The sequence below is a fragment of the Ctenopharyngodon idella genome, chromosome 7 (assembly GCF_019924925.1).
Source record: "Ctenopharyngodon idella isolate HZGC_01 chromosome 7, HZGC01, whole genome shotgun sequence".
In the NCBI taxonomy this organism is placed as follows: domain Eukaryota; kingdom Metazoa; phylum Chordata; class Actinopteri; order Cypriniformes; family Xenocyprididae; genus Ctenopharyngodon; species Ctenopharyngodon idella.
In genome coordinates, this window is record NC_067226.1 from 7,464,894 (window position 1) to 7,519,943 (window position 55,050).

General features: G+C 37.7%; 2 protein-coding genes across 8 annotated transcripts; both read right to left on the reverse strand.

Moving 5' to 3' along the window:
• Window positions 1-1,117: 1,117 nt before the first annotated feature.
• On the reverse strand, window positions 1,118-15,640 carry lin7c (lin-7 homolog C (C. elegans)). Its single transcript, XM_051900960.1, has 5 exons — window positions 15,477-15,640; window positions 14,351-14,469; window positions 7,150-7,221; window positions 5,853-6,062; window positions 1,118-4,828 (listed from the first exon to the last, which is right to left on the reverse strand). Exons 1-5 carry the CDS (start codon window positions 15,511-15,513, stop codon window positions 4,661-4,663), a joined length of 606 nt encoding a protein of 201 aa, XP_051756920.1. The 5' UTR covers window positions 15,514-15,640; the 3' UTR covers window positions 1,118-4,660.
• Window positions 15,641-19,679: 4,039 nt separating this feature from the next.
• Window positions 19,680-37,435, reverse strand: bdnf (brain-derived neurotrophic factor). Of its 7 annotated transcripts, none has more exons than XM_051900955.1 (2): window positions 37,191-37,435; window positions 19,680-21,145 (listed from the first exon to the last, which is right to left on the reverse strand). In XM_051900955.1, exon 2 carries the CDS (start codon window positions 21,122-21,124, stop codon window positions 20,309-20,311), a length of 816 nt encoding a protein of 271 aa, XP_051756915.1. In that variant the 5' UTR covers window positions 21,125-21,145; window positions 37,191-37,435; the 3' UTR covers window positions 19,680-20,308. The 7 variants fall into 7 exon arrangements, with proteins under 7 accessions (XP_051756915.1, XP_051756912.1, XP_051756914.1 ...); XM_051900952.1 differs by lacking the exon at window positions 37,191-37,435 and adding an exon at window positions 36,507-36,671; XM_051900954.1 differs by lacking the exon at window positions 37,191-37,435 and adding an exon at window positions 35,397-36,018.
• Window positions 37,436-55,050: the final 17,615 nt, after the last annotated feature.

Below are 55,050 nucleotides of genomic sequence, written 5' to 3' on the forward strand. Positions count from 1 at the left end.
CCTCACTGAGCCATCGGATTTGATCAAAAATATCTTAATTTGTGTTCCGAAGATGAACCAAGGTCTTATGGGTGTAGAACGACATGAGGGTGGTAATTTCATTTTTGGGTGAACTAACCCTTTAAGTTATGAAAACGTAGTTTTTTTAATAGATTAAACACTTTTTTCATTAGTTATGCAAACATTAATTAAACATTCCATTTTATAATTCTTCAAACATTATGGTAATGTTATATTTGAATGTGCTATGAACATTCTGAAACGAGTAGTAGGCTAACATTTAAAGAATGTTAGACGCACGTCCAACTAAAACATTAGAAAAAAGAAAAAAAACGCTCCATGCAATAGGTTTTTGCACTAACGTTTTGAGAACATTATTAAAGATCATATAAACTCTAGGATTTAACTTTTTTTTTTTTTTACTTTAAATGGAGCCACTGACTTTAACACCGGATGTAGTTCTACGCGAATGAAAAACAGTCGGAGGAAATGCTTGAATGACAGATCCATTCATTAATAAAGTCAGCAGGCCTATTTTTTCTTCATTAACACAGTTCACACTCTCTACACCTTGTCAGAAGAGGGATTGTTTTTATATTAAGTGTTATTAATCAGTGAGGCTTTCAGTGTTAGTGACGTGCAGGCCCCGTCTTAACGATGCAACCCGAGACAGACGGAACACGGTCTTTAACAATGTTGATAAGAAACTGAATTGGGCTGACAAATCCCTCGAGTGTGTTTATTGGTCTGTGACTGTGGGACATCACTTTACGGCACAAGACTCGTGTATATGGATGTTGTGATTCCATGTTATTTGCTGTTTTTAACCTTTGTTTTCAGTTTATATAACATTACAATCAATGATCAATGTTTTGAAACAATTAAAATGCAATTATTTATCGTTCTGATCAAGATTTTCAGTGCAAAAAGAGCCTGAGATCAGCAACCAATAATAACTGTGCTGTCCTGCAGCGCCCTCTAGCGTTTAGGTAAATGCGTGCTAGTCTGGCTAAACTATGTACAGTTGCCTGTAAATGAAATTACAAACACCATATTTTCTCTTTCACACATGCAAAGAAGTAAAAAAAAAAAAAGAAGCAAACATATACACAAAAGATTTAAACCCACAGTATATTTAAACTCTGTATCCTCAAAACAAACCACTTTGATCAGTCTTTATACATCCACATTAATGTAACACAATACAGCAGGACAGAAATGTCAAAAAAATACAATAAAACAACAGGTACTCAAAAACAGTCAAAAAACTAGCTGACCAGACACTGAAAGAGCTCCCGGAAAGGATGCAAGTTTGGTCTTGTTACTTGAATCACTGGGAGAATGTGGCCAAGATAAATCATTACAAAACATTCCTGGAAAAAAATCTTGAGAGAAAAATCAGTTTATCAAAAATGGCTAAAATATCAAAAGAAAATGGTTATAAAAAATAGTCAGCCCCTCCCCTGTGGACAAACCCAAATATTAATGGGGAGTGAGTAACCTGTTTGAGATGATGACAGGAATTGGATCATGTCTTATTATTGCTCTTGTGATACATGACGCTTTAAAATTCATGATATTGTAGAAAGAACCAACCTGAGCACATAATGCACCACAGAAAGAAAGGGATCGCTTGATTCTTGATGCTTCTTTTTTTTGTTAATAACACAAATGATTCTTTCATGCAAGACATCAGACCTCCCTTTTATCTCTCACCCCCAAAACACCTACGTATCTCACAGCTCGGGGTGAGTCATGGGCCTCTATAATTAGACACGTTAAATATTTTATGAGAGACTGAGAAGAATAGACTGTTTTTTTCCAAGCTTGTCAGACGCTGAAAATACCTGCATTTGAGGTTAAAAATACATCAAGTGTGTTGCACATGTGAAAATGAGTACAAAGAGAAAGTGCAGTGTGAAGCTACTTTTAAGACATGAATCTTGACAAATCAAGATTTAACAAAAACATGAACATGTAGTCAATTAAATCCTTAAAATTTGGCTATAACAAACAAATGGAGCTGAAGCTTAAAGGGTTACTTCACCCAAAAATGACATTTCTGTGATTAATTACTCATCCTCATGTCGTTCCAAACCCGTAAGACCTTCGTTCATCTTCAGAACACAAATTAAGATATTTCTGATGAAATCTGAGGTTTATCATCTCCCATAGAATGCAAAATTACCACATTCATGGTCCAGAGTAGTAGTAAAGACATCGTTAAAATAGTCAACGTCACTACAGTGGTTCAACCTTACTGTTAAAGTGATGAGAATATTTTTGTGTGCAAAAACGAAACAAAAATAATGACTTTATTTAACAATTTCGTCTCTACCCTGTCAGTCTCCTACGCAGTTGACGCAGTGCAGCACTTCCGTGTTTACGTCCGAACACCGGCTCAGTATTGGCCGACGCCATTCACATGAGCAGCACAATGCATGCGTGTGATGTTGACGCAGGAGCCGGCCAATACTGAGTTGGCGTTCTGACGTAAAACATGGAAGCTCTGCAACGTGTGTCTCCAATGTAAACTGCATATGAGAATGATGGTAGAGAGGAAATAGTTGAATAAAGTCATTATTTTTGTTTTGTTTTTGCACACATTAAGTATTCTCATCACTTCGTAACATTAAGGTTGAACCACTGTAGTCACGTTGACTATTTTAACAGTGTTTTTACTACTTTTCTGGACCTTGAATGTGGTAATTTCGTTGCTTTGGGAGATTAAAAAAACCTCGGATTTCATCAGAAATATCTTAATTTGTGTTCTGAAGATGAACGAAGGTCTTACGGGTTTGGAACGACGTGAGTGTGAGTACTTAATGACAGAAATTTCATTTTTGGGTGAACTAACCCTTTAAGTAGTGAATGTAATGGGACAGCTTATTTAGCCACTGAGGTATCTGGAGAAGACTTAATAAAACCCAAACTTTTCATCTCCAGATCTGCATCTCTTTCCCCATAAAGTCTGAAATTAATATGGGTGAATGAATAAATTATTGACTTTTCAGAAAAACGACTGATCAGGTTTAAAAAAAAAAAAAAAATAGGACAAGCACAAATGACAGCACCAATTGACTGACTCAATTTCACTTGAGCTTCATTTAGACATGTCTCTCATATAATGAATGGTGAATAAGCTTGACATTCTTTAATATTCATTTATGCATTCATTGCTGTTTTGCTACCTCATGATATGCTAATATAACCATTTAAGTGAATTGATTCTAAAACATGATGCAGGTCTTTGTAATAATCAGCATGTACTGGGTGTAACATATGGACCCACAGCTGACTGAAAGGCAAGTGCCACATTAACATTCAGAAAGCGTTATGAAACAACTGGCGATACAACAAAGCCATAAAAAAAAAAAAAACTCCCACTACGGTTTTAAACTTAGTGTTTCTGCTGTAAGGTTTTAAATTAAAATCTTACAAATAAAAACTGGAATGTGAGCTGGAATAAGAGCTAGTGACTGCTTCACTGCATTTCTGTGTGCTTTAAGGGGCATATGCTACAAAAATGTTTTATTTTCAATTAATTTTCTATTTGTCGAACACCCAAACAGTGCCACAAACATCCCTTCTGAACGGTTGTTTGCTTGAATCATTTGTAAACACTCCATTCACATATTTTCAATCAAAACTGTTTAAATGGCATAATCATTACCATATGTAACATAATTTGTCACGAAATGAGCCTAAACAAACCCAAATGGTTAATTTTCTCTATTTTTGTTCATAAAAATGGATTTGTTTACTCAATAGAGCTGATATATCAATTTTCTGAATTTTCACAGCATTTTTCCATTCATAAAAGAAAAAAAAAAGCTCAGCTCGACATGTACTGTAAACATGATGTGAGAGTCAATCAGTTTGGGTCAGTAAGTAGGATCAGCCTGGCATTTTTCGTACTGGAGTATATTTACAGCTGACATTTTGTGTTTGAAGCAAACAGCAATTCTGATGGGATGCTCATGGCACCACTCTGCCATTTAAACACTCCGGAGATTCAAAGAGATTTTAACATTTCTGGTGAACTTTTCCTTTTTTTTCTGTGGCAAACGGTAAGAAAAGCAAATAGGAAAATAATACACCATAAACCCTTTACTCAATGATACACTGTTCTTTTCGAAACGTTTACACTCATTTAGCATTTTAACAAGGTGGTAGTGTTCACTCATTTTGAGCTTGGACCATAAAACAGCCTGTGATGGGACATACTGAGGGCTGCAGACATTTTTTTTTTTTTTTAAATCTCTTGAGGCACTTTTTGAAATTCCATTCAATCACCTCAGGATTTGAACATTGCAATGGTCCCCTTGCATATCTGACTAAACAACATCCCAAATGACAGTACATTCTTAGTAATGCACCAATAGTGCATGTATGTGATGTCTACGTGACAACATCCAGAGCCCATGTGGTAGTGTTCATGCTATGAGAAAGAAGTATGTGAAAAGACTGTTAAAAAACTGTTCAGGAGGTGAGGATTTAGAAAATTTCACAAAAAGGAGTGCCAAACATGTGGCTAATCCCTGGCTGGAGAAAGGGGGTGAGTGAGCGTGAACGAAGAAGACAGATGGCAGAAGAATTAAAGACAATGACAGAGAGAGAAAGATGGGAGGGGTGGGTTGGGGGGCACAGGCGAGACGCCCTACTGGGGGAAATTGTTCTGTTGCCGGCGTTTGGCAGACCTCAGCTTCTCAAAGCGCGACTCCATCTCTTCCAGGACCTTAGGGGTGTACCGTACCACCAGCTTCACTGTACCCTGAGCAGCCTTCAACAGCTCCACAGCTTTCTCATGGTGCTCTCCTTCTACACTCTGAAAGACATGCACTTTAAAAGGTCAATTTCAATAAGACAAAAGAAATAACTCATCTTTTTAAAATGTCACGTAAGTGCCTAAAATAGCACCGGCCTTTTTTTTTTTCTAAGATAATGCGATTATAGCTCGACTTCATCCAGGAAAGTATATGGATTAATCACACTTTGGTGAAGTTCGATCATTCCCATACATGTAAACATATTTTGAGGCTTTTCACATAATATAGGCTATCAAAAACTATTTAAAGGTTTAGTTCACCCAAAAATGAAATTTCTGTCATTAATTATTCACCTTCATGTCGTTCCACACCCGTAAGACGTTCATTCAAATTAAGATATTTTTTATGAAATCCGAGAGCTGTCTGACATCCGATAGACTGCAACGTTATAACCACATTCAATGTCCAGAAAAGTAGTAAAAACGTAGTAGTCAGTGTGACTACAGTGGTTCAACCTCAATGTTATGAAGTGAAGAGAATAGTTTTTGTGCGCAAAAACAACAAAAATTACGACTTTATTCAACAATTTTTCCTCTTCCCTGTCAAGCTGTTATGCAGTTGGCGCAGTGCTGCATTTGCGTTTACACGTCCGAACACCGGCTCATTATTGGCCAGCTCCTGCATCAGCATCACACGCATGCCTCGTGCTGCTCACGTGTACAGATTCAGCCAATACTGAGCCGCCGTTCGGTCTTAGAACCTGGAAGCTGCAATGAAAATAGAACTGAATGTGGTAATTTCATTGCTTTCAATGGAGGATAAAAAAAAACCTCTCGTATTTCATCAAAAATATCTTAATTTGTATTCCGAAGATGAACGAAGGTCTTACGGGTGTAGAACGACATGAGGGTAATTAAAGAACTGAAATTTCATTTTTTGGTGATCTGACCCTTTAATGAATCTATTATTAAACAGACTTTAAAATTACCAAAAATATATATTTAAAAAAAAAAAAAAAAAAAAAAAAAAATTATTTGTTAAGCTAAAGTACATGGGTCTGCAAGGCATTAGCTATGTACATACCACTCCATTAACGGAAAGCAGCTGGTCTCCTCTCTTCAGGCCGCCGTGCCGATCAGCGATGCCTCCAGGAATGATACGGGAGATGTAGATGGGCGAGTTTTGTTCCTTCCCACCCATGATGTTAAACCCCAGTCCCTCCTCGGTTTTTGGGAGCTCCACCACACGGGGGTGAGAATGACCCTCACTGGCTGCAAATGCAGCCACTGTAGCCTGGGAACGAAGTGAAGATGGCAGTAAATCAACCACTTATGGGTGCCATTAACAGAATTTGTCTTATGCAAAGGAAACAAGTGTACATTACACACATACACAAACGCATTTTTTATATACAAATCATATATGTATATATGTATGTATATATAAAACATAAAATTGTAATAGTTGACAATATTACTGTTTTTTTTCTGCATTTCTGTTCAAAGGCTGACTTGGTGAATATGACAGTTGTTTCAAAAACTTTTAAAAATCTTAACATGGTAGTTAAATTGTAATGTTTACATATTGTATAAAATGACATATACACTATCATTCAATAGAAAGTTCAAAAGAACAGCATTTATTTGAAATAGAATCTTTTGTGATATTATAAATGTCTTTACTGTCACTTTTGATCAATTTAATGCATCCTTGCTGAATAAAAGTATTAATTTCTTCAATTTCTTTTCAAAAATAAAATTCTTACAGACCCCAAACTTTTGAACGGTAGTGTATAATGTTACAAAAGCTTTCTATATTTTAAATAAATGCTGTTCTTTTGAACTTTCTATTCATCAAATAATCCTGAAAAAAAATTGTACACAACTGTTTTCAACATTGATAATAATAATAATAAATTTCTTGAGCAGCAACATATTAGAATGATTTCCGAAGGATCATGTGACACTGAAGACTGGAGTAATGATGCTGAAAATTCAGCTTTGCATCACAGGAATAAATTACATTTTAAAAAATATATAACATAGAAAACAGTTATTTTAATTTTTAATAATATTTCACAATATTACAGTTTGTGTGTGTGTGTGTGTGTGTGTGTGTGTGTGTGTGTGTGTGGGTGTGTGTGTGTGTGTGCATAAGAGACTTCTTTTAAAAACAGTAAAATCTTACTGATATCAAACTTTTGAACGGCAGTATAAACTGCAAATGGTAGTTGTTTATATATTTTTAGGCCATCAGTGTGGTGTTAAAGAATGCATTACAACCAAGCCAATCAGATAATGAGATTGACTGTCTGTCAATGTTCATGCTAAAAATAGTTACGAGTGGATTTAATGTTCGATTAGGAGGTACAGCATCTTACCTTTGCTGTTGCATTCGCCCTCACCTCTGGGCTGCTATTTATGTCCACTGTCTCATACACATGCTCATATACCTGAAATGACAGAAAAATGCTGGAATTTCACAAATACAGTATTAAGTACAACCTCTATGGTCTCCCTCTGATAAACTACCAGGTAAACGATCATAGACGTACAATTTGAGCCAGATTTTCAGAACCTGAAGCAGTTTCCCAGATCCTTCTCAGTTTAGTTACAAACTAAATTACTTGTGAATTGTAATTCACCCTTAAAAAGCAGTTTAAATTCATCATATTAGTCTGTATCAGATCTTCAGTGGACAGCCACCATTAACAGAGCAACTGTGTATGAGACCAGCTGTAATCGGCGACTGGAAAGCCACACCATTAAGAGGATACAGTATCAAATCAATCTCTTTACATGGCTTGCTCTTGATGCTTTAACACATGTTAAACCTCTATTCCATCTTCAATCCAGGCCCGTTATTCCACCCACATGCCTCAGCATTCAACTGCGAGTCATGCGTGTTTATCTGAGAATCAAGCAAGCATTCAGAGGTTCAGTGCAAAGTGTAAATGTTTAAGAGATGAAGCTAAGTCACTAATCAGCCAATCTACGCATGCATTACAAAGTGTACAGCACATAACTCAAGCACCATCACATGTAACAACCTAAATAAGCATTTCTGGAGAAAGCCTGTGGCCTTGGAGTCACAAAACATGTCCATCCAGAAACTGGGTTTATTAAACCTGCGTAGGAACAGATATAAGTGACGGCCCGGAAGCAAGTTAAACTTTCCTTCAGTTTCAGTGAACTAATGATGTATTTTTTACACACACTCAACAGTAAGGAGGAAAAAAAACTGTTGAGACTATAAAAAGAGCTAGAACCCATTTTATAAAACTATAATATGACTATAAAAATTTACAATGGTTTTTACTAATAATAAATAATTAGTCATCCACATTACATCATTAATTGGCTGATATTAGAGTTTTTTTTTTTTTGCATTAAATTGATCAAACCGAAATTGAATAAAGTAATCAAATGTAAAATAACACTGCTGTATACATTAAATATAGACTAATCCTTATTAAAACTACAAAAATTATTCATTCAAGAGCAGTGAGTGATTTTATCTTTGTCTTTTGTTGTTTGATTAACATTAATGACTGCAGCAAAGTTATTAGGCTGCCGTCACTTTAAGAACTGTACAGATCCAATATACTGTTACACATGTGTGTTCTTTCTCAACTGTTTACATTCACTTAAGACATTACCGTCTGTTTAAGAGGATACTCTCAAAAAACGGCATTTCAGCATTTTTCCATGTAGGCTATTTGACCACATAGTCGTGTATCCAAAGCCCACAGTATAGGCTACTTTGATTATTTGCATTCTGCTCTGTCTCGGAGCATGAAACAGAAAGGGAACAGTATCTCTTTCGTGGTTTAATGAGCTTCTAATAACACTGTTTAATATCAAGCATGTCCCGCAGTTTAGCAACAGTAGACTGCATTTTACTGCATTTTTTTTCTACTGGCCTGGTTAGGCCAGCGGTTCAACTTTTTAGATACCAGTGAAACATTACAATTTTCAGGTACAGAAATTAAATAAAGTAATCAAATGTTAAAACACTGCATCTTCCCTGTATAAAATAGATATAGATTAAAGGGTTAGTTCACCCAAAAATGAAATTTCTGTCACTAGTAAGTACTCACCCTCATGTCTTTCCAAACCTGTAAGACCTTCGTTCATCTTCAGAAGACAAATTAAGATATTTTTGATGAAATCCGAGGTTTTTTTTTTATCCCCCATAGAAAGCAACATAATTATCACATTCAAGGTCCAGAAAAGTAATAAAAACATTGTTAAAATAGTTAATGTGACTACAGTGGTTCAACCTTAAATGTTATGAAGCGACAAGAATACTTTTTGTGCGCAAAAACAAAAAAATAACGACTTTATTCATCTTAAGTTGTGTTCCGAAGATGAACGAAGGTCGTACGGGTGTGGAACGACATGAGGGTGAGTAATTACAGAAATTTAATTTTTGGGTGAACTAACCTTTTAATCATTATTAAAGTTACAAAAAAGTTATTCAGTTAAGAGCAGTGAGTGATCGGTGTTTTTTTTTTTAGATTAACATTGAGGACAAAGACAGCAGTTGGTTTATTAGACTGCTGTCACTTTAAGAGCTGCACGTATCCAACATACTGTTACACACAAGTTCTTTCTCAGCTGTTTACATTCACTTAAGACATAATCGAAAATTATATGTGAATTAGTCCGTTCAAGCGCAAGAAGACATGAAAGAGAAAAGAACTCAATTAAATAGGCTATTCGCGCGTCTAAAAGGCAGCTTTCTGGACGCGTGCTTTGGATGTTTTTGCACAGAAAACTTCTTGGAAATATCATGTGATTATTGTACTGTACTGCCTTCCTGTATTAATGTAGGGAACCACTCGTTATACATAAGTCACATAACAGTTCATGTTTAGGTTAATGTTAGTAATATGCTTCTCGTTTTATGTTCCTCATCAGCTCAAGCACAGCAGCTATAGCGTGAATACTTAATTTGTTTAATATTCTGTTAATTAGATACATTTACTTCATAGACATCTTCCTCTGATATCTCCATTGTGCTCTATGTTTGCTCTGTTGTCAGTGTTTCTTTGTCTGGACACAAACACTACACATGCTGCATGGTATTGGTTTTTGGTATGTGAGCATTTTGATGAGTACGAGTACGAGTTTGAGTACACGAGCACAGTATCAGGTCCGATACAGATATCAGTGCATCACTAATCAAAAGTGATAGTAATGATACAAAAGATTCGCATTTTAAATAAATGCTGTTCTTTCGAATGTTCCATATAACACAAATGATAAGAAATGTTTCTTGAGCAGGAAATCAGCATATTAGAATGATTTCTGAAGGATCATGTGACACTGAAGACTGGAGTAATGATGCTGTAAATTCAGCTTTGCCATCACAGGAAAAAAATACATTTAAATAACATTTATTTTAAATTGTAATATTTCATAACATTACTGTTATCAATGTATTTCTGATCACATAAATGCAGCCTTGGTGAGCATAAGTGACTTCTTTGAAAAACATTAATAAAAAAAAAAAATAAATAAATAATAATAATCTTACTGACCCAAAAGTTTTATACAGTAGTATATAATCTTTGCCATCATCTAACACTTACTTAAAGTTATTCGTTAAAAACGTTAATCGTTTATATTTAACAAATCTTGAGCATCCATTTTTCATACATTATAATTTTATGCCTAAATTCACATATTTAAAACAAATATTTTTACTTGATTTAGACATCATTAGAATATAATTTTATCATTTATCAGTTACCGGGGATAACATGAAAGTAATTGTCTTATCTGTGCATCACTACAAATAAATAAATAGTGACTTCATGACAATGATATTACTTTGTCGGAACTGAACATACCTAACAATACTCATACAAAAATCACTAAAATCACTCTTAGATTGTTGCTGAAAACTGAAAATACAGTTTATAAATGGACAAAATCATTTAAGATGAGTGCCTACACTCGTAGACACTATTAGGAGTATGATTTTCTTTATAAACTGATTTTCACAGAGCCTCTTCAAATCTTTGCTTCAGAACCCCCTGCTTTATTCTAGGCTCTCAGGCAAGGCATAGAACAGCATCTCTGCTGCGAGCATCACTTGTGCTGAGACTTCAGAGTCTTCAGTGAGCACGACAGATGACCAAGCAGCAGGGAGGAGACCAGTGAAGTGCCAACAGTCTTAGATTCACTACATGGGCAACAGAACACTAGTTTTTTGCCCAGTCTGAAACAGACAAATGGATGGATGCTATTTGTGGACATCAGAATCAATATCCAGTATCCAGTCCTTCTGCTCAACAATAACTACCCATGTACTACACCAATCAGCACTTTATCATAAGCATTAGTGATGAGAGCATTTTCAGTCATGACGACTGCTTGAGTAAATAAGCTGAGTACTTAGCCAGGAAAAAGGGGTTGGTGATGAGGATGAAAAAAAAAAAACTTCTGTCTGCTCTCTTTTTTATTTGCTTGTCTATGTCTTTCTTTGGTTCCTGCATCACACCTTGCCGTTTTATTTTTCCAGCATCTGCACCATGTTCATCACATTTTTAAGACAGTGGGTCTCATTCACTAATAATCGTGCGGATCATTTCATATTTGTGCACACAGGATAAGTTATCACAAAAAAAACAAAAAAACAAAATCAGCCTAAGTCACAACACATTCATACTCGCATGAATTCGATCTCAACCTTGTATTCTAAAAAGTGGCCACATACCCAAGGTTAGTCATTTGCACAAAACACGTCCAAACCATCTCCATATACACTGTGTTCCAAATTATTATGCAAATGAAGAATCAATAGGATTTCAGTATAATAAACATTCAGATTTCAATTTTTCAAAGAAAGTGTTTGTTTTATTTCACCACATCTTTATAAGATAGCTGTTATCACTCTGGTTTGTTAAATAGATTGCCAGGTCTTCTTAGGTAAATGGAAAACCTACTTAAAGAGGTTGTTCCACATTATTAAGCAAGTCACAGTTCTGATGCAATATGGGGAGGAAGAAAGATCTGTCTGAAGATGAAAAGCATGAAATGGTGCAATGTCTTGCAAAAGGCATGGAAACTACTTATATTGTGTGAAAACTGAATGGAGATTATCGAATTATCATAAGATTTGTGAGCAATTTACAGCACAATAGAACTCAAGTCAGATAAAGGCTTATTAAGGAAAGTTTCTGTGAAAAAAAATAATTGTATTAAAAGGACAGCTATAAAAAAAAAAAAAAAAAAAAAAAAAAAAAAATCCACTGTTGAGCAGCAAACAGGATTCAAGAACCTCTCAAGAAGGCTGGCATTTGTGGTTAGAGGTGGCTGAAATGCAACTCTACACACAACTTCAGCCTGCATGGAGAGGTTCTTGAGACTCCAGAGACACCAGCAGATTCAAATGCCTGTTTGCTGCTCAACAGTGGCTTTTTTAATAGCTGCCCTTTTAATACAATTAACTTGTTTGACAGAAACTTCCCTTTATAAGCCTTTATCTGACCGAATTCTCGTGCTGTAAATTACTCACAAATGTTACGATAGTGTGAAATCTCCAACAGTGACTTTCTTAATAATGTGGAACAACCTCTTTAAGGTTTTCCATTTACCTAAGTAGACCTGGCAAACCTGTTTGAGATTGATACCAGTTATTTAAAAAAGATATGAGAAATAAAACAAACACTTTGTTTGAAAAACTAACATCTGAATGTTTATTGTAATGAAATCCTACTGATATGTCACTTGCATAATAATTTTGAACACAGTGTAAGGGCTTTGCACACAACCTTTCGCTTTCTAAAGACGCGCTCGCCTCAAAACTATTTAACATAAGGACCCAGATTACAGACCTCTCATTAGCCAGCTGTATACATGCATATCTGAGTTGTTACAGAAAAACCTTATAGCTTGAGCTATATCAGAGCTTCCCTTACTCTTTCAGTGTATGATGAAATCCATAAAATTTCATTTTAACATATAAGGCCACTCAGAGTATGCGATTTTGCACACATGGTTTTTTCATAAACATAAAATAAATTTTAGTACAAAAGGTGAAACTGGATTTGTTCGTGAAAATGTCTGTACGCAGATTTCACAGACAAATTTGTGTGTAGTGTATGCGCACATTCAGTGAATGTCCCCCCCAAAAAAACAAAAATCCATTCTTGCTGTCCCAACTCTAAACAAAGTACTGAGCAAAGTGCCACAATATATCACAATTTTAAAGATTAACTGTTTTAAAGTAAAAAAAAAAAAAAAAAAAATAATAATAATAATAATAAGGACACCATGTTATTGAGTTTTCGTGAGCAATCCCTGCATCACTTCTGAATAGTCAAATCTCTAATAAATCACAAACACAGTGTTAAAAAGGACAACCAAAATCATCAACCAAATGGGCTGGCCTAAAATTTCAATTACAATAACACTTGAATTATATACTTAAAACAAATGTCTGAATTAGGGATGTTAACGATTAACTGACGATATATTAATTGTAGATAATTTAATTTATAAAAATTAAAGCAAGGTCATCATTAGAGTGTGCAGTTTTGAGGTGCGTGCAGCTCATGCACAAAACACATGTAAAAGACACAAATAAAAATGAAGCGAGTGCGCCTAGCTGTTTATTTCTAAACATAACTAACATGTACAAAAGCATTTCAAAAAATAATGAAGTGACCTCAAAAAAGTGATTTTACTGAACATAAGAACTACTTACTTGTGTAAAAGCCTCAATAAAAGTACAAAGAATAAACAATAAGTAATAAGATCCTGATTGATGAGTGATAATATTTCAGTGCTGTTTTAGCCATGTGCTCCTATTCTATGGCGCATAGCCAAGAAGCATGTCGTGTCACTCTGTGATCTACGCAGTGTCTTATGTTGTGTTTGGGCTCATTTGAGATCACCTGCTCTAAATAAAGATACAGTATGTGATCTACTATGGTTTACTAATGTTTTGCGAAGTTACAAACAAAAACATGGCACAAAAGCATCATGTGTATACTGTTTACATGTGTGTCAGCTGTGATTTTTAATAAAAATACTTGGTATAGTTTGGTCTCTAGCTGAAAAAAATATGCTTGTTGTATTCTGCTAGTTGAGGCCTTTTCAACAATATATGACAAGTCTATCTATTATTTACTATGTTTTTACAGATCACATTTTCATGTAAAGCCGTTATTTTTCATGCTATAAAAATAGAGCACTTCTAATATGTCAGCAAATTTAAAAGCACTTGTTTAGTGATGGTCATACTCCCTGTATTCACTGTAAAGCCAAGCTTCTAAGCTTTAAAACGACACTTAAGCCTATATTATGTTGGTCAAAAAAGTGGTTAAGTAACGTGATAACTTAGTAGAGTTAATTGATTGTTAATGTAAACAACGATCAATTTGGGGAATTTATTTAAATTAACATCCCTAGTTTGAATATGAACCAGATTTTTTAGGGTCAGTAACAAAAACTTCTACACAGATGGATGAGGCAAAACAGTCCCCACTTTTTACACTCATGGGCCACAAGATTACATAAGGACTTGCATTTCATTAGAATGCATGAATGTGAGGCTGGCACACTTACCTCCCGTACAGCATTGCAGAATTCACTCTGCAAAACTCTCTGCAGTGCCTGCAGCTTCTGGGGAGGCACTTCCCCTGTTCTCTGGAGCTTGTCCAGCAGCTCAATGGCACGAGATATGTCTGTAGAAGAACATATGCAAAACAGTGAGGGCAAGACCAAGACCATGGATAACCATTTGCATCAAGCCATCTGGAGATGTTGTGTTTGGCTAAACAACTATGCCTAATAAATAACATTAAATGCTCAAGTCAATATTTCAGGACTGGAGTATTTCAAAAGGTTAATTTTCTTTCCATAAAAACAAATACTCGCCCTGATGTATATATTATATATATATATATATATATATATATATATATATATATATATATATATATATATATGCATATGCGTGTTTTGCATGGCATGTACTGCTATCAAACTTCTCTACAGTTAAGAAGGAATATCCATCCATTGTTAATCAATCCGAAAAACATGTAATGAAAGAGATCTTTAAACACACTGCATAGTTCTCAGCTTCAGCCACAGAACTAACTTAAGTCAACTAATGCGCCAACTAACTTTGTGGGGACAGATACAGATAAGAATATCAAAATAACAATAGACCTCTGATTATCATCATAAATCAGCGCTTTTGCTAATAGCCAAGTTGGCTACCAGCCAACATTCACTCTTCACAATTTAAAGCCCCATAAACTGTCAGTTGGACTACAAATAAGATGCTGGCTATAAGGATGTCCCTGAAAGACTGTACTAAATCACCAGAAGCAATTCGAAAACACTGATCTCTAATACTAAACACTGACCTGGAGAGACCATGCTAACAATGCTCACAAAAGATTACTGCCTCTGACAGCAAGCCTCGTGTTTTGCTTTCAATGATCGTAACCACGCACTTTAACGGCAGAAAGAAAATGTTCATACTTCACATTTTATACGTTTACCTTGACGTCGTGGTGTTTATTGAATATTATGAATGATTTGATACAATGAATGGGAGCTAGCGCGCTGTCGTCCACTAATCCATCCTCATGAAGTGACAGCGGGGTGTTAAGAGCAAAAAGCGTGATTTACACAAACTCCTAAGCATTAAATTCAACAGAAAGTGTTTCAGTGAGCTGCTTACCTCTTTCCAGACGCACAGGTTCTCCTAAAGAGGCCATTTTAGCCCTGGTTATTGAGTTTGCGCTTGACGAAAGCTCCAGATTTACGTCTCGGCTGCTGTGTTTGTTGCTGTTAGCTAGTTGCTCAGCTTAAGCGGTGTGGCTAATGCAAAGAGATTAGAGGACGAGTCAAGAGCATCATTCCTGCGCTGCTTCTGTGCAGACTCTTTGCATGCCACAAAAAAATTGATTATGAGCAGCCCAAGGAAATATGCTTATATTAGGAATATATAATATATTTAAGTAATAAAGAATATTATTACAGCTAAATGATACTGTTTGGTACGACCTTCTGTATACAGTGGAGTTGCAGCGATAGTTTTAACAGTGATGGCATATTGGTTTAGTCTATTTAAGTTATTACTGTTACTATATTAACACAAATTTCATTTTATTAAGCAAATTCATTTGGTCGCATCATTTCGGTAGAAGATAGTCTCTGGGGCCTGTTGCATAAACTAGTAAGACTAGTCTTCTTTTTTTTCTTTAAGATTGTTCATAACTTTTTAAAGTCAGTTACATTAAAACGTACATTGGTCTAAATTGATGTCGAAAAGTAAGACTGATTAACCAGTTGCATAAACATAGCCATTATTGTTAAAGGAGACTATTATAACGTTACCCAGCTTTTCACAAGATGTAATATAAGTCTCTGGTGTCCCCAGAATGTGTTTAAGTTTCAGCTCAAAATACCCCTCAGATCATTTATTATAGCTTGTCAAATTTGCCCCTATTTGAGTTTGAGAAAAAACACTTTGTTTTTGTGTGTGTCCCTTTAAATGCAAATGAGCTGCTGCTCCCAGCCGCTTTCCAGAAAAGGGCGGAGCTTTAACAGCTCGCACTTCAGTTGCTCAACCACAACAAAGCTGGAGAATCTCACGCAGCCAAAATGACGATTGTCAGTAACTGTGTTCAGCCTTACATTGTTCAAACTGGAATCGGACACTGATGGAGAGACTCAGGAAGAAGTTACAACTTTTAGTGCTTCTGGACGTTTCTGAATGGTTAGTGGATTTTATGTCGTTACTGTGGAGTTGATTCAGCTCATCGACTAGCATGTGCCATCATGTTAATCTTTTGTGCAAATCCAGCGTTGAATTGACCCTCGTTTGTGAAGCAGTCTGGAGTAAAATGACGGCATGGCAACAACACTCTACTGCAACAACTCTTCCTCTTCCCCCACCGTTGCGTGTTCCCGGGGGCAGGGTTTATGTCAATTTTGGGGTTTGTGATGTCACCAACCCAGAAAGAAGCGTGTTACAGTCCCTACCAGCCATTTGTTGTAGTCCTTAAAAAGCGATTTCTGTAAAAGAAAATATCTCCCTTTACGTTGAACTTTGAGTGTCATAACTTTGTAGATGTTGTTTATGCTCAAACAGCAACATTACACACTAACTAAATTTAAAAAACTGAAATAACAATCAAGGACCCCTTCAAGACAGTGTCAAGTACCAGTATGACCATCTAGCGGTTAGTCAAGGGGCAATCAGTCTTACTTTTTAGTATCAAATCTCAGTTTGTATGTAACTGACTTAAAAAGTTATGAACAGTCTCAAAGAAAAAAATGTGATTAATTTGACTAATTTGTAAATGACTAATTTGTAAGACTAGTCTTAGCAGTTTATGCAACCGGCCCCAGAACAGTGCCATACAGCAAAATAATGATATATATATTTTATGGCCAACAGCTGTTTTGTGTCAGGATGTCTGGTATGATTTACTAACCAATCAGAATCTAGGAACAGAGTAATTTGCTTTATATTAAAACCATAGGGTTTCATAGTTTATTATATGTAACAAATGTACAGATAAATAAGAGAAAACATTTCATTTGTATTTATTTAAAAATAAACATTTTTATTAAAGCTGCAGTCTGTAAGTTTTGCCTCTTTGTCACTATCTCTGTTTGAAACCTGCAATTGCAGTTACTTGCAGAATTATCACCTTTACGTGGGTTGAACATCGGCACGGCTTCTCAGCACAGATGAATCTAATGTTTGCTGTCCGTCACCACATCTTTGTGGATACTGTATTTCGGAATCACAGATTCTACATCTTGGAAGATGTATGACCAAAATAAGAATTTTCACCAGAAAATGTCATCTGAACAAGTAACATGTCTGCCACTTTTGTTCTGACCAACTGAGAGAAAAAAGCATAACAATAAATCGCATTGCCAATGATGATTAAATCTAATGATCGCTTAGCTTAGATCACGTCAAACTGTGCAAATTATTATTATTGTTATACTTTGTTCTCAAATTGTTAACGTTAACAACATCAGCATTGTGTGACTATGTGTATTTAGTGTGTATTAGCATTACCTGTAGATTTCAATTTCTGTAGCCACTCCGTAGTCTGAAGTCTTTTGCTTTTGATTATGGTTTAATCTCTAGTTGTCACTGGTGATTGTCATTTGGACCTTTATGGATTAAAATCCACCATCAAAATGATAAGTTCAATTATTCCAGCTGCTGTGAGAAAAGGCTATAAATGATCCTCTACTAGCTGGGACTCGTTCTTTATGTAAACAGACGTGACGTAATGACGCAAAGACGAACGGTAAGGAGATAGTTTTGAACACTGGCTGATTATGTACTTGCTCAAAAATTGATTTGGGATAATTTTTAAATACAAAAAGTTACGGACTGCAGCTTTAAAGAACACTATTCAAAGAAGATTAATCTACATATACGTGCTTTGAAATATACAATCCCAAGAACCCACTTTTATAACCAAACACACTCAAAAGAAAATTTTAACCATAATTAATTTATTTACTTAATTCTGCTATTTTTTTTTTTTTGTTAATGATATTTTCATAAGATACTTTTTTTTTTTTTTTTGCTCCTTCCATATTCTCATATTTTATCAAAGCCACAAAACAAACTGGACTGGCTTGTTAAAACAGTGATTCTAGGAGTTTAGTTGCTGGTATTGTAGAAAGGAAAAAAAAAAAGAATAGAGTGGCCTACTTCTGCAGCAAATGGGACAGGGCCCTGCTGGGTCTTACCAAGGACTACTTTGAACTGGGGAAAATCTGAACCTCACAAAAATAACTCAGTCATGCAAGTTGTTTCTCGGGTAAAATGCACCAGGATAATGTTGTATTGTCTGTTTCCTTAACTAGTCGATTCACCATTGCTGTATACGGTTGCATTTGCAGTAAAAGCGCTCATAGTATGTATATATAGTATACATGTACTATATATAATATATATAATATACCACCTACAATTTTTTTTTTTTTTGTTCTAATAATGCAATACTGAGAGCTATTGTTTATTCTATAACATAATCCTTTGTTGAATCAATACACAGATGGTTTTGTATTTGACTGAGGGAGATCTGAAAATGGTTTGTTTGCTGAGAAGAATGCTGAAAAAGAGAGCATAATTTCTTTATTGCCCTGTCCACGTACGTACTAATGATGCAGAGATACTTACCATAAACAGATGAAACTTCGTGTTCTCCCATATCTGTGGCAGTGTATCAGTGTCAGACAGTTTCTGTTCAGTTGTCTGATAACAGCCTTTGAAGGAAAGCAGGTTTGTGTATAGGTCGGTGTCTGTGTTCGGGTGTATCATATATCACGTAGAGTGCATTGGAGTGTTGACTCCATTGATCTATCTTTCAGACAAAAGAAAATCCTAATCTCTTAGTGCTAGCGATGAAGGCCTGTACTCTCTGACTGGACAACATTACATGAGGGACTGGTTTCTATAGAATTACATGCCACGTTTAAAATAAGTCTTACCCGGGAACTCTCTGGACTGTTTGTTCTTCCATGGAAGAGAGTCGAAACTTCATTATATAGGCGTGTTCATATGCATTTTCAAAATTCTTCAATGCTGAAATTTCAAACTAGTATTTCATCTGCTCGATTATACTGATATATATATGATGAGAGTATGGGAGATATATACTTAAATAAATCTTTATCCCTTCTGAAATCATTTGAATGTATGATCCAATGCATGTTCATTGCGAGAGAAGATGTTCTCTCCAAACTTGTGCCAAAGGGAGAGCTCAAACTTTATTGACATTGCTTTTGTTTTTCAGTTGCCTATAGTAATTTTATTTCTTCAAATATTTCAATTTAATATTGCAAACAACTTCACAACATACAAAATGAATTATATTAATCCAGAACACATGTCAATGAATAAATTTTATATATATTTTATATATATTTTTTCATCTTGTGGGGATAAAAAAATAAACAGCAAAGCTTTGACAACAGCACCTTGACATAGTATGTATTTCCAACATTACCTTGAGAAGTTGAGGATAGTAAACAGACAGAGTACTGAGAGGAGGAAATCCTGTTATGGTTGAGAATGTAAACGGAATGTTTTGGTCGGAAATCGTTTCCTTGTTTTCCCAAAGTGGACAGTTTCTGAATTCACAATTGAAGCAGCATGCAAGGTTTTTTTTTCTTTTCGTTTTTTTTTTTTTTTCTTGAATGTAATTCTTCCTCACCCCCTCCTCTCCTCATCTCTCAAAATCTTGGCAACGTAAAAAACACAATGTCTCGAGGAATGTGATATAGTAATTTGAACTGGGCGCAAATGACTGATCAGATCTTTTTTTAATTGTTTACAAGGTCATGAATATGTTCAATAAATAGACTGTAGTATCACTTTTACTGTATAAACTTCATCTTTTTTACATGCAGTCCATAAAATTTTCATCTGACGGAATAATTTACCCTGTTATGTATATATACAAATAGATATTTTCTCTTTTCTCTCTCTTTTTTAGAACTCTCAATAAAATCTATACATTGTGTACACTATCTGCCCCTTTTAATGGTCAATGTGCATACACATGAAGTGTCTATCCGTATAAACCGCCAGCCGATCTTCCTTTTGCTATCCATGGTAAGGGCTCGCACGTAAGACTGGGTTGTCCGGCATTGTGAGTTATAGTGCCGCTTGTCTATTCCTCGACAGCCCTCCTTTGTGTACCCCAAGGGGTTGCATTTGGTCTCGTAAAAGTATTGCTTCAGCTGACCGTTAGTCACAGGGACCTTCTCCAGGACGGTGACCGTCTGGCCCGACATGTCTATGGCCGTCTTTTTGTCCACAGCCGTCACCCACTGGCTAATACTGTCACAAACGCTGAGCTCCCCTCGCCGCGCGGGGTCCGAGTGCCGCCGCACGCGCATCGACATGTTGGCGGCGTCCAGGTAGTTTTTGTATTCCTCCAAGAGAAAGAGTAACGGCGGCTCCAAAGGCACTTGGTTGCTGATCATCACCCGCGAGGCGTACAGGTCAACGTCCTTTGAGTCTGCCACGGCTGCGGGACCGCCCCCTCCTTGGCCCTGGTCGGCCCCGGGCCCCAGTTGCTGCGTCGCCTCCCCTTCCACCTCAAGCAACTCCTCAATCACCTGCTCGAAAGTGTCCGTGAGCGAGGGCAGCCCGCCCCCACTCTGTGGAGTCCCGTGGCCTCGGCTGCCTGAGGTGGCGGCAGCGGCGGCAACGGCGGCAGCGGCGCCCAGGTAGCCCTCGGCCCGGTGGCCCCCCTGCACGCCCGGGATCTCTCTCATGGGCGCAGCTCTCATGCAACTGAAGTATGAAATAACCATAGTAACGAACAGGATGGTCATCACTCTTCTAACCTGTTGGAACTGGAGACAGCAAAAGGGGAAAGAAAAGAGGGATGGGGGGAGTGAAAAAAGGGAGGGAGGAAGAGAAAACACAACGTAAAGCAACCATTTTCATTCATTATACTGCAAATAACATTACGTGAAACCGTAATCAAAGAAAGATTAATAGTATTGTGTGGTTATTGTGGCCAATGAAATCATTTCCGTAACGCAGTACAACAAACACAACATGCCAACTTGTTATTTCTTTGTTTCATTTTTAGTTACTGGCCCATGGGAGCACAACTAACACAGCGCGCTTTCTCCGTCCCTGCACACACACCTGCACATTTTTGCCCCCCTTCCCCCCAACAGCAAATGCAGCAGGCTAAATTCAGAGACCCTGGAGTATCATTAGGCAGACACCAGAGAACTGCTCCCACTCTCCTCCATCTCTCTCTTCCCCTTCCCTTCCTCCTTCTCTCTCTCCTGCTCCCTTGCCTCCTCTACTCTTCCCTTAGAGGTGTGTGAACTGCTTGTGTGAGTATCAGATATAGGTGACAAGTCAAAGCCTACCAAAAAATGACAGAACAGTGTCTATCATCAAAGTTTGCATTAGTATGCAATACTGAAATAATTTTATTTTAAAATGTGATATTGTTAAAATTATATATTCTTATTATTATTTAAATAATATAATTGTCTTATTCTTATTATTTTTAAATATATATATATATATATATATAGCTTTTTTTATTATATTCAAGGATGAACTTTACATTCTACTTAAATGTATAACAACTTCTCTGGAATTAACTGAGTAATTTGGAAGAACAAGCCCATACACTACAATGTCAAACAGATGATTATCTTTCCCACTAAGAGAGGTAAAACCTCAAACAGAGAGATAAGGAACAGAGAGAGATAAGGAAAGACACTGTAAGAAAGCAGAGAGAGACTTAACATTGATAAAGAGACAGAGAGAAGGAGAAATGCAGGGAGAATTGAGAAAGATGCCAGTCATTCATTTACTCATTCATACACAAACTGCCATGTTTTAGTCAATGGAATTTCTCCTGACTACAAAATCAATGCAAATAAATGACAATTCTAGGAAACCATGATTCCTCCTCTCTCTCCTTTCCTCTCCGCGAACCCCTCTGCAGCCTTCTCTTACCTCTCTGAAGTCCCTCTATGAGTCACTGCGATTCATTGCATCCAATGGCATCCCAGCACATACGAACAGACAGGGGAACATGCATACACAACAACAAAAAAGATACCCATTACTCGCACTTTTCTAAGGAGAAGAGGAGAGGTAGGGCTGGGGTAAGGGGGGTTGAGGGGGGGGTGCATTTAAAAATATCCAGCACCGCAGCAAGGCTTCGCCAGTTCTCTGCGAGCTGTCCTCCCGATGCCCCACGCAGCCTCAGGAAGAGGCAGAGGGAGGATCCGCTCCCAGAGCAGAAGGCAGTACGGGCCAGCAGGAGAGAAGGAGGGACACGCCCTGTCTAAAAGGCATTTGTTTCATTCTTAATTGGTGTCTGGGGCCACGGCTGCGATTTGCTAGCGCAGCGATGACTGCCATGGAGATGTGCTTTCTATAAATAGGCCGGTTGGGAGTCCCACAGTCTCGATTCAGAATATCACAGCCCTCTACTTAATGAGCTCAAAGTCCCCTCGCTCAGTGACGTTGCAGTCCACGAGGGGTGTGTGTGTGAGCGTGTGTGCGTCAACGTGTGTGTGTGTATTTAGCTAGGGAGATGAGATGGGAGCATGTTTAATCTCTCCTCTCAAATGGTCAAAAACAAGCATGGAAAAACCCAGAGCCAAGGATACAGCTGTAGAGGACAGATCAATCTTAATCAAATCAGGCAGCGCGCAAAATGTGTGTACAAGCTGCTTCTGCAGGCATGAAAAGATACTTCAGTCTGTCAGCTTTCCCCGTAATGGAAAAAGCTTCTTACATTGTCAGCAATTACCTCTGCTGAATATAGCGAGGAATTTAAAGTGCCTGCCTGAGGATTATTCAATGATTCTGTCTTATTTCATTCCTCCAGATGTGGCGCGCCTGCGAGGACGGATGGATTATTGTCAGCGTTCCTACTCTCAAGACAACCTTAATGCGGGTTTACGCACATACAGAGAAGCATAGCCCAGTAACCGCCCCAGTTTCAGGATGATCCCAATTAGCAAACATCTGTCGTCTCCCTAATGAGCGAAGTATTTATATATATATTGCAGAGGCTTCTGAATGAAATACCAGCATCAGTCATGCTGACACCCAAATCCCTTCTGTTGCCCTACTTGACAGCAGGTGGAGTACCAATGACATCTCTCATCCAGATCCTACTGGTAATACATAACCTTAAATATATTACAGAGCTACTTAGCTTGCAGTAGCACGTAAAAGCGCGAAGGGCAGTTATTGTTGACTACTGAACTTCGAAAAGCTGACTAAATTGTATCTTTCCCTCCTAATTAGACTAGAGCACCGGTGTGTAGTCGTGTGGCAGGAGCACAACAACCCTGATGACGTCTCTCTCTGGTCTCAGAGGGGGATGAGAGGAAAAGGGCGGTGGGGCTAGAAGGAGTGGTGCTAGGGGGCAGTGCCACTCATCAGCTCGCAATTGCTTTCCATTTTCCTCTGGGGTCCCTTCTCACCAGGAACAACACACAATTTTATTTCTAACTCTGCTATTTCCTGTTTCCATCAAGAGAATCAATATGGATTATACTCTCAATCAACTTCCTGTTAAAACGTAATCTAGATGATGAATCACTTTATTGCTCTGGGACTGAGTTGGCAATAACTGAGACCTTCTGTCTCATTCAAAGCAGCGAGGGAAGACAAGATTACCTTGACGGTCATGTTTATTCTGCTTTAATATGCGCTTGTTTGAACTGCGTATGATAATGTAATATCCTGTCATCGTACGGTATGATGTGCAAACATGATGTGTGTTTGTGTACAAAGAGAGTACAGGTGTTTTTGATGAGTCACAGAAAGTGAGTGGTAATGTGGCAGTGGCCATCACATATAGTCACGGTTTCAGGTGTGTTTAAATGTCTAAAATGAAGGAGATGACTTCTATGGTTGATGCTGAGATAATTCGTTAGACTGTCATGTAAACAAAGCTGCTAATTCATGCTTTTTGTGTCTGATTTGTTAGACCTTTAAAGCCAGACTTATTATGAGGCATTGAAAATACTACAAACAAGGTTTCCATCAATCAAAGCTCTCACATGAGAAACCATCCAGCCTGCAGTGATCTTTCAAGCTCTCTTTCTACAAAGTAAGGTACAGAGCTTGATGAAATACTTCATCCACACAGCTGTATTTGATCCTTATGGTCGGGGCTTATAGGAGCACATTCAAACACCTTTCACTGACTGTACTTTAATTGGGCATGAGTGGCAGCTCTATAGTTTTGGCAAAAAGACTACATGCACCTGCTCAATTGTTTGGAGAGGGGCAGGTAGGACAGGATGGATTGGTCTACATGATCCTGATTCCCCCACAACTGTATTTGCTTAAATCTCCATGCCATAGAGGGATTGGGAAAGAAAAGCACTCATGACAGATGTATAAGGATCTTCCAACTTAAAAGTATTGTGGTAACAGACAATTTTCTGTTAGTCTTAGCACTCTAAAGGAAAATGACAAAAAAGCATTCACTCCTTAGGGCAAGATACTTAACAATGCATGATTAAATATTTGAAAAGAACAACAAAGGTTAGGGGTAAAATGCTTGTAGCATAAGAAAAGGTTTTAGATTGCTTTAGTGTACTTGTTCAATGACAAGAGTACTGTAGCGTGCATCACCTAAGCTCACACAGGTGTCGCAGCTGCTAATTATTATTCTGACTTTGCGAACACATTAAAATGTGGAATCCATAATAGTTACAATCTGGCATTAGTGGTAACACAACAAGGGTCAACTGCAAAATAACACTCTCTTTTCATCTGTGGTGGTGAATTATATGTCTTTAAATGCAAGGTTTTTCAAAGAGGTTGAATTGGTGCTGGTTTAAGGAGTTCAAGGCCTCTATCTTGTCTAACCCAAACTATACAAATAACGATAAAGATACAATGTACAAAAGCAACCAGAGTGAACACCCCCAAATGCTTAGCCAACGCAAACATCTTCATTACCTTCAGTGAAAGATAAACATTTTGAGAAAAGCAAATTGATACAAATTCTCGAAACTACAGTATTTTATATCAGTATGAGTACTGATGAAAACAAAAATTTGTACAACACTACTAGGGGGCGGGGGGTTGCAAAGGGTCTTAGTAAAAGTTATTTTTCCATTACAAGAATATTTAGGTATCAACAGTGTTTTATCATCACCAGTGTGTTAAAAGTTAGAATGAAAGTTAGTTAGAGCGCGAATTTCAAGCGGTTGTCAAATACGACAACGAACAGAAGTCGCTTTCGATAGAGGAGGTAACCATAACAACAGAAAGTTGCGCACGCGCAGTACGATTAGTTTCGGCGTAAGTCAAAAAGCAAGTCACAATTTATCACTTCCTTAGCCTGTAGATTTACATATTTACAGATATATCATAATAAATGTTTTGTTTAAAAAGTCTTAATTGGCAGTTAGCTTACAGATTACACCCATAAAAGTATCCTTAAACTTATATAATAAGCTACTTAGGTTTGAAATTCCTTTAAAAGTCCTCTAAAATAGACAAGCCATTGCAAAATTCGCTCACTTCACGATTGTAAATGTGGCTCTAATGCTGAAGGGTAGAAGACAAAGACAAATTAAACATTAGGGCTGTAATAATTTATGTATAAGTTTCGTGTTTTCTCGTAACAAGAGAAAGGGCAACGCATTGGCGAACAGGATCCGTGAGGGAAATATCATCTAAGATTTGCCACTCTATATGTTAGTAGAGATTGAGTTTTTTTCCGGGAACTTTCTAAGGAATTGAAAACATCCTGCAGGTACCAACCAATAAAACAAAACTTCTCACGCCGCGCTAGTTCTGGAAGTATAAACTTTATGTCACATTACAGTTTGTAAACTAGAAAAGTGGTGTCAGAGAGAGGATTCTCTTACTAAAACAACGGCATCCGCACAATCCATCCTTTACTCGTTAATAGGCTTTACAACACTTTTGCACTAGATGGCGCATTCGTCTACACAAAGTGAAGTGGAGGCAAGCAGAAAACCATAGACCATGAGAAACATCTCTTTCTCTTTTTGTCACATAAACATACGCTCACACAAAGAGAAAGCAGATTAATAAGAGGCCACCTGAGAGCTATAAGAATAAATGGGCCTGTTTTCTTTACTACAGTCTACATCGTCTATATGCTTTTCATCTAAAATAAATTACAAACAGAATCTTGTGTGTATATCCGCATCATAAATTACAACACGCATAACTACAAAGTCAATTAGGATTTTGAAAAACATGTTTCGAAATCAACTAGCAGTGTGATTTTGTTTAAGCAGTTTTGCGCACTTTGCATCCAAAAGCAGCCCATAACTATAATTTATTTGTTAGTTTTTAATTAAAAAAACTTGTTCTCTTTGGGAGTTTATCTGTTCCAGGGGAAGGCTAGACTCTACACGGTAAACCTAAACGATGATCTCAAGTTTCATGTTCAAGTCTCATTGAGTTCACGAAACGCATTTATTCTCTGAACGTTATCATACATAGCTTAGTTTTAGCATAAACTGTATAAACAATCTGTCCGTATGACTAAATATAATATGCTGTTTGGTAAAACTTTAATGCGCCAGCATTAATGCGTAAAAAATATATAAATAAAACAATCCACGTCCATTATTGCAGCAAATGTAATCAAACTAACTATTAAACAGCTGAACAGAAAAAAGCTACTAGGATAAACAGCCTATTTGCCCTGGATAATAAACAAAAACAACTTTTTGGTTCTATTGACCTCTCTCAGAAATTCAATCAACATAATAACACCGTATCTTATTAATGAACGCGAGGATAGCGTTTCATGTTGCCGCTGCATGATCCAACACTTGATTACTTTTTCCTAACTCCTTTTATTATTTCAGACGCAGTCAGTACAAAACCTGCAGTAATCACTCTATTTCGCACAAAAACCTACCTTTACTGTCCAGTCGTAAAGGAGACCATTCAGCAGGACAGTGTCATCTGGGATGTTTTGGATAAGCCCTCCGCGTAACTATTTTGCGATATTCGCCCGCTCTTCGCCAAGCAGCAGCAGCTGCAAGTAGTCTCTTCAGCTTTTGAGCAAATAGATTAAATTATTGATAGTGGAAATTGCATGGTTGAGGTAATGGACTCCCATGACTGAGCGGATCCGTTGGAGTTGGGTTGAAGCAGTTGGATGGCATGGTGAGCGCTCGCGGTGTAGTGCGCATTGAGAGAGCTCTCCAGTTTGAAATGACGGCTTCATTCCTCGCGACTACAGTAACTAACTACTGCCGTGCCCGTGACGTTGCAACATGTGACTCCAGCGCGAGGGCGACCGAACGCCAACCCAGTGAGACACTTATGCCTAAAGAATAACCGGAAAGTATGTTATTGTGGCGTTTACCGAGAGCCAAAGACCAACGTATGAAAGAAACCTTTCTAATTCCTGAACATACTGAGTCTGAATGTGTGTGTGTGTTTTTTTTTAATATCCGTCGTCTTTCTTCTCTTAAGTGCTCCTTCAACTGATAACCATAGAGTCATGTGGGGTTTTGATATTTTTCCCTTCTCTTCGAAGGGAAAAATATAAAATATATATAAATAGGTATATATAAGGTATATATAAAATATGATTCCTTTGTATGCCTATACAAAGTGAATCACAAAGGCTAGTGTTTTGTTTCATTTTGTAGGCTATCTAGACATAAGAAATTATCTACACGTGAACACCTGAAATCAGTTTAGCTTATACAACTGGTAAAATAATAATTTATGGTTTTAAGTTATTACATCTGCCATTCTCCATTTAAAAGATAATATATGGTTTTAAGTTATTGCATTTGCCATCTAAATCTCCTCAGTTCATTGCACTTTAAATTCATTGGCTGTGCTGGCACCAAATGCTGAGCAACAGCTTCCTAATGGACAGCTGTTAGGTTAATATGAAACACCTTTTTGTGACAAGACTATAGATCATCTGCTGAAATTGATATTTGCAATTGTGACTCCACAAAGGTAGCTTCAAAGAGCTCACTCCTTGTCCCCACCACATCAAGGATCTATTATTCCCTGGCTATCTCTGTATGTGATATTTTAAACTATTGTCAGTTTGAGCCCCTCTGTCTGCCAAAGGAGCTTATGTGCCAGATGTTGGTTCATTGCTTTTAAAACTATTCATTGTTCCTCCAGTGTCAGTTATATTCCTCCAATAATGGGAGTGGTTTGTAAGGTAAATGGTCAAAGATGTTCTAACTAATAGTAGGGTGATATAATTTTGCGTTTCAACTGCAACTTTGTCATTTATTCTATGTAGTATTTAACATGACCTTCCAGGAGGAGTTTAGGGAAAACATTCTTTGTTCTTTTACCCCATGCTACACCGCATCGTTAGCCCCATACTTTCACCAAGACTTTGAGCTCCAAGTGCTTTTGGATCTCGTCCAACACAAGATTTATATTGATGAGTTTCGTGTATAGTGATGATGATTTTTCTCTGCATAAGGTAATGAGGTGGAGCGGTTTCAAACCTAGCTGTTCCCAGCATGAGAGTGGATGCTAACACCTGCCTCCTCTCACACACATACACACAAACTCCCTCTTTCTTTATTTCTTTCCATCTCCATCTTTCTATATCTATCTCTCCTTCTCATCTTCCATGTTTTCACAAATGTACGTTCACCTTCACTCGTTTTGACATATTCATGCTTACAGCTCTTTTCTCTCTCCTATAGGGACAAGCCAAGATGAATATAACTCATCCCATAGGTTCACAGGAGGAGAGGGCAAACCCTGGATGACAAAGAGTTGCATCAGCAATTACTGAGCGACATGACTCCAAGAGAGGTAAAACACACACACGAACACACACACACACTCATGTACACTCTCACACTGCGCATTAGGGCTGTTCCAGCTAGGTAATCCATAAATAAATCACTCTGCTTCTCATTAGGAGCACAAAAACAACATGGATCTCATTCAGAACTGCACATACAGCACAAAGTTGACACCACCACCACAGAAAGAACTAAGATAACCACAAAGTGGACATATGGACTAATGAGAATACAGCAAGAGATGAACTGTAGGAAGACCTTGACTTTCATTTGCTGCAACTTTGTGGAAACTTTAGGATCCGTAAAAATGATGACAAAACACACAGTGTGGACATTATAGCTGAAATGTTGGTTGAAACTTGACCATCAGGATCGACGTGTTCAAAGTGTTGAATGTTGAGAGAGTCGGAGCGGCGTCAGAAGCGATGGCCGTGTCTCTATCCAATAGGTCGGGTCGCTAATGACGTCACCTCAGCTTTCTCAATATCTTTCCCTCTGTTGTCTTGTGTGCTGTCTTGACCCATTGTAGCATATTCCATCCTGGAACCATCAGAATAGGGCTTCCACATACTGGCAAAATATTATTTTGAAGTCGCATTGTGACACTTAATGAAGCATCGTTTTGAAAAGGTTAGAGGTGATCCGTGTCTTGTACAAACCTGAAATGGTGGAATAGTTTCCGCTATTTCAGGGCAAGATAAAACATTTAGAGTGTCAATACTAGCTGTAAAAACAGAGGTCATGGCTTCTTCATATTTCACTATGAGAAAAAAAGAGCTTTGAGCCACTGCTAGAAAACTGGAGAATGAGAAAACTAGACTAGATCTTAGTGTGACAGGACAATAAAGTTAGTTTATAGCATTCATCAAACACATCACAGTACTGACACAGAGCACAGGAAAGTGAACAATGTCCATTTTGACCGTCGGCACTGCAATGAAAAACAAAAGTAAATCACAAAATGTTTGTCAGCTTGGCACCAGATTTCAATCTGAAATACACTCTTAAAAATAAAGATTCTTTACATTAATGGTTCCATGAAGAACCTTTAACATTCATGGAATCTTTTCAATGCACAAAAGGTTCTTTTATAGTGGAAAAGGGTTCTTTATATTATTTAAAATGTTCTTCGCACCAAGAAAAAATGGTTCTTTTAAGATCTGTTTACTAAAAGGTTCTTTGAGGAACCCAAAACTGTTCTTTTATGGTGTTGCTGTGAAAACCTCCTTTTGGAATCTTTATTTTTTAAACTTATAGCACCCAAAAATGAACATTTTGTCATCATTTACTCAAGCTGTTCCAAACCTGTATGAGTTTCTTTCTTCTGTTGAACACAAAAAAAGATATTTTGAAGAGTTCTGGTAACCTGAGAGTTGATGGTAGCCATTTACTTCCATAGTAGGAAAAAAATACTATGGAAGTCAGCGGCTACTGTCAACTGTCTGGTTACCAACATTATTCAAAATATCTTATTTTGTGTTCAACAAAAGAAAGAAACTTGTACAGGTTTGGAACAAATTGAGGGTGAGTAAATGATGACAGAATTGTACTTTTTGGGTGAACAATCCCTTTAAGAGCGTAGCCAAGTGTTCACAAACATTTCCCCCACTAGCCAGGTGTCAACAAAAATATGAATGACGAATGTGAAAAACATGTAAATATTATAGAGTATATCTTATAAAACTCAGCCTACGTCACTGATTTATTGTTGTTTAGACTGTAATGTGGAGTGTACATTTTCAGTATGTACACTTGTTCAAGTGGGTCCTGTCTTTCCATTTTGTCATTGCATTGAAATGAGTGAGTCACTTTTTGGAACTTGACTTTGCCCATTCCTGGGTGCCTGTCTCTGTTTCTTCGGCTCACTGTCTTTAGGGAAAGGGGTCTGGGCAGTGCTTTGTGTGACTCACATCATTGTCTCTCATCCCAGACCCAATCTGTACACTGAAGAATTGCGCAGTGCTCATCTCTCCAACGGCAAGATGCAACAGGTCCCTGTTATCAATAAAGAGCTGAGGGTGGTCAACAGCGGCCAGTCGTGTAAGATAAAAATCTCAAAGTCTTGACTTATAGCAGTTACATTATAGGAGTACACACTTAGATATCCACTTTAGCACATAGACTCAATGAGCTATACAATCCACGTAACTGTAATCTATCCCCTGCAGCATACAGCTACACTGGTAATGTATCCGTGGGGTATAAGCCCTCTGCTGCACTCTGACACTCCTCTGGTAATCTAGCCTTTTGCTTGCCCAACAAACCCTTATGTGTCAAGGGTGAGTATATTTACATAATTAGGTAGACAGTTCTTGTAATGCACTATTGTACTACACATTTAGTGGTTACTAGATTCATAGTTTGCATATCCATTTAAAATATGGATATATTAATATAATAACAAATGCAAAAAACACCATAAACAAAGTGTACTTTGAGAAATAGCGCAGATGAGAATGAAGATGAAAAAAAATAAAGAACTGTCCATGAAGTATGAAAATCACTGTTCTTCAAAGCAGTAGCAGAGAAAGTGTCTAAATGACCTCTAAGAAATGTTAAACATTCAAATGTTAAAAAAACACCCTTGTTTTAGAGACCTTAGAAATAGTATAAAGCAAGTATACCAAAGTCACGCTCAGACACAAACACAGTCGGGATGCCATTCTTAACCAACATGCACAAAGGCAAATTGCAAACATGTCAGAGAAGTCCTGCATATACATACCCAAGCACTGACGTTGGCGAATAGTTAGAGGATTCCTTGGCGGAGCCTTAGTTGCCAGGCACCAGCACTAATGCTGCACTGTAGTTATTCACATACAGAGAGGCAAGTGCCACTCCATTTTATTTCAGTGAGTAAAGCACACAGGTGGGGGGCAAACAACACATCATACAGACCCCATCAAACAAACTTGGATGCAGATATATGCTAGAGGTCAAAAATTCAAATATTGTGTAACCTATACCATACACACAGACACAAACAACCCTGTTTACATAAACACCAAATACAATGGGGTCACAACGCCCTAAATGGCAAAGTTCTTTTCAAAAGTATTACAAAAAACCATACACATCTAGCGTCATTTAGAAGCGGGTTGTAGAAGAATTACACCATAAGTCTAGATACCAGACGACCTCTTTCAGAATAAGCGCTTTGCGCTAGAGCACCGCAAGTCACGCTCTTGCTTAGTATTGAGCGCGCGCACAATTCCTCAAGCCTCTTGCATGGTTTTCTTGCGCAGAAAACCTGCGATTGGAGGTGCTAATTAACTAATGACTTTAGACTTGTCCAAATGGCCCCATAAACACAGAATAATTACACTATATCCATCGGAAGTATCATTCAAATTATTTTGGCACCACGTAGCTAATTAGCCTGCTTATATATAGAAATTGTGATTAATCTTAATATGATAATGATGATTATTATTTTTATAGTTATTACTATTGTGGTTAGCTAAATTGTGAGACTAGTGTGGTTCGCAAAAATGAATCTTTTCAGGGAGTAAATGAAAAAAACGGACCTTTTTCTTTTTCGCAATTGTGACGAGCACACGCTTTTATTTCCCAAAGGAACTCTGCATATTCAGTAGGCCTATAATAAATTCCTCCCGCGAGTGAAGCAGGGCGCAATAAGTCGGTACATCTCTATAAAAGTTAATTAGGAAAGCCGCTCTCTGTAAACAAAACAATTTTCATATTTAGTTTATAAATATCCCCTGATCATCCGCGGCGGTCAGTCAAACGAGGACGAAATAAACGCCGATTAAACTAGAAATATAATGCCACAAAAGCATTATGTGATGTCTGAATTGAAATCTACCAAGCTCAGATTTGTTATTGACGCCCACCCTTAACTCTGCAGCGATCAGAGAGCGGAGGGGAGGGGGGCGGAGAGGGAGATTCTCAGCTAGATAACACAACCCCATTTATGGACTGATCCGATGACGTACATTGCAGAAAGTTCTATAAAAAACCTTCCGTACATACAAAGTGTGTCGTGCCATCCCCCAGCACCCCCCACCCTCCCCGCATCCGCCTCCAGCCCCCCTCCCCCCGCATGCCCACACCCACACCACCAACCCACATCTCTATCCCTCTGTCTCATGAACTAAAATTATATATATACATTCGTGTTTATAAATAAAATAAAAATGCATTCAATAAATAAAAACACGACTCTGAGACGTTTGATGTGTAAGAAATGACAAAAAAATTGATAGTTTAATAGCTTAATAACATTTCACTCTAGACAAAGCTTTAAAAAATAAATTTAATATATTGATGCAGAAGTATTTAGTTATTCACCACTGGATTATTTGTAAGCAAAAACAGGCGTTTCGTTGAAAAACATGAAATTATTCATGAAATATGTGCTCCTAAAAACGGCGCTCGTGACCGTTTTGTTGCATGTCAATAATGATGCTTATAAAATTTGCCCATAAATGACAATGGTATTAACAAGATTACAATGACAAAACAGTGATAATAAAATCTAGTTATAATATCAGCCGTTATTATTTTCGGACCCGTCCAAAAAAGCTGCTTGCCCCGCTTGATTTGTCACTTTAAAGTCAGATGTTCGATAGGCTACATTGTTTTTGAAACAACAGAGATTTTCTCGATAACATGTTTCGTACGATTATGACAAGGAAATAAATGTTTAATAGAGAAATTACCGATTTGGCAGGGATGAAAGAAGCTATAATGCATCCGAACAAAGAGAAACAGTCATAATGATCATTTAAAAGCAGCTAAATGACACACTGAATGTCTTCCGCCTGATAGACTCTTGATTAACGCAGTGCTGAGGCGCCCGTGGGCTTTCATATCTGTCTGTTTGTCATTCAATCGCTTCACCCTTTAATCAGATTCTTGGATACAAAGAAAAAAGCGACCGTAGCCAATATCCTCCGCTCATCCCTCTCAGAAACTGAGACGAATTCCTAAACTTAGTCGGCATAAAAGTCAGAAAATCATCAGCGAAAGGCTCCTTTAAAACGCTGACTGTCCTAATTTCGTCTCAGTCTTGCACAGCTTTTCTTCAGCTTTCTCCACAATACGCGTGACACCCTCTCAGCCATTTCCTTATCAGGCAATCTTATCGGTGGCTCCATCTAACCCAGTCTGAACAAAATCTGACCACGCCTATCCAAATTCTTATTCACTTTAACTGGAAATATATATATGAACACACAAATACACACACACACACACATACACAATGTTTTGAACAAAGGGCTATTTTTGGCGAGCCAATTCAAAATATTTTAACATGAAATGTTATCTGTGGCGAAAGCTTTTAGCTCTAAGTGGTTCCCAACTGTTCGGCGTGTGCACAGACAGACCTGTGCGCTCGGGAGCGAGATGAGCAGGTGATGCTGGAGGAGAGGAGTGGAAATCTCGGGATGAATGAAACGGAGAAGCGGTCCGTAGTAAAACACTAGCAATATGTCCACGATGACGAAGCGCGGAGATGCTACAGACGCGATTACATTGATAGGGCTGGTTGCACCACTTTAAGATCGATTCAACGAATAAATTATCCCTCCATGCTAACGAAAACAACATTTAGCTGATAAGAAAGGATGATGAGAATGACAGCTACGGATAGATAGATAGATAGATAGATAGATAGATAGATAGATAGATAGATACTGATCTTTTCGTTTTCAGGAAGACAATAAGTAGATGGCAGCTCGTGCTGAGTCGTATATTTTATTAAAGACATGCCCTATTATTCAGCAAGCAAAGAAAAGCGTGTGCTAGACAATTGCGCATTTAAGACAACAAAAATTCCGCAAGCATTTGATTGTGATGAGGACGGAAAGTCAGCTGTTTACGCACTTACATGCACAATTTACTTTCTACATTTGGTGTTGCGCTATAAATAGCAACTCGTATAAAATAACTACTAATTGTGGACATCTCTATACAGGGGTGAATTGTGAGATATAGAAATAAATACATTATTCCGTTCCTATGAATTCGTGACAGAACTGTGGCTGTTAATTGAAACAACTTTGTCACCGTTACGTTTCCTGCTATATATTGTAAAATCATACGAGTAAAGTAGAGGGAAAATGTAAAATGATAACGTAAGTTTAACATTTCCCTCATGACTCAGTGTCTCTCTCCCATCACTACCCAAAGCTGCTCCTCACAGCGTAACATTTTATCTAGCTGTAACCACTAATCAAACTTAAAATGCGTAAAGGGGTGTCATTTCTCTATGTACAAGTAAAACATCTGCCCAAGAAGGACTGCTAGTAAAGTGGAGAATAAAACAAACAGGTCTTACCTTTTTAAGAGCTGACAACCACTATCAGTGGTTAGATCTCCAAGACCAACACTTGCATTTCCCAAAGTTAACGCTGTGCACCAAGTGGAGCTTGCAAAGTACGCGTATACTACAGCAGCTCTACCATTTCAACTTTCACATGCTCTAAGTGGCGACAAAACTCCAAGCGCAAAGCAGCCCCACTATCGACTGGTTCTTTTCCTCGCGTGTTTGTTTGTTTGCTTTGCTTTTACCGGTCTCCCTCCGAAAGCGAAAAAGAAGAAGGAAAAAGTGAAACAATTCCCTAGCTTTGGCAAAAGAACTGCAAAACACAAAAGGCGATGTCCACTCACTCCGCGTTAGTCCTCAGCGTTCAACGACTCCGGTGCCTCTGTCCAAAGTGCTGAAATCATAGCACAGCTAAGGTTACTTAGAAGCAAAAATCTATACTTTCGTTAAGTGCCACTTGATATTGCTTTACTCTATTGCTTCCCCACGCCTTGTCACGTGAATATATCCTTGCAAGCCCGTCCTGTTAATATTTGATCACATGTTGGCCGGTCGTTTTCTTAACAAAAGAATCACTTATCTGAAAAGTCACTCATAACCCTCTAAAGAGGAGTCCCCCCAAAAGGCTTGAAACCCATGTCCCCGAAACACACACAGTAATAGCGTCTTGGTGCTCTGCTTTTGTCCTGCAGGGCAGATGGACATGTCTACACATGTTGCTTTTTCACTGACAGAGAGCACTTGTAAAAATGCTATTCAGAATAAAGGCTAAAAGCCCAATAGGCATCAAAGCGCAGATTGGCACAGAGCGCAACAAAGGCAAAACCCCAATTAGAATGTATATTCTCTACGGCTGTGTATGTGTCTGCGTTTGCTTTGCTCAGATTTGTTTCTCTACCTACGAATCCCGGAAAACAGCAGCATTGCAAAGTTTTACATTTATGTTGGTAAACCTGAGCCCTCGTTTAAGTAGCCTTCAGCGTTAGGGTCCATAAGCACGAGAGCACTCGTATATGTCGTACAGCAAAATCTGTTCTTTTGATACCAACTCTACAGTGTAAACACAAGTCATGCCTTTTGGAGTAATTATTCCTTTAAGTGTAGTATTTCCATGCTACTTACCATTTTCCCCTATGCTGTCCTGGAGATAGAAGTGTCTTAATATCCACACACTCCAACAGATGCTGGTAGGTAATGTGTCTTGTTTGAAGTCATCATATGAGAACTTCTGCCGTGCTCAGAAGATCGCCCACCACTTGGGTGACTTATGAATCTAATAACCCTTTGCAATATCCGCGTGCTTAAACTCTCTAACACCTTGGTGACTGTGCAGACAGGACAAATAGCAACCAGTCGCGATTTACCCAAAACCCCTATACAGATTTACGCAGTGTCCTCTCTCAGATAAACGCCGTTAGTGCTCTTACGTGATTGAAATAAGCGAAGGCGGTCAAGTTTATGTGGGAATTAAACTGACCAGCAACTACAACCCCGAGATGCTGAGTGAAAATGAATGACCATAAGAAAAGTTGCGCAGCCAAGACAGCAATGTGCACTTTTTTTTCTCTCGCTTGTCTGTGCGCGTATTGCGCGTGATATGTCAACATTACGCGAAGTTCACGACATTTTCAATCTGGCTGTTTTCCCAGCTGAGAGAGAAGTCAGGTAAGATCACATTTCACAATCTTATTTTCTGCCAAGTAGGAAGTTGGAAACTCGGGAGACTTGTTGCTGCTGCTGCTGCTGCAAAGCTGTGGTATTTAAAGCCAAACAGAGGAAAAACATGGTTTTAAGTACCATACTTACATCTGTGCAATACAGTTTTGAGCTTCGTTTTGTGTGTACTATAGGAAAAGAAAAAAGCTGAATCCTCGTCAGTCTTGAGACAAGCTGTCAACTTAAAGAAATGACAACGTTATTTCCCCCCGTACGCCTTTATCTTGACATAAAGAATGAAATGGAAATCACGAAATCCAAGTACGACCGTTGTCTGTTATCAGTAAAATTCCATCAGAGCGCGCGAGCACTCAGACATCTAATTGTTATGCAGTGACGAGGCGATGCTTGAATGTGTCCTACAAATGTGCTGGAAAGTAACATGAGTAATAGGTGGTATTTACCCGCATATGAGCCAAGATTCGTTTGAGCCGGAGAGTTGTAAAAAACACGAATCGCTATTGTATTAATAACTCAGAGCAACAGTAAACAGTATGCTTAGGCAACACAGACATACACAGGAAACGAGCTGGGAGGAAAGAAAGGGAGAAAAAGTTCAAAAGATTCGTGGACAGACCCCTTTCTCACATAACTTCTTTTCTGGTTAGCATTACCAGAAATTGTTTCCTCCAAACGCACAAGTCTAAGTTGCTGCTTTGATTCAACAAGTTCATTTCTTCTTTCATTCATTTACCCATTCATATATGGGGCCATTGGATTAATGCCAGTAACAATAGACATATCAAACAGAATCTCACTAACTGACTTGTTAGTTAATAGTGGGGTATTGTAGAATATATCTGCCAATTGATCTCCTCATATCAGAAAGGAAATGAACGCAAACAGGCAGGCTCTGTTTCTCGTCTTTGGTTTGCTTTACTGACAACTGCAACTTCCATCCCTGCCTGTCTGCTTAAGATTTAATGCAATTTGCAACAGCATTCCTTCAGACCAGCTCTCACTGTTTTTTAAAGGGTTTTCAAGAGTTTTTAAATGCACTTTTAATGTATTTTTCATGTCTTTTTTTATTGAATAAGTTATGATGATATGGATAGCTGCTTCTTTACTAAACGATTTAATACAATACAATACAATACTTGTGTGATGACATTACATATATTAAGCAAAAAATGATGAGTGTTTATTTATTTATTTATTTACTTTTTTTTATTTGAACATTTGTCTGTTACTGAGCTTTCTGCTTCAAATTCATCCCTGTGTGACTCGTTTTGCTCTTGCAGGTCTTGGTGCACTGCAGACTAACACGTATATTCTCCATGATCAGATGAGGATCAACAATGCTGTCAGAACACATTAATGAGCAAGGATAATACTGAAGAAATTTTTTTGAAGAATGAATGGCTCAAGGTTGAAAACACTGTTACAGGTGAGTATAATTTGTGGAGTATATAGATATTTCAAATAAAGACCGTCGAGACGGTTGAAGGAAGGCTTTATTGCTTAGGGACATGGCCTTTGAAGTGGTTAAACAGAATAAAATGTGGCCTCAACAAGGCATACCTCTTGTGGAAGGGTTCAGGGCCAGTACTGAGGACACCACACTAATTGTCTTCTAAATGTTCTAAAACACATCCAGAACCTCCCTCATAACCCGTCATCACTTCCTCTTCTTTCTCAAAGCCGCATCACTTCATCACTCCAGTCTTCCTTTCCTCTCCTCCGTTCTTTCCACGCTCCCACAGTTTTCACAGGCTCCCTGGATGACTCACATGCGGCCCTCTGCACCACCTCTGCCCTCCCCCGTAACTCCTAAACAGAGATACCCAAGACCTCAAACTATAGGTCAGTTAGACCACCAGCACCTACCTAAGACTGCACCCACTCTCATCCGACGCCTTAAATTTTTGAACAGTAATATATTTATGTACATTTATATTCCATATAACACACACACACACACACATTTTATAGGGACTTTCCATAAATATGATTTTTTTTCTTCTATTGTTCTAATGTATATTCTATCCCCTAACCCCACCCCTAAACCTACCCATCACAGAAAACTTTCTGAACTTTTACATTTTCAAAAAACATCACTTGGTATGACTTATAAACGGTTTTCCTCATGGGAGCCAAAAAATGTTCCCACAAACAAACTTGTCCCCATAACGTAGGGTGCACCAGGACCACACACACACACACACACACACACACACACACACACACACACACACGCGCACACGCACGCACACACAATCTTAGATTCTGTTGGGAACAGTTTGAGACCAAATGATAAGCTTAGTTTTACTTCAACATAAGAAGTGTTCTCTTCAGTATGTTCTTAATTTCTTTTTATTATTATGACAGTAAAATCATTTTAGTTAGACATTTTGGGGCTCAGGTGACAAAAGCCAGAAGACAATAGTGCACTGAAAAAAATGGCGTAGAAATAATTAGTACATTTTAGAAATATTGAAAAATGAAAAGAAATATTCCGATATATTCTGAAATATTGAAAATATTAGCATCTCAGTTCTGTGCTCATTTTAGGGAATCACCGGAATTGAGAAATACTGTGCATCTTTGTAGAAACCACAAAACGTCCCTTATTAAAAGAAGCTTTGGGAGGAGAGGGTAGAAAGGTCTATCCTATAACTCTGTACTGTCACATTATGTAAATTCATTTCTCTGGCTAGTTTTATTTGAACGCAATGTTGTCTTTATGCAGGTCACCTGAGCTCGCTTGTTTGTCATGCCTAATTACATTTGGGCTTCGCTCAGTCTCCAAAATCATTATGAGAACTGAAGTGTATGGCAGCCAAAAGAATTGCACTGTCAGCATTTCTGAGCCCCCTTCTTCACTCCATTTACCGACCACTATTAAGAGTGGATGGGTCCGTGGGGAATGCCGTATCATTTCTCTGTTTCAATTTGTGTTCCATAAATATCAGTAATGGGGCTTGCACGTCACAACTTACACTGTACCTGGCAGTAAAAATAACCCTCAGCAGTGGGTGTGCGCACGTGTCGGTGGAAGGATGCATCTCGTCTGTATAGGGCTGTATAGGACATCTGTTGTTTCTTCACTTAATTTTTCTCTCATCCTCACTCTTTCACAGCTGCTTTTTGGTGCCATGCTCTACTGTTCAACTCTGACACAGACAACCTTTAGAATGCATAACATTCATATTCAGTGTTCATAAATACACATTGTTCACATAAACGGGAAAATTCATCAAGATGGGTTTGTATTCAGAGTAATTGGGGGATATGGAACAAATGTGGGCAGAACTGCGCAACATCATGTGTGAGGTAACATTTTAATGCGATGGTGCAGTAAACCTGACACCCCATTCAATTTTTTTTTCAAATTGTTCATACACTATTGCTTATATCTTATATTCACTTTATGTGCAGGCCTCCAATAAATCTGCACACTGAACTTTTCTGAAGATTTCAGCAGAATTGGATTGCCCATGATTCACAAAGTTCTACATATCCCATGTGAATCTGATTGTGCTTTAAACCCATTGCTTAAAAATCTAAGCAGAAAAATGTGAAAAGAAATGCAGTGCTGAGATCTGGGATTTGGTACTCACACTGGAATTCTTCAGTGGCAGATCTTACCTCAAGAATCATAATGATTTAAAATAGTAAAGCATCTAGTGGCTTGTGAACAAGAAGTGCCAATGACTGAATCACATGGGGAGGTGGATCTTTATATTATAATTAGTCATCATACAGTGTTAAAACTTATGATGTCAAACTTGTGATGACTCTAAGATGACTTTATGACTATAAGATGATAAAACGTCCATCACATTTTACTCAGTCAATAATCTATTTTTAGATAAAGTTTTTGTCATTATGCTTCATGAACTTTTGAGATTCACCCTTTCAGATATGGGCATATTCTATTCTATTCTATTCTATTCTATTCTATTCTATTCTATTCTATTCTATTCTATATTTTCTAAGATGAAAAAGAAGATGACCATACTTGCTGAAAAGCAAGAACTGAAAAGCAGTCACCAATCAAATCAGCATTTTACTACTATTAATTTTCTCTACCAGGCATCAGTTTCCAGCTAGTAGCACATCAACACAATTTACATATCAACATGACATGGCTAACAGCTGGCTGTGAAGCTGCTAGGCAATTGTAATAAAACGCACACATGCACATGCGTACACACACATGTCTGGTTCACTATCCTTGTAGAGACTCTCCATAGAAGTAATGGTTTTTATACTGTACAAACTGCATATTCTATCCCCTAACCCTATCCCTAAACCTACCCATCACAGAAAACTTTTGGCATTTTTACATTTTCAAAAAAACAAAACAAACAAACAACAAAAAAACATCATTTAGTATGTTCTTATAACATTGTTACATATATATATAAGAATATTACAACATTGTTTTATCTCTCTCTCTCTATATATATAAGAATGTTTTAAGTTTCTATAAGAATTCCATGATTTTTAATAACAGCATCAAGTCTTCTAGGCATGGAATTAACAAGTTGGCGACAGTGAGAGTGATGCTCAACTTGTCTCTTCAGAATTCCCCATAGGTGTTCGATTGGGTTCAGATCAGGAGCCACTGAATCACTTTCACCCTGTTCTTCTTCAGAAATCCAACAGTGGCCTTAGATGTGTGTTTAGGATCATTGTCATGTTGGAAAAGTGCACGACGACCAAGGGCATGGAGAGATGGTAGCATCTTCTCTTTCAGTATAGAGCAGTACATCTGTGAATTCATGATGCCATCAATGAAATGCAGCTCCCCGACACCAGCAGCACTCATGCAGCCCCACATAAGGACACCACCATTTTTCACTGTAGGCACCATGCATTTTTCTTTGTATTCCTCACCTTTGCGACGCCATACAGTTTTGAAGCCATCAGTTCCAAAAACATTTATCTTGGTCTCATCACTCCAGAGTATAGAGTCCCAGTAGTCTTCATCTTTGTCAGCATGGGCCCTGGCAAACTCTAGGTGGGCTTTTTTGTGCCTGGGCATTAGGAGAGGCTTCTTTCGTGGACGGCACCCATGCATGCCATTCCTCTGCAGTGTACAGCGTATTGTGTCACAGGAAATAGTCACCCCAGTTTGGCTTTCTACTTCTTTAGATAACTGCAGTGTGATAACCCTTCTGAGATAACCCTTCTCATCAGAAGACGCTCCTGTTGAGCTGTTAACTTCCGTGGACGACCTGGACGTCTCTGTGAGATGGTTGCAGTTCCATCTTTTTTACATTTTTGTACCACTTTTGCTACAGTATTCTGACTGATAAGTAAAGCTTTGCTAATCTTCTTGTAGCCTTCACCTTTCTGGTGTAAAGGAATTATTTTCTTTCTCAGGTCTTGTGACATTTCTCTTCCATGTAGTGCCATTGCTGACAGCATGAAATGGGAAGGGGTTTTAACACCCTTTTATAGTCAGCTGTCTGCTGGACACCTGTGTAATGAATAATTAGACTCACCTGTGGTTGAATTCTTGTTAAATTAGACATATGTAGTCTAAAATTTAGCTTTGCTCCAGAGACTTTCAGTGGGGTGTACTCATTTTTGCATCACCCTAATTTGAGTAAAACTGAAAATTTTGTTCTCTGAGTTATATTATTAACCTTACATTTTTATGTTATAAGTTAAACAGATGTTATATAAAACTTGTATTGTCAACATTTTGGAAATTGTTTTTGTGTTCATTGAGATATTGTTTAAAATGTTACTTTTCAAAGGGGGTGTACTCATTTACGCTGAGCACTGTATATATATATATATATATATATATATATATATATATATACAGATGTAAGAATGTTAAAATTACGTTAGGTTCCTGTGACTGGTAGGTTTAGGTATAGCGTAGGGAAGGACGATAGTAAATTGAGTCAACATTTAGTCTCATATAAAGATTTTGTCCTTGTGGGGTCCAAGTAAAGGACCCCACAAAGTCAAACATTCTGTATCTTTCGTACTTTGCGGGGTCTTCTGGACAGGTTTGTTTGTCTATCTTAGTGAGGACATTCCATAGGCGTAATGGTTTTTATACTGTACAAACTGTACATTCTCTCCCCCTACACTACCCCTACCCCTAAACCTACCAATCACAGAAAACATTGTGCATTTTTACATTTTTAATAAAACATTGTTTAGTATGTTTTTAAAGCTATTTTAAAAATAAGAAATCAGGAAATGTCCTCATAAAACATGTTTATGTCATAATACCAGTGTAATACCCATGTCATTATACAAATTTGTGTCCTCATAAATCATGAAAACAAACACACACACACACACACACACACACACACACACACACACACACACACACACATTATAATAGACTTTTAGGTTATTGACAAGCTCTGATCTACCATTAATATGGTATCACAGATGCACACACTGACAATCTATAGCATTAATGTAAGCGCACAGCAATTAGATTCACATATGTTTAAAATGTCAGAGATCTACATCATACATGTACTCAGAGAGATGTGTCTAAATGCACATGCAAATATGCACAAACGCAAGTACGAACACATATTCAGTTGCATACACTGTACAGGTGCTGGTCATATAATTAGAATATCATCAAAAAGTTGATTTATTTCACTAATTCCATTCAAAAAGTGAAACTTGTATATTATATTCATTCATTACACACAGACTGATATATTTCAAATGTTTATTTCTTTTAATTTTGATGATTATAACTGACAACTAAGGAAAATCCCAAATTCAGTATCTCAGAAAATTAGAATATTGTGAAAAGGTTCAACTTTGAAGACACCTGGTGCCACACTCTAATCAGCTAATTACCTCAAAACACCTGCAAAGGCCTTTAAATGGTCTCTCAGTCTAGTTCTGTAGGCTACACAATCATGGGGAAGACTGCTGACTTGACAGTTGTCCAAAAGACGACCATTGACACCTTGCACAAGGAGGGCAAGACACAAAAGGTCATTGCAAAAGAGGCTGGCTGTTCACAGAGCTCTGTGTCCAAGCACATTAATAGAGAGGCGAAGGGAAGGAAAAGATGTGGTAGAAAAAAGTGTACAAGCAATAGGGATAACCGCACCCTGGAGAGGATTGTGAAACAAAACCCATTCAAAAATGTGGGGGAGATTCACAAAGAGTGGACTGCAGCTGGAGTCAGTGCTTCAAGAACCACTACGCACAGACGTATGCAAGACATGGGTTTCAGCTGTCGTGTCAAGCCACTCTTGAACAACAGACAGCGTCAGAAGCGTCTCGCCTGGGATAAAGACAAAAAGGACTGGACTGCTGCTGAGTGGTCCAAAGTTATGTTCTCTGATGAAAGTAAATTTTGCATTTCCTTTGGAAATCAAGGTCCCAGAGTCTGCAGGAAGAGAGGAGAGGCACACAATCCACGTTGCTTGAAGTCCAGTGTAAAGTTTCCACGGTCAGTGATGGTTTGGGGTGCCATATCATCTGCTGGTGTTGGTCCACTGTGTTTTCTAAGGTCCAAGGTCAACGTAGCCGTATACCAGGAAGTTTTAGAGCACTTCATGCTTCCTGCTGCTGACCAACTTTATGGAGATGCAGATTTCATTTTCCAACAGGACTTGGCACCTGCACACAGTGCCAAAAGCTACCAGTACCTGGTTTAAGGACCATGGTATCCCTGTTCTTAATTGGCCAGCAAACTCACCTGACCTTAACCCCATAGAAAATCTATGGGGTATTGTGAAGAGGAAGATGCGATATGCCAGACCCAACAATGCAGAAGAGCTGAAGGCCACTATCAGAGCAACCTGGGCTCTAATAACACCTGAGCAGTGCCACAGACTGATCGACTCCATGCCACGCCGCATTGCTGCAGTAATTTAGGCAAAAGGAGCCCCAACTAAGTAATGAGTGCTGTACATGCTCATACTTTTCATGTTCATACTTTTCAGTTGGCCAAGATTTCTAAAAATACTTTCTTTGTATTGGTCTTAAGTAATATTCTAATTTTCTGAGATACTGAATTTGGGATTTTCCTTAGTTGTCAGTTATAATCATCAAAATTAAAAGAAATAAACATTTGAAATATATCAGTCTGTGTGTAATGAATGAATATAATATACAAGTTTCACTTTTTGAATGGAATTAGTGAAATAAATCAACTTTTTGATGATATTCTAATTATATGACCAGCACCTGTACATAATAACAGGCTATAGGTTATGTAAGTTGATACCTGCATTAATATCATAATAAAGTTTACTTGCACAACATTGTTTATGCCATTATTTATTATAAAAAGTGATTAAATGCACTGCCTAATGAGCAAGAATGCACTTACACATCACAACAAATTCATATGTTGCCTAATAAAATAAGTAGGTTTTTTTTTTTTTTAACCATTGTTTATATACATTTATGAATTTGGCAGACATTTTTATCCATCCATTATTTCACTCAATTTAAAGCAAAATCCATTTTTTTTAAAACTATAACCTATGTTCCCTCACCCATAGGTCCTGCAGTTTATTTGACTAGTGTTATTTGCATGCTTTTCAATAGTTGAGGTTTGTAAGGACTAACAACAGTGAGGTTTTGTCTATTTGCATCTCAGAGTACATGGACATCTAATATTGATCTGTTCATGCAGCCATAAGCAATGCTGTTTTGTTATATTGGTAGAACCCTTAGCTAATCGGACAAAATAGGACAAACAAAAAATTAGACAATTAATCTGTTGACATCATTAGGTACCAATATATATCAAAGACTATTGTTCTTTTTATAAGGTCTAAGACATGAAAGCTGCAAGTCTCAAGAGCATATGTGCTTGCACTGTTTATGTTTTTATTCATCTGGTGAGTCAGTGGCCATTTTCGTTGGCCATTTTTGTTAGAATTTGGTCTCTTGTGGTACTATTGGCAGTTGTAAAAAGTTTCTTAATAGAGTTTGTTTCTCTAATTAAGATATGACAGTGTGAGACAAATAAAATAAATGACTACTCTTTTGTTGTACTGATAACCTCACCTATAAAAAATAATTATTTGCCATTCCTTTAAAGAAAAGTTCACCAAAAATTACAATTCTGCTGTTGCTTCAAGCCCGAATGACTTACTTTCTTCGGTGGAACAAAAAGTACATTTTAAATTATGCACTGGTTGCTCTTTTCTATGCACAAGAAATGGAGACTGAAACTGGAACGTTCAAAACTTTAAAAATCAAGAGTATGATAAAAAAAAGACAATTCGACAAACCGTTATTCACTAAAAATGTTGATACTCATTTTAGCTTCTTGGCACATTGATGAGAGTTCATTAGAGACAAAATTGACTGATTATTTTTTTTATTTTTTTGAGTCAAATCTGTGCAATGAATAACTTTATTTGATTCACAAAACTGGTCTGAATGGTTCATTTATGAATCAAACTGTTCAAGATTCAAAGATCTTAAGACAGATTATCAGTCAATTATGTTGGAAATGTCTTTTTTGGTGAATGGTCCCTTTAAAACAACTTAGGATATGAGCTTCCTCGTCACATTCATTAACCACTAAACTATTGAGTCACAACAACACATCATTTGCAATGTATTATAATGCAAATTGTCTGACAGTTTTGTTGCATCATGATTTGCAACTTACCATTAAGACTGCATTAAGACATATTAGTTACTTCCTTGACTAGCTTTGTTAATTTAGCCTCATCTTAAGGAACAGGTGCAAACTAACTGTTGTTATTGGGCCTGTAATTCTGTTTTGACACTGAGTGAACATGTGTGCACTTGGCATGACGCCACTTGTTTCTGTTACACTGTATAGCAATTTTCAACATGTCCGTTCCCTTCTCATTTGGCATGCATACAATCAAGCACGCAGACACAAATGCCGCCCTCCCCATAACGCTATAATAATAGACAGCTCGCTTAATGGACTAAAGTAAGGCCATTAAAGTGAATAAAGGCGGGAGTTGCTGAAAGGCTGGGAATTGTTAAAGACAATACTAAAAGAGTGGGATTTCTTCCCTGTTGATCTGTTAGGGATATCCTACTCCAAATGCTTCTTTCTATACATCAAAGGGCTGCTGCAAATAAAAGCATGCTTGTCGAGGGTGAACAAACTGCCTCCTTTGTGCCGCCTCCCAGCCAAACTCAACCAACACAAAGCAGTTGGATGTAATAAACTGCAAAAAGAAGCCCAGCACTATTTAGATGACATGCTCTGCTTTGGTGCTTGGCTGCGCACCTTTGTCTACCTCTAGCTCGGACCGACATATAATATTACTGCATCGAAATCCTCTTAGACTCCTGGAAACAGGGTCCGATTACAACCAGCCCCCCTGTACCTCCCTTTGGTTCCTTTCTTCCTTTAAACTAAGCAAAGTTGATATCTGTCTGATAAGACAGAGACTGTTAACACTTTAGTTTTAAGCCTGCGGCTGTATAGTAGGGAGTGGTCAGACAGATTCAAGATGTTTTCAATACAATGAATATGATTTTATGTCAGTCATCTGAAATAGAATAAAATAATGTGCATTTAACCAAAGTATATATAGTATGCTGTGGCATGATGAATGAAAATATAACACAAATACAGTATTTACAGTCCTCAGTCATCTGTTTGGATATAGACAAGATTTTTTCCACTTAAATCATATGGAATGTTACTGATTTTACTGTACTTCAGAAGCATTTTTAGGTCAAAATAAATATTATAAGAATGTATAGGTCAAAACTACCAAATTAATAATGCAAAAACTCACTTTATTTAAAATAAAGTCTCTTTAAAATAATAAAGGATGATTCACCTAAAAATTAATATCATTTATTATTCTTATGTCGTTCCAAATCGGTATGACTTTTTTCATGATTGGAACACACACACACAAATATTTTGAAGAAGGTTGGGGTCCAATATATAATACTGAAATTAAGAATTATCACAAAACAATTTTTAAAAATTAATTTACAACGTGAACATACCATCACACTATCGGAGGCTTCATGTATGGCAGGTCTAATCAGCTAGAAGAGCTGCGCAAGTCTCTCATTAGCTCTTCATCTTACTCCCCATGGGTAAAATGCTGTCTTTCAATGGAAATGTTCAAAGAGAGGCTTGATTTGGAAGGGCATCGAGGGGAAGAACTGTGAGGCTTGGGGCCCTGCGGGGTAACGGAGCTCTCTGGCCGCTTATATCTTGTAAGGCAACCTGGGCGCATGCTGGATTTCGCCGTGTTTGTATGGAGAGAATAAAACAGCCTTAAAGTGATGTTATGACTCATCCCCAGGGTCATTTGCTCTCGCTGCAAATGAGAGTGGGTGTCTCACTAACTTGCAGATATAAACTGGGTATTGTTTTCATTATTCTACAGCTATATTTGGTAAAGGAGGAGAAAGCAGCAGAGAGAGACAAAATAAAGCCTATAAGAACGTTTGCATCAAGACGCTCCCTCGCTTTCTCACACGTTCCTCCTTTCCTCCAGATAATGTTTATCGTCAAACCTTCGCAAATGTCAGCTTGTCGTGACGGGATGGACATTTGCCCTTGGATTCTGACGCCAGGAGTTACCTAATCAACACCGGTCCTTTGTGACTCAGTCAACTGAAGTTCACAAAAAAAAGGGCTGATACCAAGTGACCCCTATAGGTGCAAACACCACAACAAAACATCAAATCCTCAGAGAGGGTCTCCACACTAATAATCAAATCCAGTGTCCACATTACATGCCATTTTTCATTTCACTGTCAAACTTCAGGACATTTTCGCCCTCAGGATAAGACTGTAGCCATGGTTTGATGTGGACGCCATGGCAACGCAATAGGCGGCCCTTTAGGTGTTCTCACAAGAGCGAGGTCGTCAAGGACTGACTCATCAACACTAATGCCCATACAGTCGCCTTATTTATTGACCCAACGAATGGTAAAGTAGCGACAACAATGTCATTTGGAGGGAAATTGAGTACATAGGAGTATGGAGGGAAGTAAAAATAGAAATAGGCATAGAATATGATACCTCATTTTGTTTCTTCACGCATTTCAGAATGTGGTTTACTTCAAATAATTCTCCAAAGCCAACCTTAGATGCATCAACACCTTATATAACCATAACTACACACACTGCCTTTGCCCTTCCCATGATCCATACTCAAAATGCAATCACCTGCTGTCATGCGATGGGATATTGTGGTGTTCCTGTAGCTTGGTTTGAATATATTTGAATGGAAGCAGCATTGTTTTCACTCTGCGCTTGGCCTCTTGCTGCCCTCTGACGTAACGACACACATTTTGTTTGCAAGGTTTGTGCTCGTTACAGTCGAACAACACGCTGAGCACTCAAAACAAGAACATTCTCATTATTCTTCATCTGTAATTACTGCTCACCTAAATACTTCAGGTTGGACCTTCTTATCTGCACGTCTTTTTCCTGTCAGGTTGTGTTTCTGTGGGACCACTAAAGGAACTAATATCGCATCAGAATGCTGATTCCCATCAGGCTTACCTTAACGCTGTGGTGTGCTGCTAGGTAGTGTCGGACCGGTGGTCCCATTTGACTAGGTCTGATTTCGGAAAACGCGCCAGATCCGCGGATTCTCTCCCTGCTCCAGGAATTTTGATATTCGTCTGAGTGGCGGAGCTTGCAGAGAGCATTAGGGAGCGGGTCGATCTCCCACGTACCCTGCTTTACATTTCAAATCTTAGCTTATCCAAGGATTTCCATACCATCTATTTGAATATTTTCCACTCTGAAAGCTGGGAATTAGTGTGCTGAAACAGTCCTGTTTTATAATCCTTCGTATGAAAGTCACAAACTTCGTGATAATAGATGCCCCTCATCTCAGTGAGAAAGGAAAATCATACATGAGATCTTAATGTTATCATTGCTAGAGAGCAATGTGAATATACGGAAAGTAAACAGAGACTTTTAAGTTCTCATCTTCTCAATTTTGTCTCCTTCTCACAATGTCTCTTCTGGAGCTTTCAAAGAGATCGCAACTAAGTGCTCATATTTGCCAAGTTTTCTGCAAGATTTCAATATAAATTCAAAAATTTCTTATAAAATAAAATGTGATTAATCTTCATTAAAGCTACACTCTGTTGGCATCCAGCTTCTCCAATACAGCCATAGATTGTCTTCATATAGAAAGCCATTGTCTTTTTTGCACTGATTTCTTAATTACTCACCTAGTTTCTAAAAGATAATGCATCATGAGAATAGTAACAGGCACACCTGCTTGTGGTTTGCATAATAATCAATCCTTCCCTGCAGGAGCTAGACGCAGACAAAGGCCAACATTTAATTTGATGACCTTTAACCTAATGCATATTCTGTATGCTCAGTTTTGTTTTGAGGCACTACTGACACTTTAAAATGATTAAATAATAGTAATTGAACACACACACACACACACACACACACACACACACACACATATATATATATATATATATATATACACACACACACACACACACACACATACACACAGTGTTAGGTAAGTTGCTCTAAAAATGTCTGTAATTAGATCAATGTACTAATTATTCTCTCTAAAAAGTATTGCATTACTTACTACTAATTACTTTCTAAATCCCATAGCAACCTTGACCAGTTGAACAATAGATAGACATGAAACTGCTTCAAATAAATTATAGAAAACTGTATAAATTATTATTGAACTGACCAAAGTATTTAAAGGCAGAAGGTTACATTAAAACACATTAAATTCTAATGTTAAATCCTCTATTGTTTTGTATAGAATTGTTCTATAGTCTATACAGCATTTAATGCAATTACATCAGAAGTAACTGTAATTAAATTACTAAAAAAATTAAGAATAATCCCTTACTTTTTCAAGAGAAAAGTAATTCAATTACAGTAGTTAATTACTTATTAATGTATTACACCTAACACACACACGTGCACACACACAGTTTTGTTTGTCTATCTTAGTGAGGACATTCCATTGGCGTTATGGTTTTTATACTCTACAAACTGTACAGTCTATATCCCCTACACTACCCCTACCCCTAAACCTATCACAGAAAACATTCTGCATTTTCACATTTTTAATAAAACATTGTTTAGTATGTTTTTAAAGCTATTTTAAATATGAGGACTCATTAAATGTCCTCATATTTCGTGTTTAAGTCGTAATACCGGTGTCCTCATAAATCACAAAAATGCACACACACACACACACATATAAAATAATGCTCACTGTAAATAAACATTATGTGTGTGGCATTCTTAATGAACTCTTTTAACGTATTTACGATACTTGAGTTTTCCACATCAGTCACTTCTGTGGTAAACACTTCTGGTAAACAAATGTAATTAAAGCTATTTTATATCATAAATGAATCAATATCTTTATTTTTCTCATTTCTTACTTGTTCTCTAAAGACTTGTGGCTATCAGTGGTATTTTCTGCAACTCCTGTTGAGGCCATCATTGAGTCAGCATCTATTCCTGGGTTAGTCTCAGGTGTTCCTGCTAATCAAATCACACTTATTCATTATCTTCATCCTTTCAGGCATTCGACTATATCATCCTGCTATTTCTTTTTTCCTCCCTGTCCCTGCTCTCACCCTCAGCTTTCAGATTCAGCCTATTTGTCTTTTTAATTCTAAAACAGCGTGTTCCTCTCGAGATCATTGTCCCTCCACTGCTTCACCCCAACATGCAGTATCTTCTGATAAGGCCTTATAAATGATTGCTTTTTCTGTTAAAAATGACATCAAAGAAGATTAGAAGTTGAGGATTAGTTTAAAAGATAATGTTACAATAAGAGATAAAGGAATATAGGAAAGGATAATGGACGCAAATAAGACAAGCCATGCTAAACCATTTCACAAACTTCAATACTACTATTAATCTTGCATCAAATGTTTTTTTTTTTATCTGCTAGTAAGCCACACATTTAGTCAATATGATGCATTATGACACTGCTCACCCACACATAAATCTGTGCGATATAACTTCAGGTCAGATGTAGTGATACGCACAACCACAGGATTGTTCAGGAAGTTATCAAGGCTGCATCAACTCTGAAGTGTTATCTGGCAAACTCCACTTTCTCTCTCACATGCTGAGAGTACAGTGGTGCTGAAGTCGGGTACAAAAGCATGGCATCTGTGATGTGAGCCGGCTGGCGGGGGTGAGAGGCTACGTTGCACCGTAGGAGGTACTGCGTGTGTTTGTTTATGCTGCGGCGGGGGCGTGTTAGCCTGTGTTATGCCACTCACCTGTCACAAAAACAGCGAGGAGCAATCTGGTTTTAAGTTCTGGAGAACGCCCACCCAAAACTCTATACTTTTTTCTCTGCTGATTCTCCGTTTTTACGTCTGTCATGCGGTCATGGCCACAACACATATCTCCTCGTTTTGTTCTTTTTAAAACTTCATTCATGGCAATGTTAAAATTATGGCTTTTAAAAAAAATAGGACCTTGAAAATGCTTTAAAACCTAAAGCTGAAAAATATCTTGTTCCCCCACACTACTTCCCTTTTAGATATAACTTTATCAACGTTTATCAATGTAAGGATTTCATCATCAACTCAACAAAAGCAAAACAATGTTTGTTTGTAATCCTATCAAAGTCAAACTTTAGGGCCTTTATGATACGCTTTACTCATGCATGCTTTTTTAACCATTTATATCACAAAACAATGCATGTAAAGTCTCTTGGGGCCCTCTGATAAGACAGTGACTTCAACGTGATCCCATTCTACCTGCAGTTGCTAAGCAACATCCACCTCCAACCTCTCGCATAGTCTGATTGGACAATCTTGGAAACAGCTGTCAGCTCATTGGCTGAGAGGAAGTTAATAAACTTTAGCCACAGCCTTCCCCTTTTGGAAAAAAACAGGGCTCAGTGTACAATTTTTGTGAATGAGAGAGGAGGAACAGAAGCAGGCTGAAATACAGAGGGAGTGTCCGTGCTCATTTTTTTTTCTTGATGCGTGCTTGAGCGAACTCTTAAAAAAATAAAGCAGACAATGAAAGCATGCTGCAGATTGTAAGTTATGAGACTGATATCAAAGTTGAAGAAGAGATATTTCCGCTATTTTAGCTGGACTGCGTTTCACCCAAGAGATCGGAGCTTAAGAGACACTAAAAGGAGGCGGCGGGGTGTCCGATTGCATGTTTAACATCAGTCTTTTGTGATGTTTGGCTGTGGGAGTATCAAAGCAGTATTATCAAGTATCTCGTTACCATTTAGTCTGCAATTCAAAATTCTCAACAATAGTTCCACCAGTGATCAATACTAGATGGTTAACGGTAGTGTTTACCATATCACTGGAGCGATTCTGGTGTTCACCTTCTTTTAAAGAGAAATCAAAGAAAGATTAGATAGATTTATTTATTAATTTATACTTATTCATATTTTATGGGAATAAAAACTCTCAAAAACATGACATAGTTAATTAAAGCTGCAGTCCGTAACTTTTTTTGGTTAAAAATGATCCAAAATCAATTTTTGAGCAAGTACATAACCAGCCAGTGTTCAAAACTGTCTCCTTACCTTAGCCCGATTCACAACGGTAAGCTTGTAATAATGTTTTATAATAAGAGTTGTACTGGTGGGTTTCCGTAGGAAATTCGAGCATGTAGCCGTTCGTCTTTACGTCATTACGTCACGTCTGTTTACATAAAGAACGAGTCCCAGCTAGTAGGCTAAATCACATGTGAGGATTCTCAAAGCTGCTGCAATAATTAAAATGATCATTTTGATGGCGGTTTGTAATCCAGAAAGGTCCAAATGACAATCATCAGTAACAACTGGAGATTCACCCGTAGTCAAAAGCAAAAGACTTCGGACTGTGGAGTGGCTACAGAAATTGAAATCTACAGGGTAATGCTAATACACACTAAATACACATAGTCACACAATGCTGATGTTGTTAACATTAACAATTTGAGAACAAATATAACAATAATAATAATTCGCACAGTTTGACGTGATCCAAGCTAAGCGATCGTTAGATTTAATCACCATTGGCAATGCGATTTATTGTTATGATTTTTCCTCAGTTGTTCGGAACAAAAGTGGCAGACATGTTACTTACTTTTTCAGATGACATTTTCCGGTGAAAATTCTTATTTTGGTCATACTTCCAAGACGTAGAATCGGTGTTTCTGAAGTACAGTATCCACACCGATGTGGTGACTGACACCAAACATTAGATTCATCCACACGGAGTCGTGCCGTTGCACAACGCACGTAACGATAATAATTCCGCATATAACTGCAATTGCAGGTTTCAAACAGAGATGGCGACAAAGAGGCAAAACTTCTGGACTGCAGCTTTAAATAAACTGTCTGAGTGAAAAATCCTCAGGTTTAGCGTTACTTTACATTGAAAAGACAACAAAAGATAATTATTTAAAAAGATTAAAAATCACTCAATAGTAGAACAACAATCTGATTTAACTTAAGCACTGAATACAAGAAAACATTGAATTGAAAGGTGGAAACTCCAATATGTATATTATGAAATGTTTGTGACATATGAAAATATTTGTTTTAATTAATGTTGCAGTATAAAAGGAAGTACAGCACATTTTATAAGTTTACTGCATGTAAAAATGAACTACAGGTCTATCAGATAAAATATTAAAATAATAATAATAGTGGCGGCCCATGAGGGATTATTTTTTTTTATTTATTCCCCCCTGTGGCCTGACTTGTGGAGGTTCAGCAGAGTTGGAGGGAAGTCTCCTCAAATTTCAGGTCTGGCTTATTCTCCATCAATAAAGAGCTTAAAGTCAGCTTAAAACTACATGAAGTCATCATGAAATCAAAAATAATTTTTATTAAATTCATTTTCTTGTCATCTTTCATCAAAATAATATCCCCTCCCTCTTGCAATGACATCTCTTCTCTGATGACGTGATGGCGGGACAAACTGTCACTCATATGAGATCACAGTAATAGCTAACCACAACGACCCAACCACCCAATCAATTCCCAATGGACAAAATCAAGTCCCACTCTACCTTTTTTCCTTT

What these genes read in the sequence shown, in the direction of transcription:
- lin7c (XM_051900960.1), bottom strand. Translation starts at nt 15,513, where the DNA reads ATGGCCTCTTTAGGAGAACCTGTGCGTCTGGAAAGAG. An exon ending in TCTGCAATGCTGTACGGGAG is followed by an intron (nt 7,222 to 14,350) that starts GTAAGTGTGCCA and finishes CTGTCATTTCAG; the next exon opens with GTATATGAGCATGTGTATGA. An exon ending in GGGCGAATGCAACAGCAAAG is followed by an intron (nt 6,063 to 7,149) that starts GTAAGATGCTGT and finishes CTTCGTTCCCAG; the next exon opens with GCTACAGTGGCTGCATTTGC.